At 46.8% G+C, this 65,000-nt stretch overlaps 4 protein-coding genes across 4 annotated transcripts; 2 read left to right on the top strand and 2 right to left on the bottom strand.

Moving 5' to 3' along the window:
* Positions 1-11,129: 11,129 nt before the first annotated feature.
* Positions 11,130-15,964, bottom strand: LOC135818245 (uncharacterized). The gene is made up of 2 exons (XM_065331604.1): positions 15,507-15,964; positions 11,130-13,316 (listed from the first exon to the last, which is right to left on the bottom strand). Exons 1-2 carry the CDS (start codon positions 15,916-15,918, stop codon positions 12,340-12,342), a joined length of 1,389 nt encoding a protein of 462 aa, XP_065187676.1. The 5' UTR covers positions 15,919-15,964; the 3' UTR covers positions 11,130-12,339.
* Positions 15,965-16,779: 815 nt separating this feature from the next.
* Positions 16,780-19,804, top strand: LOC135818246 (uncharacterized). Its single transcript, XM_065331605.1, has 3 exons — positions 16,780-17,142; positions 17,270-17,436; positions 18,255-19,804. Exons 1-3 carry the CDS (start codon positions 16,963-16,965, stop codon positions 19,177-19,179), a joined length of 1,272 nt encoding a protein of 423 aa, XP_065187677.1. The 5' UTR covers positions 16,780-16,962; the 3' UTR covers positions 19,180-19,804.
* Positions 19,805-20,032: 228 nt separating this feature from the next.
* Positions 20,033-24,496, bottom strand: LOC135818243 (uncharacterized). Its single transcript, XM_065331602.1, has 3 exons — positions 24,206-24,496; positions 22,788-22,931; positions 20,033-22,574 (listed from the first exon to the last, which is right to left on the bottom strand). Exons 1-3 carry the CDS (start codon positions 24,325-24,327, stop codon positions 20,234-20,236), a joined length of 2,607 nt encoding a protein of 868 aa, XP_065187674.1. The 5' UTR covers positions 24,328-24,496; the 3' UTR covers positions 20,033-20,233.
* Positions 24,497-39,854: 15,358 nt separating this feature from the next.
* LOC135816957 (uncharacterized) lies at positions 39,855-40,370 on the top strand. Its single transcript, XM_065330060.1, has one exon. It carries the CDS (start codon positions 39,855-39,857, stop codon positions 40,368-40,370), a length of 516 nt encoding a protein of 171 aa, XP_065186132.1.
* Positions 40,371-65,000: the final 24,630 nt, after the last annotated feature.

Here is a 65,000-nt window from a genome sequence, read left to right on the forward strand (position 1 = left end):
GCAGTCGGGTCAGAGCCGGGTCTGGTCAAGTGCAGTTACTGCATGTAGATCTACATAGATCTGCGTATAGATCACATGTACATGTATATTCATTTTGGTCTCTAGCTAGCACTAGTAGCAGGATTGTCTCTTGTCCACGCACTGTCATAGTATGACTTTCATCCTTTGAGCAACTCTCTTCAACTTTCACTTCACTTGCCTGCAACGACGCTTCACCAGCACTCTCCAGAATACGGGTTCCCAATTGTTTCTGCTCCTGTCCCTGCCCCTAGCCATGTCCCTTTACCAGTGCATGTCCATGTCCCTGACCGTGTATCCGTCCGTATCCCTGACTCTGTATCTGTCCATGTCCCTGACCGTGTATCCGTCCGTATCCCTGACTCTGTATCTGTCCATGTCCCTGACCGTGTATCAGTCCGTATCCCTGACTCTGTATCTGTCCATGTCACTGACCGTGTATCAGTCCGTATCCCTGACTCTGTATCTGTCCATGTCCCTGACCGTGTATCCGTCCGTATCCCTGACTCTGTATCTGTCCATGTCCCTGACCGTGTATCAGTCCGTATCCCTGACTCTGTATCTGTCCATGTCACTGACCGTGTATCCGTCCGCATCCCTGACTCTGTATCTGTCCATGTCACTGACCGTGTATCAGTCCGTATCCCTGACTCTGTATCTGTCCATGTCCCTGACCGTGTATCCGTCCGTATCCCTGACTCTGTATCTGTCCATGTCCCTGACCGTGTATCCGTCCGTATCCCTGACTCTGTATCTGTCCATGTCCCTGACCGTGTATCAGTCCGTATCCCTGACTCTGTATCTGTCCATGTCACTGACCGTGTATCAGTCCGCATCCCTGACTCTGTATCTGTCCATGTCACTGACCGTGTATCAGTCCGTATCCCTGACTCTGTATCTGTCCATGTCACTGACCGTGTATCAGTCCGTATCCCTGACTCTGTATCTGTCCATGTCTCTGACCGTGTATCAGTCCGTATCCCTGACTCTGTATCTGTCCATGTCCCTGAGCGTGTATCAGTCCGTATCCCTGACTCTGTATCTGTCCATGTCACTGACCGTGTATCTGTGTAGTTCTCTTTCACCTTTTAAAATTGTGTTGTTGATATAGGTCCACCTTACTGGTTTCTCCTCACTCCTGCTCCTAGCCGAACATTTGTTTGACATGATACTAGAATATGCATCAAAGAGACTACATGTACTGGTACTTGATTTGCTGATGATGTAGCATATTCTGTACTATGAGATGAATTACTCTAACATCACTTTAAAAGCTTGTATGCTCCTTTAGCCCCTTCCTCAGCTCACACAAGCAAGTCCATAGAGAGGTTGCACACAACGGAAATTCGTAGTGACGTAACGAGTATTTTTAACGAAAAAATCTAACGAATATTCGTAAACCATGAGGTTGCGCACACTTGAACGCGTGAACTAAACGTAGTGCCCGTAGTAGTAGTGGGTCGACGCGGCGGCCGCGCGGGTGCGAAGAGTCAAGACAGGGAGGGAGTTGTAAAATATCAGTATTTTAGTACTCCAGGTAACGAAAAGTATTTTCGTAGATCTGTTCTGTTTCGGTCTTGACGGATCTTCGGAGCAACTTTCGTTACTCGAACCCGGCCGGTCGAAATTTCATTGTGCGCAACCTCTCTTCTAGTAACTCGCGAGGTATCTTTGGATTGATTAGCGCTGGATTCGAAACACCTGATAAAGTTTGTTTGATTCCTTGATGATGTTATGGCCTGGAGAGCACGATGAAAGACAAGCACATGTAGTGGTCTTCAAGCGCAGTCTTTCTCAGCCTACTCAACTCTCAAGCTCAACTGATGAGAGATAAATTCCACAAAACACTGTGCATTGAACAGGGGCTGGTGCTTTCTTGCACCTTTGCCCGGTCGAAGGCTCGACGGGTATGGCGTGTGCCCTGGATGGCAGTCGGCATGCCGTCAACTGGCGTCGAGTGTCAAGCCAAGTCAGTGACCAGGTGACAGTTCACTGACACTGACAGACTCAGTGGATAGCACGATCTTCAGGCTATAGCTAGGCTAGGGTCCGTAGGGATCTGACTAGTCTAGGGAGCAACCAACAGTTTCCATGGTTTCGTTCCCTGTATTGTGGATTTGTTTTGTTTGATGACGTCAACAGATGTACAGGCATACATGTATCTGCCTACTCGCCACTCGCCAGTCAGTTTGTGGTCGGCCGCCCAGCTAGCCAGGCAGGCTAGGCTAGCTGTCCATGACCATGACAGCTTCATTTTTATGCGGTACTGCACTGGGTAGATCTACTGGAGGATTGCTTTCCGAAATGCTTTCGGCACGCGGCTGCGCCGTTTGCGGTACCGGTGGCGATCAAAGGCGATCAAAACGTTCACCAACTGTTGAGGCGAGAGACAGCTAGCTCTTCATGTCTGCACCTGTACATGATATTGTATTTGTAGACTGCAAACAGGGAGGTGAGAACGGGAATGCACACCCCAGTGCGGAACGGGACTTAACTTCAGTCTGTAGTCTACAGACTACACACACACACACACACACACACACACACACACACACACACACACACACACACACACACACACACACACACACACACACACACACACACTCAATGCAGTGTACGTCTAACGCCATAACAAGGTGCTGAACACTCGCAGACACAATCAAACACACAGTTGCGAGAGCAAGACGATTGTGTGTTACACTATTATAATGCAATGGCAAGGTTCAACTTTGAGACTCAGCTCCAAGAGATACTTGGTGTCCCAGACTCAATTTGGCTGGGATGCGTCCAAGTTGACCTGAACAAACCCGAGATAGGCCGTGGCTCGGATGCCACTGTGTATACAAGTGAGTTGGAGGGTCTCCCTGTTGCTGTGAAGGTCTTACATAGTATTTTACTCCAACAGGGCAATGTCGGGCGTGCAGCTCTTCTCCAGCGATTCGGCACTGAGTGCCTAGTCATGCGGCGACTGCAGCATGAAAGAATTGTGCGACTGCTCGGGATCGGCATTGCTCCCAATCAATCTCCGTGTATAGTGGTAGAACTGATGGCCGGCTCGCTAGGTGATCGAATTGGAGTTGTTCCAAGAGAGCCATTCGCGCAAAGCCTTCAGTATCTTGTCGACACGGCGGAAGGTTTGCGCTTTCTGCACGGCAAGAACATTTTGCATCGCGATTTGAAACCCCACAACATCTTGATCACGGCAGGGAGAGCCAAGATAGCTGATGTAGGTTTGGCCCGCTCTCTTCACGGTGGTCAAGGTGCAGACTTGACAACTCTGACACGGTGCCCCGGTACGCCTTATTTTATGCCGCCAGAGAGCCTGCAAGTGGGCACAACATACGACGAAAAACTGGATGTGTTTTCTCTAGGAGTGGTGATGCTGTCGCTGCTTGTGGGACGACCGCCTTCCCCAACTGAAGCTACTGTTCTGCTGGAGAATGGAACGCGGAGATCAGTTCCGGAGGGTCGCCGACGCAAAGCAGATCTGGATCGACTGGGCTCGGATCACCCACTACATTCTCTAATCGTGTCGTGTCTGCATGATGATCCTGGATCTAGACCAACATCGGCTGATGTTCACATGCACTTACTGCAGATCTCACCTCACTCTATGGTAAGGATGTACTCACATAGTATAACATGACTTTGTACACACCGTGCTGTACTGTTAGCATACAGCCTAGCTGGGTATACATGCAATGTGTACATGTAAATGGGAAATACTGGCTGATGCATGCCTGAATGGTGCAGCTACCAGAGCATACATTAGACCTGGCTTTGCCTATGTACACACTCATACTCTAAGAGCGCGTTCGCCAAATTGTCACTCTTTGACTTTTCCAGGAGGAGATTCGTTTTTCTGAAGAGGTGGCCTTATTGGCCTCTTCAGAAAAACGAACTCCTCGAAACTCCGCAACCTCATCCGATGGAAGGGGTAGATTAGTTCCGACGAGTTTGGAATAGCTACGTCACGTAGTACGTGGAGATGGTCGATCTGATCGCACGTTATCATCGCCAAGACAATTCCACTGAAAAACTCTAAAATGAAAGAAACCGTTCTAATGGGACAACTCAATTAATCTCTTTTTAAAATGTGTTCGAACAGTTGATGAAGACAATTCGAACGCCCCCTAAGTCTTAGCTGGCTGTGCAGCATGACATTATATTACACATGATAAGGGCCCTGATATTTCAGTGGAGGCGGCGCACCCTGTCTGGACTCTTACACTTCAACAAGGCAAAACACTGACGTGTGCAAGATGATTGTATTGAAAAACACAGGCCTCACAATCACATGCTGGCTGGTGACTGGCTGTTCCCATGACATCAGCCATGTGACGTGTACATAGCAGTAGTGTGCATCTGCAGTATGCATACCGGTAGTATAGCCCAGTGAAATTATGTAATCAACTGGGGGGGGGGGGGGTTGTTATAGATTTGCATAGGTCCCTTATCCAGATTGGTAACATGAAAACATAAAGACTTTATGTTTTCATAGTAGTGGACCAGAGCCATAAGGGGTCGTCCGTAATAAAAAAATTAAAAAACTGTTTACATACAAAAGGGGTTGGGTGGTCAGGAGTGCTGGCAGAATTAAATGTTTAGATTTTTCCGAATCCAATTTTCATAAACCTTTTTTTACTTCAGTGACTTTCATACAGTTGTTGCACTGGCTTTGCAGTGTACTGACTGTACTCGTAATGTCGCAAACACCAGTATGATGAACATGTAGTTGTAGGACGTGCATGGCCGTTGGTAGACCTACTAAAACAAAAACAAACAAAAACCAGAAACAAAACAAACTAGTACAGTAGCTACTAGTAGTAGTAGTAGTAGTAGTATTTATTAATTCCCGTAGCTATGCAGAAGACGTTACTTCTGTTGAGTTCGAAACAGGAAGACTGACAACGTATCCAGACATTACAACGGGAACAAGTTAGTGGGAACGACATTAATTATACTAGTAGACGACGAGACAAGAGACCAAGACGAACGAAACGACTACATTGAAGAGTGAGGAAAAAAGAGAGAGCGAGATCAAGTCTAAACGGCAAGATAAAGGGCCTGGGTAGCTATGGCAAATATGGGCGCGCAAGTAGCTACCCAGGCCAACGGAGCAAAAGGAGACAAAAGGTGCGTACGCAAGTGCATGCAGGCCAGCTACAAAAGGTACGGGAGGAGGTACCTAACATACAACCCCTCCATGAAAAAAATCCCGCGTCCTCGCGGAGAGAAAAAAAAGAGAGAAAAAGATTTTAAAAAATGAACTGGAGGAGAAAACACACACACACACACACACATACTGCACGCGCGCATGGATCTCACGAAAGTGTGTACTAAAAATGCACTCGTACACATCATTCCTGTACTACTTATTGTGTGTAATAACTATTGGAGTTTGACGAGGAACGTGAATTACTAGTATTTTGCACGGCTAATACAGCCTAGTTACACTTTTGCTAAACATCCAAAAATTAGAGCGTGGCTCACCATGATCGGACCCCTAACTTGGTTATGTTTTACGAACACACGCGCGCACACACTACAAAAAAATTCACGAAAATAAATTTGACGAAGAAGTATACAACAAAAAAAAAGAAAGAGAGAAAGTTAGCTGACCTGCATGGCTTGAACGAGAATAGACGAGGTAAGGTTGGCGTAGGAGAGACGAGGTTGATAGAGACGAGACGAGGTTGGCGTAGAAGAGACGAGACTGACATGGGCGAGACGAGGTTGACATAGACGAGACGAATGGTGGTTGAGGACGGCTGGGCATGGGATGATCTCAGGGTCGTGGGTCGATCAATAATCGGGCGCCAATGTTGAGTTCGAAACAGGACGACTGACAACGTATCCAGACATTACAACGGGAACAAGTTAGTGGGAACGACATTAATTATACTAGTAGACGACGAGACAAGAGACCAAGACGAACGAAACGACTACATTGAAGAGTGAGGAAAAAAGAGAGAGCGAGATCAAGTCTAAACGGCAAGATAAAGGGCCTGGGTAGCTATGGCAAATATGGGCGCGCAAGTAGCTACCCAGGCCAACGGAGCAAAAGGAGACAAAAGGTGCGTACGCAAGTGCATGCAGGCCAGCTACAAAAGGTACGGGAGGAGGTACCTTCAGTAACGTCTGGCGCTAGCCAGGGTCCACACAGCTTTAATTTGGTATTTGTGTGTTTGTGTGTTTGTTTGTTCGTGTCACGCCTGGCGCTATCCCGTATCTGTCTCGTACTGTACCGTACCAGCAAAGACAGCTAGCTGGCCACAATATTTTTGTTTGGCTGTGTTTACATGAGAAATTTCAACCCGGGTCGAGTTCAGCCCGGGTTGAAAGTCTGTACGATAGACAAAAGAGGTGAGCGTTTACATGAAGACAGTTGACCCGGGTCAAATACTGATATGCCGCCAAAAGTCCACTTCTACAGTCCTGTATGGTCACGTGAATCCGTTCGCGCAAAATTTGCATCTGCAGTGCCGTTCAAACCTGGCGCGAGATACGCACAGAGGTACGTTTGTACGATTTTCTTGGCGAAATTTCAACCCGGGTCAAGCGCAATGCGTCATGTAAACGCGCAATTCATTTTATGCACATGGCGGGTTGAAATCTGACCCGGGTCGAACTCAACCCGGGTTGAAACGCCTCATGTAAACACCGCCTTTGTTTGTGCCATCGACATGCCTGGCGCTATCCCGTGCCTGTCCCGTACCATCAAGAGTACGGTACCAACAAGAGAATGAGTATATATACGAAGTGTATCGGGGGAATGCATTCAGTGCAGTAACATTTTGTGTGGATTTGTGTGCGAGGCCGAGATCCCACTAGCAGGCTGGCTGGGCCGCCTGTCGACCAGCCCGGGAATCGCATGTAGGCGGATAGCATCATAATTATAGCGTTTATACAGTCATGTAGATGTATAGCAGGGAGTCATATTATGTAAACGACTCCCTGCTGTATGGGGAGATTTTCTGGAAAGAACTACGAAGTAGGGAGACGAGTAAATGCAATCAGAATGGATGTTAGTTGCCGTCAGTATAATAATAAGAAGAAGATAAACTCCCGTCATCGGCAGAGTCAGCGCCGGTCCCAGGAAACGTCAGGACAGACATCCCGTCGACTCCAGAACGCCCGTGATCGGCAGAGTCAGCGCCGGTCCCATAGCTATGCAGAAGACGTTACTTCAGTATCTCATTGAAACGTTTTTGCAATGCAATGATGTAGCTAATCAAAGGAAAAAGCATTTCCATCAGTTCTAACAACATGCACGAGGAGCTAGGCAACAAAACATAGCGCAGTGCTCTGAGCTTCCAAGCTCTCTCGTTTACCATCGGATGCCTCAACAGTGATACACACAACTCTTAGGAGGGCCAATAACGGGATAAGTGGAAAGGAAAGGAAAAGAAAAGAACAAAATAGGAATCCAGATATCAAGCAGTACAGTAATCAAACACCAAGTCAACTTCAAGCTTAGTACAAGAACTATCAAGATCATCGAGAAACTCAACAGATTCCAAAAAGAAGGTCAAAATACTTCTTAAACGCCACTGGGTCTTTAAAAAGATCCCTGAGTTGGTTTGCAAATGTAGAGGTACGGTGGTGTCTGCGCCACTCGGCAGGCAGTGTACTAAAGAAAATTGCGGCACGATTAGAAAAAGAATTTACTCCATCAGTTGTCCGGTGCTTAGATATGGCAATGGAAGCATTAGAGTGGCTTCTAGTTCTAAGGCCTGTTTTAATTTTTGCGCAATTTTCACATGAATCAAGATTTTAATTCATCTGTTCTCGGGCTGCATTTTGATATCTCATTGTGATTCGCAAATCGATTGGTGTCTGATAGACGCAGGAGTAGATCTACTAGGTGCAAAACGCAAAAACAATGCAGACACCCAGCGTGGAGTTGTAAATAATCGACTCCCGCCTGGAATACACGATCCCAGCAGTGTTGCTCCGTACTGACCGGTTCATCAAAATCCAAACGGGTACCCTTTTACTAACGGTACCTGAGATTAACGGTCGGGTACCCGGTACACCCCTTTGACCCCTAATTTACGCTACTTCTTCTCAACCCCTAATTAACTAGTACAATGTACCTGACACAGGTGCAGTCAGTGACCCTGGGGTCAGGAGTTCTTTTTTTCTAGCTGGGAATTGGGAAAAATCAAAATATTAATGGGAAAAAATGGGGGTGGGGTGGGTGGGTTAGAGATAATTTTGCACGAGGACGGATTTTTTTAATTTTTCGATAATTACGGACGAGACTCCTAAATCCATAATAGCAGTGACCAGTTAGCACTACTCAATATACAGAGATTACTGCTCCACTCCGTCAATTTTGAATTCTTCCTTGCAAAATAATTGAATGCTCTCTTTCAGATTTGTGAAATTTTCTCGTACGAGTACTACACACCACGGGATTTTTGTGTTTTCTGTGATCCATAGATAGAAATGCTTCAATTGGGTTCACGCAGAGTATAAGAATCCATAGTGTGTGTGTGTGTGTGTGTGTGTGTGTATGTGTGTGTGTATGCGTGTGCATGTGTGTGTTTGTGTGTGAATATTGTGTGTGTGTGCATGTGTGTGTTTGTTGTTGAATTTGTCTGTGCGTGTGTATGTGTGTGTTTGTGGATGGTGTTCTTTATTATGTGTTTGTCTAGTCCGCAGATCGCTATTTGAGTCAGTTTGCAGACATTCTGACTCAACTGCAAACGATTTCCACACAACAGCAGGCAATCATCATCCGAGTGACAGCTGTGGAAGAGAAAGTGAACGGCATGGATGCATGGAGGGAGAGAGTTTCCACCATCGACACTAACCTCAGTGCCCACTCATCAACTCTCACTTCACTCAATTCCACCATGGATTCACGCTTGGCTGCAGTGGACTCACGCATTGCTGCCCTGGAGTCAAGTGCCTCCAGACAGTCGTCTAGTGCCATTGCAGTTAGTTTAGTCCTTTCCTTTGTTCGTTTTGCTACTGACTCGATTGTTGTTGGTTCAATGTTGCGTTGCTTGAAACTATCTTTGTCATGAACATTCCGGAGGATTGATTGTTCCCTCACCTTAGGGTGATGTTTATCCCATCATCTACTCCTTATACGAAACATGAGGCCAATCAAAATTTGAAATCGAAGTGTGAAGTGTATGACCACCCAGCTGGGTTTGACATCACTTGTTTCTCCCTATGTGGTCCAAGAGTTGATTGCTGTTGTTCTTACTGCTCTCCTGTATTGCAGCGTGATTACACACAGATCCGCAAATCAAGGTACTCATTTGGTAGTCACGGCAGCGGGAGAGATCAGTTTGGCGACCCTATGGGACTAGCATCCAACAAAGCTGGTGACCTGATCATCTGTGACAGCAGAAACCACAGAATAAAGGTAACTGAACTCACAGTACATTGCTATCCGGCAACTACGGTGTGTATGTAATTGTCACTCTGATGGATGACCTGCTCGGGAGGGTCTGTGTGCTTTTTTAGAATTGAAAAATAAGGATCCCAATTGGTCAGGTTGAAGATGCTCAAGACTGTCTGAAACAGTAGTAGACAATCCCTTGGAAGAATTCTTCAAAATTCAAAATTTACGTTTTTGCGCCATCCAGTTAACCTGAAAGCCCAGTGAACACAAGAGCTGAGAAGTTGATATGAGCAGAATGTCATTTCTCTTGCAGATCAGTTTTCTAAACCATCAAACTGGAGAAAGGTGATCATTGTACATCACAAAATACTTGGAATACCTGTGACATCCCCACACCTAAATGTTTTTTTGGCCGGGCCATTCCAATTGCACATCACCACCGCAACGAGGACATTTCCATTGTGATATTGATATCTCAGACCCTGAAGGCAGCTGCTTTGCTCCAACAGAGCTCATCAGTGGTGGTTGTTAATAGTGGATGATCCGGGTGAAGGGATAATGTTATAATAGGGTAAAACAGTCGCAATTGTGCGCTTTCTACATCGAAGTGTGGCATGCCATAGGACACTAAGGCTATAGGTGATAACAGATAGTGCAGGTGTGCGTTACTAGGACATGCTTTCAGGTCGTCTGCAGTACTAGAATTGGTAAAAAATCAACAAACAAAGAGAGGTGCTACTAGTAGCCAATAGCCACTCATACATACGAGTGCTGAATGTCCAAGCACTGCACACTTGTATTGTCACATCTGTTAAAACTGTCGGTTATCACCTAACCCCTTTGTTTGCTAGGGCATGTCACACTAGAGACTCGGCAAGTGTGAAATTGTGAAAGTTTTCCCCTATACAACATCTATCACTCATTTTATCTTAATCAACCATTACATGTATCAACAACCTCCACTGATGAGCTCTGTTACCGTGTTGGACCAAAAAGCTATCTGGAGGGTCTGAATAGTCAATATCTCAACTAAATTGTCCTGGCTGTGGTGGTGATGTGCAAGTGGAATGGGGTGGCCGACAGCACATTGGGTGTGTAGGTGTGACTGACAGTTTTGGACGAGCTTTTCGCTAGATTCACACTATAGAACTGCAACCAAATGTTTACTACATGTATGTTTGGATCTGGGCTATGTATGGGTGCATGGTTGTGTTAACATTTGTAAATTGTATTCCTTTTTGTCAATACACTTAGATACACGGTGTTGATGGCCAGTTCAAGCAGACGATTGGTCAGGAGGGTACAAACTGTGGACAGTTCCAGTACCCAACAGCTGTGCATGTAACAGATGATGAACGAGTGATCATTGCTGATGCTGCCAACGACCTACAGGTATGGTCTTGGTGTTCCAATCATGTTGTAAGGATTACATGTAAACAGTAGCCTCTTTTACGTGCAAAATTGATCAACAATGCAGTAAAGCCAGCTGCTCAGAAAAACTTAAAAAAGGCCCAGAGAAACAAAAGAGAAAGCCGGGACACGGTGAGGGACCGTTAGTAAATACATATACTTACTTTGAGATTGCGTCACTGCGTTTCTTTCTTGACCCACTCAGATAATACCACTCAAAATAAACACCACACTATGCACACGTATACAGTACGGTCGACTCCACTTACAATGAACTCACATGCAGCGAATTCCGTGATATAGCGAACCCTTGTCCATGTCCTGGTTTGAAACCATACTTAACAACCACACAACAAGCCGACCTGTTTGGGAGCTATTACGCGTTGTATTATCAGGGCATAGGCAACAATTGCCGCATACAGTATGCAATACTATGGTCCAATGCCGTAGTATCGCAAGCACCAATGTGCGTTAGACTGGCCAATGCCAGGGCTAATGGGGGCAACAATTGCCCGGCGTGTCAATACACGAGCGTACGGTAGGGATGCACTTGTGAGCACATGTAGGCGCACTTGGCTCAATGCCGGCCTGACCCACGATCCCTACCGTTCTTAGGCGTGTCAATACGTGAGCATACGGTAGGGATGCACTTGTGAGCACATGTAGGCGCACTTGGCTCAATGCCGGCCTGACCCACGATCCCTACCGTTCTCCCTTCCGGGATGGCTTAGAATAGAATGATGGTTAGAGATGATGGGGTGGGTGGTGGTGTTCAAAAACTGGCCAAGGTTGTCAAGCGATCTGACTGTTGGTGCAGCAAGGATGAAGAAACAGCATCGAGAGCCGGAGTAATGCGCATGCTCCGCGTGGTCCCGTGCCGGAGCGCGGGAGTTCGGAGTGCGTGTTCTGCACGGGCACGTGATGCGCTATGGCAAGTACGTGCAAATTATGTTAGGAATGTAATTGTTGGTGGGTTGCTAACTTCACTTACCGTGCCATGCACGGAAACTTATATTTAACAACCACACAACAAGCCGACCTGTTTGGGAGCTATTACGCGTTGTATTATCAGGGCATAGGCAACAATTGCCGCATACAGTATGCAATACTATGGTCCAATGCCGTAGTATCGCAAGCACCAATGTGCGTTAGACTGGCCAATGCCAGGGCTAATGGGGGCAACAATTGCCCGGCGTGTCAATACACGAGCGTACGGTAGGGATGCACTTGTGAGCACATGTAGGCGCACTTGGCTCAATGCCGGCCTGACCCACGATCCCTACCGTTCTTAGGCGTGTCAATACGTGAGCATACGGTAGGGATGCACTTGTGAGCACATGTAGGCGCACTTGGCTCAATGCCGGCCTGACCCACGATCCCTACCGTTCTCCCAAAAATACAACATGACCCAAACAGGAATTATCGGCATTACTATAGTTATAGTAGCATTACCATAGTTATAGTATAATATGTATATCATATGTACACTACAGCTGTCGCTAGGGCCGTCCAATGCGGCTACCCATTAGCATAACGGGCAGAGACTAGAACAACGCCGCTGGCAATGCTCTGTCTGCGACAGGGGTGCGGACATAGCGGAGGTAGGCAGAGCTTTGCCACCTGCCGGCGGTCTTCAGCACATACTCAGGCACGCCAGCTTTGCCTGCCAGCGTTGCAGCGCCTCGTCTGAGGCTGTGGCTGCGCACGTCTTTGTTAGGCAAGGCTGTTTGTAGTAGCCTGTTGATGTTATGCGGCTTCAGGGGCGTGCCGTCATCATAGCGATAGAGCGGGCCAGGTGCCGAGCCACGGGCTGCTAGGTAGCTGGTGGCTGCCGTGTGCGGGCATGTCGGCGAGCCTGTCCTCCTGACGCTGATGTCCTGGCCGCTGCCGTATTGGCTCGTCTTTGTCACGCGCAGGCGCAGCTCCACGCGGTCTGGGTACATGGTCGCATCGCTGTACTCAAGGCCGGCGCCCCGTGCCGTGAAGGTGTACTCGCTGACTCTGAGCAGCCCGTGGAAGGCCAGAGTCACGGCGCTCCAGAGCATGGCGCGGTTGTGCGGGCTAGGCACAGTGGACTGCAGGTAGTGCTGTACGCCAGCCAGATCGTCCAAAGTTGCGGCCGTTAGCACTTTCCGGACTGCCGTCTGGGATCTGAGCGCCCCCTGCTGGAGCAGCCGGACACGCGGTGAGGCGAAAACATCCAGGCAGAGGCCCTGCAGGACGTGCTGATGTCTCAGCGCCTGGGTGTAGAGTTTCAGAGACGAGCCAGACGAGCCGGACGAGAATTTCCAATTCAGAAAGTTAATCAGGCTGGGCTCCGTCACCGGGTACGACGCGACCTGCCGTAGGGCAGCAAAGCGTTCGTAGGAACGCTGCACTGAAGCGTACGTCGCGCTGGAGCTGTCTGCCAGGCCGTGACGGATGAGCTCCATGGCTGCGTCATCAACTGATGGAGGGTGGACTGCGCTGGTGGTGTAGGCGCTGCGTCGGCAGTTGGGTTGAGGGTCCGGAAGCGCCGTACCTGCAGACGGGAGAGAGAATCAGCAAGATCATTGCAGTGTCCGGCGATGTGGCGAAGCAGGAGGACAATGTTATGCTGGGCGGCTTTCAATAAGCCGGCCCTGACCAAGTTCATGACCGCTCTATTTGGGGACGTGCCAGAGCGCCAGATGTAGCAGATTGCTTCGTTGTCAGTGTAGAGTAGCACTCGTCTGTCCTCCAACGTGTGTGCCCAGGTACAGAGGGCCAACATCACGGCGTACAATTCTTTCCATTCAATAGTGTGCTCAGCTTGGTCAGGAGACCATGCGCCATAGGACCACTTGCTGCCGAAAACCAGACCGAAACCGTGTCGACCCGAAGCGTCGGTGTACAGCCCGATGTCTTCGGCTGTGCTCCAGGACGGCTCGATGAGGGGCTTCCGACCATTCCATTGGCTGATGCAGGCATCCCACCACAGGATGTCAAGCTTCGCCTCCGAGGGTACGGCTACCGGTGCATCTAGGCTAGGGAGCGTTGCTGCGCTGTCGAACAGGCGTCTGCAGAACGTGCGACCCGCTGGAATGACTTTGGCTGCGAAAGACAGGCTACCGGCCAGGGACAGCAGTTCCCTCTTGGTGCACATCTGCTTCGACAGCCACGCGGCAAGTGCTAGCCGTAGTTCCGCCAGTTTCGCAGCCGGGAGGCGCAGCTCCCAGGCGGCTGTGTCGAGCTCGATACCCAGGAACGTTATTGAAGTTGACGGCGGGCACACTTTGTCCTCTCCGTCGGCCAATGGGATATTCAGCATGTCAAATACAGCCAGCAGTGTCTTGAATTTGAGCATAGCTGCGGAGTTGGGCGGCTGGACGTGAAAGAAATCATCTAGGTAATGCAGCAAATCAACAATATCGTAATTATTAACTGCAATCCATGCCACAGCGTCGGCAAGTCTGTTGAACAGAAACGGGGAGGATCTGAGGCCAAATGGTAGTACCTTATCGACATAGTACGAACCTTCCCAAAAAATGCCAAGTAGGGGCCAGTCGTCAGGGGAAACAGGGCAGAGCCGGAAGGCGTGCTTCATGTCAACCTTAGAGAGGAGAGCTCCGGGGCCGTGCTGGAAGATACAGCGTATTGCGTCATCTACCGTAACGTAATGCAGGGAGAATTCGTCAGGGTAAATGCCATCGTTAATGCTAGAGCCGCTAGGGGCAGATAAATGCATGATGAGGCGTACGCCGCCAGACTTCTTGGGCACGATGCCAACGCCAGAACATCGGATATTAGGGAATGGGGGTTGGGAATAAGGCCCGGCCATGTGGCCACGCGTGCATTCAGACTGAAGGTAAGCAGAGACGGCGGCAGGGTTGAGCAATGCGGAAGGGAGATTAGGGGCGATGAGGCGGGATCTATTACCGTGATAGCCAATGCGGGCCCCGAAGCGCATGTCGTGACAGAGAGAATGCACAAAATCGTTATCGGGGTGCTGGGATAGCTCTTCAAACAGCAGGGGAATATTTACAGGGGACCAAGGCGCGTGTGAGCTAATTGGAGCTGCGGGGTTGGCCAGCAGAGCATGTGGATTGGCCATGACCGAGGCGGCCGCAAGAGAGGCAGCTGTGGGCGAAGCGGCAGTTGGAGCGGGCGCACTTTCCTTGGTTGAAGAGGCGGCATACTTCTTTGTCGACCGTGTCGTTGCCGCTGCTGGGCCGAAAGGAACGAGCGTCGTTGCTGCTGTTGGGCCGAAAGGAACGAGCGTCATTGCTGACGGTGGGCCGAAAGGGACGAAATGCCCGCGCGTCAAATATAATTGTGTATAGGTCCTGGACTATTGCGTCCCACCGCATGGTTGGGTCCGCGGCCAGGAGTGAGCGGAATGATCGGTCATACTCCTGCACGGCCTCAAATCGAAATTTCCGGGCTACTTTCAGGATAATCTGCTGGTACGCAAACAGCTCTGGGGCCCTGGAGGGGTGTGCTGTGGCGTAAATCGCGCAGTATGTTGTCCAGGCGTCGAGCCAGGTATCGATGTCCTCGACCTTCCTGGAGGGCCTGTTGGCCGGTGCTAGGACCACTGCGCCTTGCGAGCTGTCGTGGTCGATCTGGAGAATGCTGCGGCTGGTGTCCCCTTGGGACGGGTTAGGCAACAATGAGCCCAATTCAACAAATTGGCCAGTTACTACTTTATCGTGAATGGCTTTCGGCACGGTTGCATAAAACGTTCTCTTACCTGCGGGGTTCATTGGCGGTGAGACGGCAGCCGCCAAATGCGGAGCAGGCAGAGCGTCCTGCGGAGTTGCTGGTGCTTGCCGTGGGAGTGCCGCTGTGTGAGCTGGCGGTGGGGGTGCCGCTGCGTGAGCTGCCGGCGGGACTGGAGCTGCGGCCTGATTTCCAAGGGCAGCACGGACCTCCTCCCGGATAATGTCCCTCAGGGACGGAGCAGCAGTTGCCTGGGGTAGGTTCTGCTCGGCTGCCTGAGTGGCCAAGTCCTCGCGCACTGCAGTGAACTCCAATGACTCGAGCAGGCGAGTCAACAGCCTGGGTTTGGTCCCCGTCGTGTCTAAATTGCGGGCCGCCAGTTCTTGTCGCAGCTCTACAGAGCGCATTTTCTTGGCGTCGTTCACTGACAGAGATTCAGACATGGTTGCTCGGAAATGGAAAGTGCTCAATGCTCAAAAGCTGGCCAAGGTTGTCAAGCGAAGTCACTCAAAAACTGTTCAAAAACTGGCCAAGGTTGTCAAGCGATCTGACTGTTGGTGCAGCAAGGATGAAGAAACAGCATCGAGAGCCGGAGTAATGCGCATGCTCCGCGTGGTCCCGTGCCGGAGCGCGGGAGTTCGGAGTGCGTGTTCTGCACGGGCACGTGATGCGCTATGGCAAGTACGTGCAAAGTTTATGTTAGGAATGTGGTTGCTAACTTCACTTACCGTGCCATGCACGGAAACTTAATTGACCCTGTATAGTGAACAGTTTTCGTTTATAACGAACCAAAAATTATCTTGTCGGGTCGCATGTAAAGCAAGTGCACCTGAGTCATACTGTCATGGTCTACATGTGCACCTAAGCCCAAGCCAAGGATCCTGTTTCACACCTACAAGTCTGCTGGTAGCTGCCTGTCACTGCATGCAAGCGCATGTTTCTGGGAGTACAGAGTATGGCTGTGTATTGTGTCCCTGTCTACTCTTCTGTGACGGGTGTAGTGCAGTGTAGTGCATCTCAACGCCTACCAGTACTAGCTGTAGCAGTGCTACTGTCGTGGACATGTAAATCCAGTCGATTAACCGGGGCCGGCGCCCTCAGCGCGTACAGAACAGTTCACAGTCATGTTGTTCCGATGCGACCAGCGCGTTCCAGCGCATGTGTGGTCTGCTTGCCCACGGCTGCATGGCCAGCGCCCTGGGGCCGCTAGACGTGTGACCGGATTTCCATATCCACTACAGTATAGTACATCATGTACATGTGTAGTATCCCTGCCCGACCAATACGGAAGCAGCACGGAACAATAGGGCTTGAAAGTCCTACGTCACGGGATCACGTGCAACATGAACTGGATCCACTACCCACTCGAGCTCTTGTGACCAGCTTTGAAAATAGTGGAGGAGACATATATTTCTTTCGATTTCGACCAGAAGCCTAGGCTGCTGTCTTCCCCCTGGCCCCCAGTTCTGCGTTTTGTTTGTTTTAGAATGTCTTTAGTACCGTTATCTAGCATCGCCACTTTTTTCAGTGGAGAACCAAGGCTGATCCAGCGTGGAGAAAATGCACACTCTTCGAACCGCGTGGAATCATTTCTGTTTCACCATGAGCTTGGGCACATTACTGCCAAGATCCACGCAAGCATGAAGGACAAGAGATATGATGTGGAGGTGAGCAACCTAGCACTAAGCAACTGTTGTGCCGTTCCTAGCTGCTTACAGTCTCTTCTATCGACCTGGACACCCTCACATCGTCTTTGAATATTTCTACTATTTTTATATTCAAATTTTTGTGTAGATCGAACTTGGTTCTGAAGGTGGCGTTGTACGCGCTTCGTGCACTTGTCCCAAAGGCCAAGGACGGTGCCACCACATGGCTGCAGCCCTTGTCTACGCGAACAAGAATGTGAGCAGCACGGACAGGGAATGTTCTTGGACTGTACGGAAGGGAACTAGTGAAACAAAGTAAGGATTTTTAAGCAAATTATTGTTGATTATTAGTTTTGTGAAAGTAGAAAACTGGTGCCTCCGATGTGACTGCAACACGTACATGTATTGGTTTCATGAAATTCTTTGCCTCGATGTTTAGCTTACTGGCAATCCAGCATGTGCGACAACCAGTTGGCAGGTGTTACTGTTACTGATGTGGAGGATGCTTATCAATATTAGCAAGAGTAGATAAACAAGAGTGTGCAACTCCGGATCTCTCCTGCACAATCTGCAGATACCGCGGCCCGCGGGCAGAATTTTTTGTTGACGTCACCTTTTTTTACAGAGCATGCGGATTTTGCCGCAGGGCAGTGTAAGAGCAGGTGCTGGGCACCGACCTTGTAATGTAAAGCCTGGCCAAGTGCACGAGGCAAAACTTCCCAAAAGGCTCGCAGCGTGTCCGTCATAGAAAATATTACGTCAACAAAAAATTGCGTCGTGGGCCAACCCATCCTCGAGTTGCACACTCTTGTTTATATACTTATTGATATTAGTATATGCACGTCCGCGTTTACGTCAACAGTAAGTCCACGTATTCGCATATGCCAGAAGACAGGCAGACTCTTGATATTAGCAAGAGTATAACCCCCAAGAGCGTGCAACTCATGATACCCTTTCTATGGGGTACGCCGACGGCGAAAACTCACGTCACGTGATGCAGTGTCGCAGTTGTATGTTTCCAGCCCGTTTTTAGCGAGCAACGGAGTAATAAAAAGCACTCTGTGTGTGTGTGTGTGTGTGTGTGTGTGTGTGTGTGTGTGTGTGTGTGTGCACGCATTTTATCTGCTTTGTAGGACTGTGGATGACATTTTCCCGAAGTCGAAGCCGTTTTGTGCCATTTCACGCCCTGTGGATAATGAGGACAGGGCATGGTTTCACCATCAGCTTGGGACACTTGACAGGTGGAAGGGTTTTCGTTGGCTGCTAGATCCCGAGGTGAAAGAAGCGGACAATTTGCCGACGGAGACGGTTGAAGGTATTACCCTGAGTCAAGGATTCCTGGAAGCAGAACACAAAGTCACCTATGTGTGTACCAGGCTATCCGTATCTGCTGCCCAAATTGTAGCTGTGGAAAAAGCAACACGTGGCCAAAACTCGAATGCTACTTGGTCGCTTCTACGCAAGGGCAGAATAACGGCATCCAACTTCGGTCCTGTGCTGAAGACTATCTCATCTGGCCGCCAGCCATCTAAATCTTTATTTACTCGCCTTCTTGGTCAGTATGATTTGTCTGGGCAAAAGGCCATCCAGTGGGGTCTCATGCACGAAAGTACGGCTGTTGCATGCTATGAGGAGTGTGAATATGTGTCTGTGAGATCCAGCGGCTTATGGCTTGCACCATGTGGCCTCATTGGTGGTTCCCCAGATGGCGTAGTTAGCGAAACAAAGCTCATCGAGGTCAAGTGTCCGTACTCGGCAAGATCGACATCTCTTGCAGCTATGGCGAAGGAAAAGACCTTCTTCTTGTCAGTGTCTTCTTCCTCTCCTGCTAACTTTTCCCTTGATTTGTCAACTGAATCTGGATGGAATTATTTCCATCAAATCCAAGGTAACTTATGTCTGACAGGTCATGAAGTATGCGACCTTGTCGTGTGGACTCCGTTGGAGACGGTGATCATCCCAATTCGGGCTGACCCGACCTGGTCAGGAAATTTGGCTCGGATCGAGGAATTCTACAAAACCTTTTTCTTGCCTGTCTTTCTGGATGGTGGTGTGTAGTCAATCCTAGGATTGCAATGGCCTGTGTAACTCTTCCCTTCTATATCCAGCCATGTCTTTCTTTCCACCAAAACAGCGTACAGTAGAGTACAGTGAGAACATCTGTATGTTTGTTCTAAATTGAAGTTCTGCCACTGTGTGTGTAGGTGTGGCTGGGTGCATGTGTGTGTGTGTGTTTGTGTGTGATGCGTTGTGTATGGGTGTATAATTCTGTATGTGTGGGTGCATGTGCGTGTTCGTTTATGCATGAATATTGTAGGTGCATGATAAACAGCACCCCTCTTGCTTTAGTCACCTGTGCCATGGCTGCAATCATAACTCTACACCTTCCTCTTCCTTCAACACCACCTGAACATTCCACACAATTGCACCTACGAGCTGACAATTATATTATTACCGTAGCTATGCAAAAGACGTTACTTCAGTAACGTCTGACGCTAGCCAAGGTCATCACAGCTTTAACTTTGTGTTTGTTTGTTTGTGCCATCGGCATGCCTTGCGCTATCCCGTACCTGTGCCGTACCGTACCATCAAAGACAGCTCGTACCTGTGCCGTACCGTACCATCAAAGACAGCTGGCCACAATATTCAAATAGGGCTTTCAAATGCAAGATCATAACGTGAAGCAACTTGGAAGAATGAGTATGTATGCGATGTGTATCGGGGGAATGCATGCTATGCAAAAGACGTTACTTCAGTAACGTCTGACGCTAGCCAAGGTCATCACAGCTTTAACTTTGTGTTTGTTTGTTTGTGCCATCGGCATGCCTTGCGCTATCCCGTACCTGTGCCGTACCGTACCATCAAAGACAGCTCGTACCTGTGCCGTACCGTACCATCAAAGACAGCTGGCCACAATATTCAAATAGGGCTTTCAAATGCAAGATCATAACGTGAAGCAACTTGGAAGAATGAGTATGTATGCGATGTGTATCGGGGGAATGCATGCGATCGCCATAACACATGGCTGAAATGTTTATAGTTTCCAGAACTACATTTCTCGTCACAATCAGTGGGTCAAGATAATTTTGGCAAAACGCACCAAAAGGATAAACTACTGTTTTCGTGCCAATATACAGAGATGGCTATCTTTTATGTGCCCAACAAGCGTGGAAAGAAAATTCGCTGCAACTTTCATGTCAGCTGGGAGAATAGCGATTAGGGCACCACGCTCGCCATGGGCATGGCTGTCGAAGACTTGAGCATAACCAGATGGGAAAAATACCAGAAGAATGGTGTAGGGATTTTGAATTAAAGAGGCAGGAAGAACAGATTGGGAAAGAATAGCCTGATCCTTACACTTCTTTAACAACTTTGATAAACCTTCCTCATTTCGTGCACCAAAATCGGAACGAGGTGCCACCCGAAGTGGCTTGCCTGGTATGACATCAAGCGCATCATAAATGGCAAGGAGATTGTTCCCCAACTTGGCATCATCATACAGTCGATTGCCCTCTCTCATGCTGTTTACAAATCTCTTCGTGACTTCGGCAGATGACAATGGCTGTATGGGGTAGGGCACAGTCAGGTACTTCCAGGCCTGTAGACATGCAATGATGGTGCAGGCATTGCTCCATTGCCGCCCATCCATTCGAGACTGGCACATGTCATGTGGCAAATAATGCAATGTATCCAGGGAGACCCGTGAAACTGCGGCTGCAGCAGATGCTGAGGGTGCTGCTGCTGCGGCTGACGGTGCTGCGGCAGATGCTGAGGGTGCTGCTGCTGCGGCTGACGGTGCTGCGGCAGATGCTGCGGCTGACGGTGCTGCAGCAGATGCTGACCGTGCTGCTGCTGCGGCTGACGGTGCTGCTGTTGCGCCTGATGCTGACGGTACTGCTGCTGTGGCAGATGCTGACGGTGCTGCTGCTGTGGCTAACGGGTCTGCAGCTGACAGGACTGCGAATAACTGATTCACCATGTCGGGTGTGATGGCTGATGCTGACGGTGCTGCTGCTGCGGCAGATGCTGACAGTACTGCTGCTGCGGCAGATGCTGACGGTGCTGCGGCTGATGCTGACTGTACTGTGGCTGATGCTGACTGTACTTTGGCTGACGGTGCTGCGGCTGATGCTGACGGTGCTGGTGCTTTGGCTAACGGGTCTGCAGCTGACAGGACTGCGAATAACTGATTCACCATGTCGGGTGTGATGGGCAGTTTCTGTGATGGCGTAGCAGCAGGGGTTTGCAGTGGTGTGAGAGTAGAGATGTCGGTGTGCTCAGAAGTTTCTGATGCAGGATCAGCGCTGAGGTCACCAGCTTCAATCTCCTTCAGGAGAGGATTACAAAGATTAGTTAGCATTGCACAGACTTGGAAGATTTCGCTGGAGAAAGAACGGTATTGGTAGGGTATGTAGTCGAGAATGGCGAAGATCTTTATGCGTTGTATGGCTCGCTCCACATGGATCCGAGCTCTTGCGATGCGGGCAGTTACATTTGCTTGAGCAGCGGTAAACTGAGGAGTAGTGAGAAAAGGAGGAAGATTTAGAGAAACACCAGCCGGCATCAAGTCATGGATCAGGAATCCTTTATCGGCGAGTACCATGTCACCGGCTGTCAACTTTGACAGCACTCCACAGTGGCGAACGACTTCTTTGTCGCTGGTTGAACCTGGGTACAGAGGACTGACATAATTGACAACACCGTTCGGTGCGACACCCACAAGACCTTTGAATGTATTTTTATGTTTGTAGTGGGAATAGGTCCACGTCTGAGTGTCCATACGGCTTGGAATTGCAATTTCGACTTCAGTACAATCAAGTATTAAACGACAACTGGAGAACGTAGAGAAGCAGACGGGTAGAGAAGTCTTGTTTTTCGTGACGGACGGAAGTTGCGACGGGAGCATGCCTTGATAGAGTACAGTATGAAGGACAGAAAGCCATGTATGGAAGATATTAGATATAGTGGTGTGCGAAGTGCCGAAACGTAAGCCGAGGTCAGTCAGACTGAAGTTGCACCGCAACTTCATGAGGGTGATGAGGAGCTGGTCCTCCATTGGTACCAGCTCCACTCGCCAGCCCTGGTGATACTCTATCGGGAACCTCGTGCAAAGACGAAACAGGATACGAAAGTCGTCAGCAGACGGCAGGCCGGTGTAGTGCCGGACAAGTTCAGCTTTCCGGGAAATAAATTCGAAACAGAACTGGATTTCCACCTTCGCTTTTCGCTTTTCTAAGGCACTAACTTCAGCCTTCAGCTTATCATACTTCACTTCGAGAATTGACGTGTCGATGCGTTGGAAAAGTTCAAGCAGGCGTTGCATAGTAGTAGCTTCACGTTCAGCAGCTTCGCGTTCAGCAGCTTCACGTTCAGCTTCAAATGGGTCAGCTTCAGTTGGTTCGCTACCATCCTTGTCCGTATCATCAACAGCTAATGCCTTTACAGTCCGTTTCCTGCACAAAATAATGGAGAGACAGTGAGAAACAAAACAAAAATGAAAGATTGCCCGTCGATGGTTCACAGTGTTATGAAATACTGATCTGGTCCTCTACTAGAATTCACATAGCACACTTCATTTAGGGGGATGGCAAAACAAATTTAGAAATCGCTTCAGGAGAACATCAAGTTCAATATACAAATCTCTTACATTGACCTAGACTACATACCTTCTATGCATTGGTTCAGGGTCCTGAAAACCGAACGCCTTATCCTTATTTCGTGGAAATATAGTGGGGTCCTTCTTTTTATCTCCGTCTTTGAAATGACAGCTACATAGTCGAGAACTGGCATCTGGCTCCTTGTCTTGTCGCCTGCAAAGTGCAGAGCAAACAATATCCAGGAGAGTTTAGCTAGCTGCTCAATAACTTGAAACAATAGTAAATAGTCACAATAGATTGCATCATAAAAAGCCACCTACATGATTGTATAAGGATTTGCACAGTCTTGCTCATGTACTCATTTGGTTTAGCTTAGCCTAGACGGCTATCATTGATTAAAAACAAAATCGTTCTGCCAAAAATATAAGTTAGCACGGCAGGGCATGATTTATCCCATATCGCATGGCAGTTTGCGACGCAGATGCGCCTACTTCGCATGGCAGTTTGCGACGCAGATGCGCCTACTTGCGACTCAAGGTCAGGGTTGTGTAACGAAAATGTGCGATGCATGCCATGCATTGCGGTCGAAAGGTCGTGTGAAGTGTGTACCTGTACCCCACATGTTCTGAGCACTCGGTACGGTACTGACTCTGACAGTAGCACAAATACGTAGTCGACTGCGCAGATTGTGGAGTCCACAGACTAAATGTTACCAAGAGTACTCTTGATGTTACCAAGAGTATATAACCCCCCAAGAGTGTGCAACTCTGCACATGGAGTCTCCGACGGCGAAAACTCATATCACGTGTCTCTGATACGTTCGTACTACGTACAAACGAAGGATTGCGTGCGTGCAATCCGAATATCTGCCATGATTTGGCTGGGGATTTGCATACCCGCAGTGAGTTTCTGTCAGAGATTTTTTTTATTACTCCGCTGCTCGCTAAAAACGGGCTGGAAACGTACAACTGCGACACTGCACGTGATGTGAGTTTTCGCCGTCGACGTACCCCATAGAAAGGGTATCAGGAGTTGCACACTCTTGGGGAGTTATATACTCTTGAGGTTACATTGTACACTGCACTGATCTTTCATTTATGCCATGCACTGTAACACACGTGAGTTGCTATGCATCTGATTCTGGGTTTGAGTAAATCATGCCCTGCAGGATATGAAAGAGAAAAATCTGAGGAAGAATTTATCACGCCGTAGATATTTACGCACATCCGTCACCAACCAAATGTTTGAAGACCTATGGGACCAACTACATGTAGGCTTCCCTGCAACTATGGGAAAATAAAAAAAATAATTGAAAAAATTACTTCCACTCGATCGAACAAAATACAAACTGTGAAAAAGCGTTACGCCATCCATCCGCCAGCAAAGCAAAACGCATTAGCAGACTTGGTAAGCATTTACTCATAGCGTGAATAGCACATCACGATAAAACTATCCAGGTACTGTACAGGCTGCCTACATATCCTTACCGACACATCTTCCTCCATATCTCTCTGCGCTCTGGATCCCTCGCCGGGAATCGGAAGAAGCTGCACTTGCGATCCTCTGTCCTGTGGTTGCATTCTGCTGCAAAACACTGCACCATGGTCATACGAAGCCGCCCTGCCGGGTCAAGAGTATACTAGGTATCGAAAATTGCTCCCACAGTTCTTCAAGTGGCCTCTTCTCAAAATGTCGCTTCTTTCTGCTTCGAAAAGTATGGGAAACAGCATCAAATCAGCTTGACGCGAGTGGATCCAAAAAGCGAAGTGGATCCAGTTTTGTTGCCAAGCGACGATTGACGTCATCACTTTCAAGCCCGGAGCTTTGCCTGACGTATATTTAGTGTATCTCCGTATGTAAGCGTGCGGCGTCTGCTGCATATAAGCGGCTGCGCATTTCTGTTTTGAGGAAGAGAAGATTAGATTAGATTGGATAGCAATGAAAGCTAACTCGAAGAATAAGGATTCAGCCTCTAGGTGAGCACCGGAGAGAAAGTTATTTATTTTTCCGCTTCTTCTTTCACTAACGATTATATCTCAGGTGTGTACCTGAAAGTAGAATAAAAGTAATTATTGTTGATTACACCGCGCCTACCACTCGGCTACCCATTACATTGGTGGCAGCGGTGTGTTTTTGTAAAATAAAACAACGTGATTCGACCCCAGACCCCCATAGCTCAACCCGCTGCAGCTCCGTGCGACGAATCAAGATGAGAATCGTGTTTCATGCTTTCCTGGGCCTGGCCATGCTTATTAGCGTGCAGCACAGTCAGGGTGCTAACGTGGATCACCATTCTTTCCGCACGGCATCCATTGGAGACTCCGATGGCGATTCCAAGCAACCCGCTACCTACATGTATACTACCGGTGGTGATGGCGAAGCTGATGAGGACGACGACATGCAGGCTGCTGACCAAGACAAGGAGGGTATTCCCCAAGACCAGCAGCGTTTGATTTTTGCCGGCGCGTAGTTGGCAGACGGCCGAACCCTGAGTGACTACAACGTTCAGCAGGAGTCCACTATTCACTTGGTACTTCGTCTCCGTGGTGGAATGCAGAATTTCGTCAACACTCTTCCTGGCTAGACCATCACTCTTTACGTTGCGCCAAGCGATGCTATCGACAATATGAAGACCATGATACAAGACGAGGAGGGAGTGATCTGTCTGACGCCGAGCTAGCCGCTCTGAGTGACCGGCCCAACCAAGATAAAGATAAAACCTGGCTCGCCCTCCGCCAATACTGGCCATAGCTCCAGCCGCCGCCGTGGTTACTAACGCTGATTCCAGGTATGGCATTTTCTTTCCTGTCTTCCTTCAGTCTCCCTTTTCTCTTCAGTCTTCCTTTATGCGAGTGTGTGAATCCAGTTTAGTTTGGTAGGCGTCTGATCATGGTGAGCCACGGCTTACCCAGCTAACGTGGGACAATGTGTGTGACAACGCCCCTTATAGTTATAGTGTATTCAGTTCGGTTTTTGAACTGCGATGTTCCTGGCGGGTTGTGCCAGCGTTGTGCAGCAAGAGTGCTGTGGTTTTTCAGGTCCTATTTGGAGTACAGTTCTTTCCCCTTTTGACCCCGTGAGATCGTGTGAACCTGGTGTGCTTCTACTTTATGATTTGTTATCAGTTCATTTCTTCTGTCTACTCTAAACGTTATCATTTCCGATATATTATTTGCCATCTTCCGGTTGACGCTGTGTTCGTAACTCTTCACTAATTTTTTGAAAATCACGAGGGCGTGATTATCTGTAGGAAGGGAGGGTGTAGTATCCCTGCCCGACCAATACGGAAGCAGCACGGAACTAATACGGAGCTTTGCCTGACGTATATTTAGTGTATCTCCGTATGTAAGCGTGCGGCGTCTGCTGCATATAAGCGGCTGCGCATTTCTGTTTTGAGGAAGAGAAGATTAGATTAGATTGGATAGCAATGAAAGCTAACTCGAAGAATAAGGATTCAGCCTCTAGGTGAGCACCGGAGAGAAAGTTATTTATTTTTCCGCTTCTTCTTTCACTAACGATTATATCTCAGATGTGTACCTGAAAGTAGAATAAAAGTAATTCTTGTTGATTACACCGCGCCTACCACTCGGCTACCCATTACACATGTACACTTGCGGTATGGCATGCATGCACTCTGAAATGTATTTTTTAAATACGCCTTGCAGGCGAACCCACCACAAACGCCTGTTAGACTTCTCTAAGTAAATACATGTGTTTACAGACGACCCCTGAGTAATCAACAACATACAATTACACATACATGTACATTTTACACAAACTATGTTGTCATTGGATACCCACATTATAACCCATGCAGAAGTAAATACCTCTTTGTAATACTATTTTATTGAAATTGTTTTTCTTGCTGCAATGATGAGCACTTACTAACTAATGGCTCATGTTGCGAGCAAAACCTGTATTTGTTGTGCAGCACCACTGTTATTTCACACACACTCTCTCCTCTTCATACATTGGCCCACACACGTTAACACCCAAACACACACTTACACTAACATACAACCACACACGCTCAACCACCCACCCACAGAATACACACTCAAAAACGTGCACATACCTGCATGCATGCATTCCCTCTCAAGTGCACGTAGAACCACACATGCTGCCAACTTCTGACATTTCATGGCCAAAAGCGACGAAAGGCTTATAGAGCAGATACCAGGTAGAACACAGGATTGAGCCACATTGCAAGGAGATAGAAATGTGTTGCTCCTCCAGACATGTGTGGCAAGCAGGTTAGCTGAGTTTGGAGAAGAATCATCAACAGAACAATGAAGCAGACTATCGCCATTGCTGGTGGTGTCAGTCAGTGCGGAGAAGCCCAATTCATGACCGTCGTAAACCACTACATTCTGCCATCAGCCATCTCAGACCGACAGAAGATGGGGATAGCCCTAGCTTTGAAGTCATGAGCACCTGCATCCCATTTACTTGGACAACATCTCAAACAAGTATTGGGCAGCTGTCCAAACAGGAGTTGATTGGAAATCTGGGAGGTTTTGGCATTCTGGCAAGGTGACCTAGCCCCTCAGGGCAATGCTGGCCAAAACATGTTGAAATGCCTGGTTTCAAGGTCTGCTTTCAGCGGAGTCCAGCACTCAGTACTATACACTAGGATGTAGGCTATACAGGAAAAGTTTAGATATCATTTGGTGAACAGGAACAGGTTTTGTGGACAAAAACACATCACAGTTCACAAAAGGTATTACGTGCTTCAACATTGCGCCGGCGCAATTCTCATTTAGCGAGTAAACCGGTGTAGCAACAGAACCAAGGTAGAGAGGAATAGGGACAAATTCTTTGTTGCTTTCCCTTTCACAAAAACAATGTTGCCGATGTCAGATGGTGTGATGTTCCTATCAGCCACAAGGAATTTTTTATCTTATCGATATTGATATTTAAGGCCAGAAAAGCAGACACATCCGGCAACGTGCAGAGCCCCCCCCCCCACAAAAAACATACACCTGAACACACATGCACACACACACACACACACACACACACACACACACACACACACACACACACATACACACACACCATTGACCATTGACCATTTGACGCCCATCGCCAGAGGCGATGATAGCGATGCTACAGCAGAAGCCATAGCAATTTGTGCTGGGGGGGGGGGAGGACACACACACACACACACACACACACACACACACACATACACACACACACACGCACATGTGCGCACGCACACACACACCAGGGTCAGATCCAGGATTTTTCCAATGGCGGTTCAATTTTTTCCCACCCTACCCACAATGACGAAATGATGAGTCATTGATTACATACACATGTATAAGAGATTCACACGTTCGCGTTATCGGTACAGAACGACAGACCACATGTACTGTATATCGCATCCTGTACTTGAATATGCCAGCTATACAAATGAAACTTCAGTACCCCTATTTTCAACACTCTGCAGCTAAAACATTATTAAAGACACGCAGCACAAGGAAGAAATTTTCAATTTCTTTGCTGCAGAATATGTGATTGGTACTTTCACCAGCAGCTCGTCTGTAATGATTGTCCGTAATATTGTACTCCGAGCCGCCTGACGTTGACTCCACTGTACAGTAGGTTCCATAAGGCAGGCTTCCTGCATCTTGTTTTACCTTCGACACTAGCGGCTACACTTTTCTTTGGAGTGTCATCAAAATTCAATGGCAGCCGGTCTTGCACCTGCCTCTTTAGACGCTTGGACGAACTCTAAGACAGCTCAAAAAGCACGAGCCTTAGTGCCGTAAATTCCACCGATGACCGTAGCAGAAAATCGTTTCTGGAATTACGCACCCTTTTTTACTCTAGACGTGTTCACTTGCATGGTAATGTCTCTGGCACTTATACTGCTTATAGCATTAATTATACTTTTGTCTCCTCGAAAACTGGTCCAAAGCATTTGACGAAGTTATATTCCATTTCTAAATCATCTTGATTTCTCCTGTCCATCTCCATGCCCCCTCTGCAGATCACTGACAAGGACTTCTCCGAGTTCAGCACCATAGGAAGGAGTGGATCAGGAATTGGCGAGTTCAAGTTCCCAACTGGTGTTGTCCAAGTGAACCACAGCGCACTGGGCCAGTGCTTTGCTGTGACTGATGCACACAACCATCGGATTCAGGTAATAACCAGACAGTACACACTGTACATGTACAGTTGTATTGTGTAAAATCCCTCTCCTACCCACTAACAGTGTACTGTGGTATACATAAAGATAGAACTAGCCTATATCACTGTTCAGCATCAAGTTGTGGGACTGTTTTCAATCATGTAACAGCAGATCAATCATACACTCTTAACACAGTACAATCCCAGTTGATAATTTTAGTGGAAGTCGATTGTAACATAATTATGCATTGGCAAGCGCGCATGTGTGTGTGTGTGCTGGGAGGGGGGGGGGGGGAGGGTGAGTGTATGTTTGATGGGTGTGTCAGCTAGTTCTGTTGGTGGGTGCTCTGAAGCCAGATTGTGACTGCGTGTGTTGCCATCTACTATACATGTATTACAGTATTACGTTCACTGGGGGGGGGGGGGGGGGGGGGGGGAGGTGAGTGCTGTCGAACCCTTCTCTGCACCATGTCCTAAACCACTCACACATGTGTGGTGAGCCTCTAACTGGAATAATTTCCCGAAGTCCATCCAGAGTTAGTCGATTTCAGTAGAAGTTGTCTGCCGTTGGATGGATCAATAGCCAATCCATCATCTCAAGATGCCTTTGAATCCCTTGCCCTTCAAGCTTTGGAAATGAGCATGTAAAAGGACAAGCGCATTGGTATACAGGTTGAGGGCATTGGTGTGACGTGGGTGGGTGGAGCCGTTTGAGTGTGGGTGGGCGGGTCCATTTGGCTTGTGTTTGTGTCTGGGGCTTGAGGGTGTGTACACGATTGTGTGTGTGGGTGTGTGTGTGTTGTGTGTTGTGCGTGTGCATTGTGTGTATGTGCGAGCATGTGTGTGTGTGTGTGTGTGTGTGCGTGTGTGTGTGTTTGTGTGTGCGTGTGTGTGTGTGTGTGTGTGTGTGTGTGTAGTGTGTGCGTGTATGTGCAAGCATTTATGTTTGTTTATGTGTGTGTGTGCGTGCGTGCGCGAGCGTGTGTGTATGTATGTGCAAGCATTTGTGTGTGTGTGTAAATGTGTGTGTGTGTGTGTGTGTGTGTGTGTGCGTGTGCGTGCGTGAGAGCGTTTATGTATGAACATGCATGTGGGTTCCATTGGCATACCGGTACATCACTACATGTTTGTGTTTTAGAAAGTCTTCATAAAGCTCTGTCACAGCCCTACCACCAAATCTAGTTGTAAGTTGTCTGCAAATGAATTACATATCTCACAGATTTACACACACTTGAGAGTAATCAAAAGCGTTTCTGCTGTAACTCTGAGTTTCACGGTTTTAATCGATCATCAGACAACAACTCACAGGTGTATATTCTTCTATGTACACTGGTACTGTACAGATTGTGCCATGCAGTGGTGAGACAGGATATGCGTTTGGAACAGAAGGTAGTGGTCAAGGCCAATTTCAATATCCAAAAGGCATCACAGTGTACCACAACAGGTTGTTTATTGCTGACCAGAACAACCATCGCATCCAGGTAAGTTATCATGTTAATCTGGCAACAACGTCAACAATGATGCGGAATACAACAACAACCGCAATGACACCGACAGCAACAACGATGATGATGATGACAGAGACGACGGCGACAAAAACAACAACAACAACAACAACAACAACAACAACAACAACAACAACAACAACAACAACAACAACAACAACGACAATGATGACAACGACGACGACGAACACAACAACAACAACAAACACAACAACAACAACAACAACAACAACAACAACAACAACAACAACAACAACAACTACTACTAATAAAACTAGTACAGCAGCAGCAGCAGCAATGGAAGCAGTAGCAAATTCAGCTCCATATCATTGTGACAGGTCTTTGTAGGTGGCTGTTCCAAACTTTGTTGCTTACACTTCATTCTGATTGACTTGACACTTGACTGACTCATGACTGCCGTCTAGAGCCAATGAGCAGCAAGTGGAATGTTTGACACAGAAAATCTGCAAAAAAGCGCCACCCTCTGCTATATGCAGTGTTCCGGGGAATTCCCCCTGTATCAGCTGAGCTTCAGAACGTTACTGCTGCAAAATGTGTTGCTCTCTGGCAAGAGCCGAGATCCAAAATTTGGAGTAGCCACCTTCTTCAATTATATCCACTGAAATTGCAACATCTTCATGTAGATCTGGAATTATATTGTTTCTTTTTTGCATGTCTAGTGTGCATGAGACTTTACTGGTATTGACAACCCATCTATCGGAATATACACTGGACAGGGTCGGGCAGGAAAATATTCATCCAATCAGAAATGAATGTGTACGTTATGCAAGTGCTTGTTGGCCATGTTCGCCTGTTACTTGTCCTTTTCAGTGTAAGAGTGTATAGGCTGATGTGAAGTTAGACTTTTTAACGTCACGTCTATTCATCATGTCACAAGCCAACCAGTGTCTGTGCAACAAAAAATAGGTATAATTATACTGTTCATTGGTGCCAGGTCCATGTTTTACCTCAGGTTTTGAGTTTTTACAGTTGCACACCAGTAACCTTATCATCACTACAGTCATAATGGTAGTAGCTATGCACTGTGTGTTGGAGTATTATTCTTACACTCCTGTTATATCTATACTCTTACTGTCACCACAGTGGTGTGTGTGAATGTTCAATTTTTTATTCCTGCAATAGGTGATGACCGTCGATGGAGAGTATATCACTTCGTTCGGGTCAAAGGGCAGTGCTTTTGGTCAGCTGCGGGCCCCGCAACATGTCACTACAGATACCTACGGCAATGTGCTAGTCGTAGATTATGGCAATGGACGTGTTATGGTAAGGGAGAGCTTGTTGTCGTGTTCTTCTTTCTAAATACCTACAGGCAGAGAGTAGTACCCAGTACATATACAACAGTGGAGCATGGTCAGTTTGTTGCTAGTCTGTGATTCATGGTCAGTGCAATCATCAGACAACACTGATATGAACACAGAAAGTGATGTACACTGCATGCACAGAGTACAAGTAAAGCAAGAGTACTTTAGCTCTTACAGTTCAAAAAACAAGGGTACATTTTACTCTTCTACTCTCATTCTACAGCAATAAAAAAAATTGATCCAAGTCATTTCGCGACATGTATAAGCCGCACTTTAGACAGCAGTAATACAACCAAAGAGAAGCATACCCCAGTGCGGCTTATTTTCCAGTGTGGCTTAACCATGCTAACCCATACCTTCCATGATACCATCATCCATTAATGAATTGCGCAGCATTCATGCACCCGCCATGCATCATTCATGTATCACCCGTACATCATTCATGCATCCTCCATACATCATTCATGCGTCCTCCATACAGCATCCATCCATCATTCATACATCATCCATACATCACCATGCATCAACCATCTATAATACGTGTTATTCCTGTACACTGACCAGTGTTGTCCATGTTCTCTGCAGGTATATGCCACAGAAACTTACACACCACTGGCTGAGTTTGGAAACGGAGAGCTGGACGAGCCGATGGGTGTCTGCGTGACAAGTGAGGGTTTAGTAGCTGTTTCCTCTGGCGGTAATGACAAGATTTTCGTGTTTTGAAGGTTTCTTGTTGACATCTGTCATCAGTCACCTGCTCACACTTTTGTATGCATCATAACGTAAATGAACAAAGCGTGACACAAACTGATCTTGTATCCCATCCTACTCCTCTACCCCCCCCCCTCCCCAACACACACGCACACACACACACACACACACAACACACACACACACACACACACACACACACACACACACAACCCCTTAGTTGTACATCCTAAAATAATTGTCAGTTGTCTTTTCTACACTTCTCTTTGAGAATTTGGTTTTCCTCCGCTCATCCGCCACCTTACTTGGTGATGTGTTCTATCTTACAGCACTCTCACATGAACTGAACATCTCACGTATTTTATACCACAGTACTTCGATTTTTTAATGGATTAGGTAGATGGTATAACAGCATTCCACACCAGTTATTCTTAGGTAGCTTCTGGTTCCCGGTGTTTATTCGCCCGGTTATCTCAGAAAAGAAAGTTTGCAATTGCTAGAATACTATTTGTGCCCAGTGGTGGATATATTTTTGCTTTGGTTCTTTCTTCTTCATTTTAATCCTTGTCTCTCCATCTGAGTTCATTATACATTGTATGTAGGCTGTAATAGTTCTGAATTTTTTTAATTTTACTTATTGGATTGTTTTCTCGCAGATTAATCATATGATTAGGATATCTATGCACCAGTTAGTTTGAATTGTTCACATCGACATCACGTTTTCCTTGTACTGATTCTGTCGACTCACGTGGTTGGTGCACATGGTACATGGTGCTTGTGTGTGTGTGTATGTCTGTGCGTGCGCGCATGTGCGTGTGCGTGTGCACGCAGGCGTGCGTGCACGTGCATGCACGCCCGCGTGCGTGTATGTGTGTGTGCATGTGTGTGTGTGTGTGTGTGTGTGTGTGTGTGCGTGTGTGTGTGTGTGTGTTTGTGTGTGGCTACAAAAACCCGCTTCAAACCTGTGTGGTGTGGACTACTGAGGCTGAATAGTTGAGGTCAATTCTTCAGCCTTGCAAGCTGTTGAATGGTGCAATTCCCGCACAAGTTGCCATGGTTTCTGCCGTGGCACCGCTACCATCGCCTCCCGCGACGGGCGTTGAAAAGTCAAAGTAGTTTGTGTGTGTGTGTGTTGATTCTGTTGAAAATAACCTCAAGGTAGCAGTGTTTGTAATGTCTTCTTCCATTAATGCAGTATCCTGTGTATAGCGGTGACCTCATAACGTGAACAGCATCCATACTGTATAGATAGTACTGTTTTGACCATAGCTAAGTCAACTCCTGATATAACCAACACCATTGTACAGGAGAATTAGTTCTCTATAGGCCAGGTTCTTTATAACCGAAATGGATTCGCACCATAGAAGCAACACGACATGTAGCTCATGACAGTATGATTGGTTTAATATGTGAGACATTGCACTACCGGACGGGCAATGTACAGTTGTGGCAAGTGAAATCGGACACTTGCCATAGTGGACAGCGCCTCAAATGGACATCAATGATGTAATGCACTGCACCTAATTTGTACTATAGAGCCGTATGCATCACAAACAGGTCGAAAGGTCACAGCTTAGATACACGCAGTTCACAAACATGGTGCACATAAGGAGTATTGGTATCCATTTCACATTCATTTTTGCCAGCACCTTTTGAACCTTGACTGTGATGAGTACGAATTCTGCCATCAGACAGATAAAGTTTTATGCAGCACATGTACTGTACGTATGCAGGGCTGCAGAGGCTGCAGGATGCACGGTGCAGTCCCTTATGCCAAGTGTTGGATTTCACTTGCCACAACTGTAGTTAGCATGCCGCCCCACAAGATGAAGAGATATGGTGGTTCCTTATCAACGAAAATTATTTGATCTACTGTAAGGGATGTTTTGTTTGTATGGGTCTAAACAGGGACATGGACTCTGATTCGCTATGAGTATGATCACGAAATTCGCTACGTGCGGGTGTGCTACAAGTGGAGTCGATTGCATTCTGATATTCCGTGTGGTGTACACCTTGTGTGTATTGGAGATGGATTCTCAAAGCTGCGCCTTTCATGTGGATTGGGCGGGACAGGGTTATGTATTGCTCATTTCACCCAGAGCCCAATTGGCAGGGCCCCGGTCATGCGCCATATGAATCATATTATGAACGAGAGACAGTGGTAAATAATACCCCAGTTACAACTCTCTGATATGCCCTGTACAATCATATACATGCATGATCTTATCATCTTAGGGGTTAACTACACATTCTCACAGCTCTCTTCCAGATGAGTCAAAGAAAATGAGATTCTTACATCAGAATTTCTACGTTCCCTCGTCCTGGCTTGGTTGAGCACTCCTTCTCATTAGCGTCAATGTTATAAGTATGCCCTCGTGCAAAACTCGCTGTGTTTATCGTAGTTAGAGCAATCCGACATTGATTCTTTGCCCCTCTCTCTCTCCCCCCGCCCCTCCCCCCCCCCCCCCACACACACACACCACCTCTGAGCTCTGCTGAGGAGACCTAACATTAGGCTAACAATGTCTAAACAGCTAACTGTCTGGTGATTAGTATTATTTGACAAGTTCCTGTACAATATGTACATGGTATTCAGTCATGTACAGTCATGTACATGTACTGGAGTATCCTGATGACAGGGTACCACCTGCTGCAGGCACATTGAAACCCGTGTTCCTGATTGCAACCGGAGACAGGTTGGTATAGGATCCCGGTCCTCCGACTACTATGTGAACCGCGTGGAGTCATGCCCCGGTTAACCCCCGATTCGTCCTCTGTTGTGCCCAGGGAGTTGTAAAGACCCTACACAATTACCTGTCCTGCTCGTGATATGCTGTCATCATCATACATGTACCTGGTAAACTATCAAGTCAGGTGTATCGTCAGGCTCTCGTGCTCTATGGGACGGCATCTTGCTCGCGAAGGCCTTCCTACTTCTCAACAAATACGTTCTATCTTCCTTAGAACTCGGATGTTGAGCCAATATTATATGTAAAGAGAAAAGACCAATAAGTTACGTGTTATGACTAACACTACAGTCCACCAAGGTAACGACATCTTATAGAGTTAGATAGTGCTACAACAAGGCACAAAACTGAAAAAGGGTATTGAAACATTCAACAACCTGACGCCTAGCTCCAACACATGTACGAAGCGCAAACCAATAACCTTCCAACTTTGAAGGCTCCGGTGTGGAAAGTTCCAATGAGGGGAAGGGATGCGCCGCGAAGTTGTGCGCATGTGTATGTCCCTCGGCAACTAAGAATGTTGAACGCTCCAGGATGATGATGACGAGACTAGTAAGCCCATTTACTATAACTCGACGACGCAAGGCAACAGATCACCCAACCTGGGGGGCTCAAATGTACGTTAAGTACACAAAGGGGAAGCAAAGCGAAGACGAACTGTCCCAAACCCAAAGTCAGTATCCTAGGATGAAAGAGAGAGAAAGAGAGAGACAGAGACAGAGAGAGAGAGAGACAGAGAGAGAGAGACTCAGAGACAGGGAGAGACAAAGAGAGAGAGAGAGACAACGAGAGAGAGAGAGAGACAGACAGACAGACAGACAGACAGACAGACAGACAGACAGACAGACAGACAGACAGACAGACAGACAGACAGACAGACAGACGGACAGAGACAGAGGCAGAGACAGAGACAGAGACAGAGAGATACAGAGAGAGATAGAGATAGATAGATAGGTAGATAGATAGAGAGAGAAAGATAGAGAGAGAGAGAAAGAGAGAGAAAGTTAGAGAGAGAGAGAGAAAGAGAGAGAGAGATAGAGTGAGAGAGATAAAGAGAAATAGATAGATAGAGAGAGATAGAGAGAGAGAGAGAGAGAGAGAGAGAGAGAGAGAGAGAGAGAGAGAGAGAGAGAGAGAGAGAGAGAGAGCCGAAGGCCAACCATTACCACCAACTGCTGAACTCCTGCAGGTCGAATCCGCGAAAGACTTGGCAAGTGATTAACGGCCTTGACGGACGGAAGAAGAAGGACACGCCGTTGTTGCCACATATTGGCAGCCAGAGTCAGCAATTCGGAGATGTCGTGACAGATCCCACTCGGCCAGCTCGCCTTGTGCCACACGCTGGTCCATACCAAGAAAGGTCACTCATTCGATTCGAGCCCGCCACCTGTGAGGAGGTATCTCCTTCAGGCTATTGACGACCGAAAATCAACCGGCAGTGACGAAGTTTCGTGCTGCATCCTGAACCACTTCGACCATGCTCTAGCTCCTTTTCTGACCATTCTCATCAATGCCTAAATGGCTGAGGGGCGAGTACCCAGCTCTCTTCAGCTAGCAAATGTGCCTCCACTTTTCGAATCCGGTGACCCATCTGTCTCAAAGAACTACAAGCCGATTTCGCTGCCCCTAGTAGTGTCAAAGATCATGGAGAAGATCGTCATCAAGGGGCTCTGCTAGTTTATCCACACGGAACATCTACTTCCCGACAACCAGTTCGCATTCCCTCCTCACCACTCTGCGGAGGACGCCATCACCGTCGCGGTTGACATCCTTCTCACGGCCATAGACAACAGCCAGCAGTGTGGCCTCGTCTTAGTGGACATTGTCTATTGTCTCCTCGCTCTGGGCTTTCTCCACTCCACTTTTGAAGTTATCTTCTCTTTTCTCCTTTTCCATTATCGTATAACATTAGGCATGATCGTCCGTTTGATCTACGATGCAAAACAGAATAAATGCACTGAATCTCTTAGGTTCTCGGCAAGGCAATCTGGCCACATGCAAGTATGGTGTGTTGGGTCCCCAAGCAAGATATCAACACCAAATCAAGAAAATTGCACTCTTCCTTTTCAATACAGCAACAAGGACGACAAATTGCACTGTAAGCATTTGCTTAATGCCGACATCTATAAGTAAAATGGTGAACGATGATCGCAAGGCACACAACGAAAGGGAAAGAGAGGATTTGTTCAGCACTGTTTTCTTGTTACATTCGTCAGTGAATCTATGTAGCAATGGAATGGGGGCTACTTGAAACAAATCTTATATATATGGACAAATAAAAGATAAACAAGGGGAAAAAGAGCGAAACAAAATGGTGATAATACTTGTACTACATGTATCAAGAAAACAGTCCTGAACAAATCCTCTCTTTCCCCTTCGTCGTGTGCCTTGCGATCATCGTTTCACATTTTACTCATAAGTGCCGACGTTTAGCAAATGCTTACAGTTGGTATTCACATCCTCGGAATTGACCTATCAAAGGCATTTGACACTATCAGACATGACTGTAGCGTTGGCAAGCTGGGGACTTCAAAGCGTATAGTGTTTAGAGTAGAACATATCCCCGTACATTAGCGTACGGAGTCTGCCTTTGTATCAAAGCTGCTGCGCACGATTCTTTTTTAGCCAGTTAGTTAATTTAGTTGCCAATCAGTTAATTTCGTTTCCAGTACATTTCAATTGCCAATTACAGTGTGTTCACTGAGACCCTTGTGCGTTCTTGCCTCCGAGAGACTGCGGCCCGCTACAAATTGGTGGCAGCGGTGGGATTCAAACCCACGCCTCCGGAGAGACTGGAGTCTGATCATGGTGAGCCACGGTTTACCCAGCTAACGTGGGACAATGTGTGTGACAATGCCCCTTATAGTTATAGTGTATTCAGTTCGGTTTTTGAACTGCGATGTTCCTGGCGGGTTGTGCCAGCGTTGTGCAGCAAGAGTGCTGTGGTTTTTCAGGTCCTATTTGGAGGACAGTTCTTTCCCCTTTTGACCCCGTGAGATCGTGTGAACCTGGTGTGTTTCTACTTTATGATTTGTTTATCAGTTCATTCTTCTGTCTATTCCAAACGTTATCATTTCCGATATTATTTGCCATACTCCGGTTGACGCTCTCCCAGTAATTCGCGATCTACTTTAATGTTCACGACTCCATACCTGTATTATATTATTTAAGTCATCCATTATGCCTATCTCTTATCGTCGAGTTTATTCCGACGCGACCATGCATGCCGCCAGTTTTTTTTCTTTCTAAATAGCAGCCAGTTGTTGATGTCCAGCTATCACCTACATGTAGTACATGTATTCGAATCACGAGGACGTGATTGTATTTGAGAGGGGAGGTGTAGCGTTAGCACGCTGGTGACTTGGTCATCCCTGAAGTGGCGTCGTCAGATTCTGTCCTTGCTATATTTTCATCATGTCTTTTACCAGTTTCCGTCTTTGCTAATTCGTTTCAAATTCAATGTATCCCTTAGTTGTTGTCACCCGTCCTCTATAGTTTTACCTCGTTCTGGCGCCCATTTCCTTAAATCCCCTCTCTTCAGTTTATCTGTGGAATGGAACAAACTTCCAGAACACATCCGCTGCGTTCAGTCCTCTGTCAATTTTCGCATTGCTCTAAAGGCTCATTACTCACAGCATAGATATTCTCTGACTGGAATTCCGAACTTTTCCGTTTTGAGAATTTTTTTTCCTTGAAATTAATCCTTGCTGGGGTTTTTTCATCTAAATGTCCCGCTATTATCTGCAGAGGTGATTTCTTCCCTCGTCGATTTCTTTCCTGCTTTTATACCTCGATATTTAGGTACTTGTTTCCCTTCTTCCCATGCTTCATCTTCCACTCTCCTCTCCCCCATTTCCCCATTTTTCTTGCGATATTTATGTGGGAGACTTCCGTGATAAGCATCCATTTGCTTTTGGAGAATCCTTTTAAATAAATACAATACGTATCTATTATTGCACGATTAAAGAGGTCAATATATGAAATATAGAACGAGTAAAAGACCGAGGTCCCCCGAGGTCTTTTACGAGGTCTATATTTCATATATTGACCGATTATGAGGGCAATAATAGATTTATCACGACATAGCATACCTAAAACTGTTTTTGCTTTGCAATAGGAAGAAAGGAATACTATTGTAATAGTATAATAGTATGTACATATGCCGTTTACATTGGACATTACTTCTGTGTAAACCGAAGTTTTCAGTTGTCTCTTGTAGTATGTTCCCCAAGTTCTTTGATTGAGAATCTGACAGTTTGGGTTCAAATCCCAGCATTTGGCTTCAGATTTTTCTTCTTTCAGTTCTGATTTTTTTCTAAGTTGAGGAAAAAGTTCTAAGTCCTCGGGCTAAGTGGTCAATAATAAGTGGTCAATATAAGCGGTCAATATATGCTGATATTTGACCGCTTAGAGATCACAAGTTTCTGTGGGGGTCAATAATAAGAGAGTGATAAAATACAATACAATACTTCAAAGCGTATAGTGTTTAGAGTATAACATATCCCCGTACTGTATCCCCGTACATTAGCGTACGGAGTCTGCCTTTGTATCAAAGCTGCTGCGCACGATTCTTTTATAGCCAGTTAGTTAATTTAGTTGCCAATCAGTTAATTTCGTTTCCAGTCCATTTCAAGTGCCAATTACAGTGTGTTCACTGAGACCCTTGTGCGTTCTTGCCTCCGAGAGACTGCGGCCCGCTACAGTGACCAACTGATGAGTGTACTAAAGGAAGTCGTGAACGAGGATGAACTGCGTCTGATACAATACCTACTCTCGGAAACAAAGCTCCATGTCCGCCTTCGGAAAACGGCATCACCAACATTTCCGACAACTATTGACACACCGCATGGTGACTCCTTGTCACCGGTCCTGTTCACGGTATATCTGGAAGCAGCGTTGCGGCAACTGAGAAAGGAAGCAGCCCCCAGACCCCATGCTGATCTTCACCTGCCGTTTGAGCTAATCTATGCTGACGACGCAGATTTTGTGAGCACCAGTCGGCGGTGGCTCTCCCAGCTAGAAGCTATGGCGAGCTCTACCCTGGTGCAATGGTCGCTCAACATGAATCATGACAAAACGGAGTACACAGAAATCACTAGACTCAATGATCGCAACAAAGAAGAATGGAGATCAACACGAAAACTTGGAAGTCTGATTGGTGATGATGAGGATGTGCTGAGGAGGAAACAACTGGCGACAGCTGCCTTTCGGGGCATGTGGAACCTCTGAAAACGAGGCCAGCAGGTAAGCGAAAAGCTTCGCCTACGGCTATACCAAGCCTTCACCATCCCTGTACTGCTGTACAACTCTGGTACGTTGGCGGTTACCAAGTCAGCTCAGGAGCGACTGGACTCCTTCCATCGGCGTCAACTGAGGTCGCTTATAGGCATCAGGTGGCCTCAGACGATATCGAACAACGCACTATACGTCCGATGTGAAAGCCACCCGATCAGTCACACCATCAAGATATTGCGATGGAGGCTATTCGGACATGTCCTCCGTCTGTGCGACAGCACACCAGCCTTTCAGGCAATGGTCAGCCACTACACCAACAAGGATCTCAAGGGCTGGAGAGGACGGCCGAGGACCAGCCTGCCGGGTACACTATCTGCTGACTTGGAGGCAGCAGATGCCGGAAAGCTGAGTAGTCTGGAGGACTTGCACAGAATCAGGAAGATTGCAGTGGATAGGTACGAGTGGCGAGCTCTGTGTCAACGGGTGACAGAAAAGGATCTGTAAGCAGGGACGGATGACACTGCAATATCTGTCTTCTTCTCAACGTACAAGTACGTCATGTGACCTTGTTTGTTTGGATGGTGCCTTTGTTGCTGATCTACCACACGATCACTCAATGCTCTCTACCGCATTGTTCACCCACCACTTACTTTATACTTCTGCGGCTCCTTTGACCCTTTTCTTCTGACTCGTGCTGCTTTGGTTCTGATACAGTGATCGTTTGATTTTTCCCACAGCGTATCATTAAAATTTTGTTATCCTCCTGCCTTCGTTGTCCAGCACAAGCGAAGAAGTGGACCTATCGGTCGACTTCAACGCGAAAATGCACATAATAATAATTACAGTTGGTAGTCCTTCAGAACTAAATATTGCGACAGAGCTTTCGGCCATATTTTCAATTCATTGCATTCCCAACTCATCACAACCACGCGCTCTTCAGCCGAACCATACAGACACCAGCAAGGACACTTCCGTTGAGAGATAATAATTATTGCTCCACGCCTCTAGACAGCTGTTTCGCTCCCTGTCGGAGCTCATCAGTAGAGGATGATAATGATGATAATGGAGGAATGATCATTCTTATACACCAGAAATGGCGCAAGTGCGCGCTTTCCACATATATCAATGGCATATGCAAGCTGCTAAAATGGTAAAGTGTGAGAACAGCGATAAATAATCATAGTACGCGCTCATTGGTGGAGAAACACACCACACAGGCGACGAAAATCTTACGCGGAATAATGATGCCAAAGGAAAGTACATGTATGTTGATTATTATGATGTTGCAATGTCCATGTATGCAGGCCAGCCGAGACAAACCGCCGAGATCCCCCAACGCGACAGGCTCGGTTGCCGTTCAGGATTCACACCGACCTGTCCACCCGTCAACAGGATCGACAGCGGGAGGCCCCACTGATGCCGATATCGATGCACACCAGGAAACTTGTAGTCGTGAGTGTGATACTAATAGGTCCATTGGCAACCATTGCAACATCATAATAATCAACATACATGTTCTTTCCTTTGGCATCATTATTCCGCGTAAGATTTTCGTCGCCTGTGTGGTGTGTTTCTCCACCAATGAGCGCGTACTATGATTATTTATCGCTGTTCTCACACTTTACCATTTTAGCAGCTTGCATATGCCATTGATATATGTGGAAAGCGCGCACTTGCGCCATTTCTGGTGTATAAGAATGATCATTCCTCCATTATCATCATTATCATCCTCTACTGATGAGCTCCGACAGGGAGCGAAACAGCTGTCTAGAGGCGTGGAGCAATAATTATTATCTCTCAACGGAAGTGTCCTTGCTGGTGTCTGTATGGTTCGGCTGAAGAGCGCGTGGTTGTGATGAGTTGGGAATGCAATGAGTTGGTAGTCCTTGTTGCTATAAAATCTGCTGTCTCCGAAACGCTTGTTTCCTTTTCAATATTCAGGAATTGGGAAAATTTGTAATGAGAAGGTATGGCATTACATGATGTAAAGAATCCTATTATGTGAATGTCGACTAGAAAGCTTGACTCAAAGTTCTAAGTTGTAAATGCAGTCGACTCCACATAACGAACACGTAATATTACAGCGAATTTCGAGCCAGCGAGCATTGTCCTTTTCCGGCCCTGTTTGAACGAATTCAAAATGACCCTTGGTACCGACCTGTTTTTGTTCATAAAGAACCATACTCTTGTAGCCTACGGTGACATGTGCACATGCCCGCGCGCACTCATTCACACACACACACACACACACACACACACACACACACACACACACACACACACATACCTCAGACCTCAGACATGCCCATCGCGGAAGCGATGATAGCGAACAGCTATGTGAGACATAGCAACTTGTGCTGGGATTACACCGTTCAACAGCTTGCAAGGCTTATGAATTGACCGCCACTATTTTTAGCCTGGTATCCACCACACAGCTGTTTGAAGTGACTTTTTCACACACACACACACACACCTTCTTTCCTCCTTCTAATTATTCTTTACATACATACACACACACACACTCACATGTAGAAATATAGCAACGAGGTGTCACAAACTGCTTGCGTTGCATGTTTGAACAGCAAATTCCAAAATCAATGTCATTTCCACAGGAAGACTACAGGTGTCTCCATGACTGCTCCAGTGCGTGCTATATGCTACAATGGACCCGGATGGAGAGCCAAGGGTGAATTTATAAGAAAGGAAAAGGACCAAGGAACTGCAAGCTACGCTATAATGTCCACTAACACCACCAGTTACTAAACAATCAGCTCATGCGATAACATCGCACGACACTGACCGACGGTACTGACGTTCTACAACTAACTGTAGGGGCGTCGTACACGGTACGGTCACTACGGTATTGACCGTACCACTCTTTATCCCAGCTACCAACCCGTGAATCAACCAAATACACTGGTCTGGGCTCTAAATATCCAAAATGTTCGGCTCAGCCACCATTCCCCCACGAGTAAAATGTACTTCAGAGGGCTGACCGCACCACACTAAAATACCAATAACTGGTAAAGAATAACTTTTGCTTGTAATCTCGATTCTATGCTAATCCTCGTTCGTGATTGTTCTTTTTCTTACTGCTTATTACTTTTCACTGCTATATCGTCTTTAAATCCCCACGTTCAGGTATTCTCCCCAAGAGCTGCCACCATCAGTTTTCCAGTGAGCACCCAGGATACCCGAACTCTTAAACTACAACTAGGTGTGTTTTGAATGTCTATTGCTTGTACTACAAAGTATATGATGTCATGGCAGTCCTCCAAGCGCAGGATTTTGATATTTGGGATTGGCGGAAACCTGGCTAGACAGCACTATTGGTGACGGAGAAGTAGCCATTCCTGTATACAACCTCACAAGGACAGACCGCGTGGGTAGACGAGGAGGAGGTACGTGTATATATTACAAATCTTCTTTGCCAATCCGACCTTGTCCTGAACTTTCTTTGAACGGCCTAGAAGCTGTCTGGATATCGATCAAAGGCGGCCAGGGTCAACATGCAGTGGCCTGCGTCTACCGAGCTCCAGACGTGAGGATTGACTACTGGAACGACCTTGAAGAGTCACTGCAGCGGGCCCACGCGCAAGCGCCACACATGAACATTATTGGCGATCTCAACGTCTACATGATAACTCACAGTAACCATCGTACACACCCGCAAGACCTCAGCAATATGTTTGGCATCTCGAATTTGGTGAAGTCCCCCACACGGCCGACTCCGAGTGGGAATCATGGTTCAGTGATCGACCTCGTACTAGCAGACCGTAACTTTGTCTCGAGTTGCACTATCATGGAATTTTCGATTAGCGACCACCACGCGGTGATGGCGAACCTTCATATCGCCATAGCAACAACTAGTCCAGGTAGGCAACGCCAAAAGCGTCGCCACTTACGGAACATTGATCTCCACCAGTTCCGTTGTGACCTCGCGGAAGCACTCACCGCTAATCCTACATCTGCCCACATGGATGTTGACGACATGAGGACGGCTTTCTATGAAGGGTTCAAAACAGTTCTAGAAATACATGCACCCATCATGCTCTCGTCAAGACGCCAAAGAGCTGCTGCGAGATTACCTTGGCTCGACAAGGATACGTACCAACTCAAGCAAAAGAAAAACAGATTACACAAGCGCTGGCTAGGAGATACTAGTAGAGGAAATGACATCCTACTCTCCCAGTATAAGACAGCCCGGTCTCAGGCATCCAACGCAATCCGCAGGAAAAGAAACGCTTTTTTCACCAGACAATGTGAGCAGCACTCTCATGTTCAAGGAGAATGTGGTCAACCTTGAACGCGGTAACCGACCGCTCCAAGGCAAGGGAGGACCCAGTGTGCGATGTGTCTGCGGTGAGCAGCTCCTTTAATGTTATTGTCACTGATCAGTCGTCGGGATATCCTACAGATACCCCATGGTCCCTGCACCCACACCTCACTATCAGATCTCATGCCAACGACCTGTCCTACAGTACAGCGATTACTCGCCACTATCAATCCTGACAACGCTACGGGCAGTGACGAGATCCCTGCATTCCTTGCATTCTGGTCGCCTACCAAAGCCGTTGTAGCACGCCGTGGTAGAGCCGCTTTACAAAGCAGGGGACCCAACAGTCGCCACTAACTACAGATCCGTGTCATTATCACCAATTGGTGCGAAACTGCTTGAAAAGGTAGTACATCGCCAGCTTGTAAGGTTCCTCGAGTCAAACGACGTGCTGCCGACCACGCAATTTGCATACCGCACAAACCGTTGCACTGAAGACGTTTTGGTACTCCTGACGGAGAACATTCTCCATGCAAAGGACGCCCGACTAGCCAGTGATGTGTGTTTGCTGGACATGCCGAAGGCTTTCGACAAAGTCCAGCATGACATTCTTGTACGCGATCTTTTCGAAGTTGGCCTTCACGGCACTGCACTCCAATGGTTTGCAGACTACCTCGAAGGGCGCACCCAACAAGTGCAAACCGCTGGATCCATTGGTGTCAGCGGCACATGCTCATGTGGCGTCTCGCAGGGTGACGTTCTCGGACCCGTATTTTTCAACATCTACACCAGGCATGTGCCCACCATTGCCAGCCCTTTCCTCTCAGTGCAGTTTGCTGGCGATATTGCTCTCACGTTCAGCCACCCTGATTGCCATGAAGTATCGCGAGTTCTCACAAAGTCTACAACCGAGATTGCTAACCACTTCCAGGAACGGAATCTAATCCTGACCAATAGCAAAAGCCATGTCCTGCGAATTTCCGGCCAAGACATTACTGTCAAATGCCGTGGAAACTCGCTACCAGCAGTTCCCCATGCGAAGTACCTGGGCATCACGATAGACGAGGACGTTCGATTTGACGAACACGTTAACAATGCTGTAAAGAAGGTCTCGCCGAAGGTGGGAGCACTCTGGAGACCCCGCCCCTGCCTTACAAGAAGGTCCAGAGAACAGTATGTGAAATCCGTTGTGATGCCAGATTTGCTCTACGGGTCCGTGGCGTTCTCTGGTTGCCTTCATCAAGACCAGCGGTCCCGCCTTCAGGTCCAGCAAAACCGTGCGGCACGTGCCGTATTCGGCCTACCACCTCGCACCAAAGCGCCCACTTCTGCTTGCTCGTCTGCAGCTGGGTGGCTTCGAAGAGCTCCACAAGCAAAAGACCCTTGTTATGATCTGGCGTTGCTCGAATTGTCGGGAAAGCAATGCACTACAAGCCCTTCTGGAGCGTCCAAGTACTCGCACAACGCCCGCGCAACGCAGCTTGGACCTTCGAGTGCCCAAATCTGCCTCCAAAGCCGGCCACGGCCGTCCAACCGCTGGAAGGTTCATTTTATGGAACACCCTGCCATCCGACGTGCGTGGTATTACCCAGTGCCACCAGTTCAAACAAGCCTGCCTCCCGTTCTGTCTTGCTAGCAGTAGCACCCACTACTGAACACTACAGGAATCTTTGAACGTTTTGAGGTACTCCACTGTACCAGTCGTATGCTGTTTCCCGCCTCCCCAGTGTTGTATTCTAACGTTAACGTTAGTCATCGACTGAGCATTCTTTGCTTTGTACTACACCCTGCTATCATGTTAGGCTATCAATGTTTCTACTATTACTGTTTTCATTCGCTTCCATGTATTAAATTAGACGACACCGCCCGTTTGGTTCTGCCAATTCCAATAAAAACGTACCTACCTACCTACCTTCCGACGCCCTTGAACTGGCTAACAGCTCTAACACATCTTGGATGCGCACTCCAACAGCCTTCCAACTTGGAAGGTTCAGCCAGTTACTAGTAGTTGTAGAACGTTAGTACCGTCGGTCAGTGTCGTGCAATGGTATCGCATGAACTGATTGTTTAGTAACTCGTGGTTTTAGTGGACATTATAGCGTAGCTTGTAGTTCCTTGGTCATTTTTCTTTCTTATATGCCACAAGTTCAAATATCACGCTACACGCTACATGTACATGTAGTGATGTACATGAACCAGTTTTTTTTCATGCTCTTTAATACCATCACAGTGTACGCTACGCTGGGGTAGTTTGCAAAATCAAAACTCTGCTAGCTAACGAACGTCAACCGATTAGCAAAACACGACTCTCCTCTATTTAATTTACCTACGTACCAGGGTCCACTCCAGACAAGTAACTGTAATCTGCAAATACCAGAAATACCTAATGGTCAACACCAGGCTATGCACTGCTCCAGTGAGTGTTACTGAATTTCTTTTTTTTACTTAGGCCACAGCTTCCAATCATGACATGCAAAGCAGCGGTGCAGCATCGCAGGCATGAATCGTGGACGTGGTGACGGGAGCCTAGTCTGATGTGCTCCACCGGCCTAGGGTCTGAATGATCTAGTATAGAATGTATAGTCTTATCTCTTGCCCTCTAGGTATTCAAACCCAAACATTTTTCTAATAATAGGGCCGACCAGCATTCGTTGTATCGGGTCACCCGACCGACTGTCCTTTTTCACCCGACCGCAAAATGATTTTTTTATAGTGCATGCAAATGTACATGACTAGACTACATGTACATGTATATGCACACGTGACCCTAATAATACTTTAATAGCAGTCCAGATATCCACCTCAGAAGCAGCCAAATGACAGAATGCAGCTCTTGGTGACGACGTCGTCTTCTATCTCCGATCCGCAATCGGTCCTGAAACAGCATCAGCTCCGACACCGCGTCGCTCATTGACTGAAGTTTTCAAGGTGAGAGCTGCTCGTCAGACTCGTTGCCAGCGAGGCCAAGATCTCGGGTCCTGGAGGGACCTGGATCTGAGTGAAGGAACAATCACTGCGCTGGATCGTCTACAGTCAAATTTGATCGACTGGCTTGACGGACAAAAGCTATTCGATATGCACATGGCCGCAACCCGACCGACCGACCCTGGTACGGATATGCGCGCGGTTATAAAAATCCGTTGTTTCGGGTCACTTCACCTATTCTACATGTATAGTCAGAGATCTAGCTAGGTAGGTCTCTAATGTTTCAAAATATTTTTGAAATCGACAAGCACAAAAAAGGTACGGTTCGCACCGTAGATCTACTTGCAGGAGGGATCCCCCGGGAGTCAGGGGCGTACGCAGGATCCGGAAGGAGGGGGTGCTCGAACCTTTTCCCAAAGAACCGAATAAATTATAATGCATTATTCCTGTGCATTGGATGCATGGATGGTTGATATGTTGATTTTTAGAACGCTATTTTACCATGATTAACCACGTCGAGGGAAACCGTAGGACCTGCCTTGAAGTACCCAATCCAAAACATAACCCTCCCCTTGGAGGACTAAACTTGTACTTCCACTTTTCAAACTAGATCCAAGAGACAACAATAACAACATCAACAACAACAACAACAACAACAACAACAACAACAACAACAACAACAACAACAACAACAACAACAACAACAACAACAACAACAACAACAACAACAACATTCAACATTCAACATTCAACATTTGGAGTAGCCCTCTTATTATTTATGCAAAAACACACGGCATAATTATACAATCATGTACAATAGGAAATAGTCTACGCTTACAATCATGTACTTCAAAGTACAATGTAGGTCGAAGACGGAAAAAATATTCTAGAACGAGTGAAGTTCGTATGCATCCACCGAATTAACGCATCCAGTCCAGAAGACAGTTGACATCAGTTATGAAACATTTTCTTTCCCTTCTCTTCAGGATTATACAGGGAATGGCTGAAATGAAAAAAATACTACAACTTGTAAAACTTGATAAATGTCTACCTTGTCACGAGTGTTGTATCTCCGCGCATTGACGCTAAGAGTTGTAGTCATCTCTTCATTACAGCCATTCCCTGCATAATCCTGAAAAGAAGGGAACGAAAACGTTTGATAACTGATGTTAAGTGTCTTCTGGACTGGATGTGTTAATTAGGTGGATGGATGCAAACTTGACTTGTTCTAGAAACTATATGCGTAGATTGGGAATTTTTCTGTTTCTGAGACTTTACTGCTATTGCCAATCCATCTATCAGGCTAAACACTAGACAGGTTCGGGCAGCAAAAATTCATCCAATCAGAAATGAATTTGTACGTCATGCAAGTGCCTGATAGCCATATTTGCCTAACTTGTCCTTTTCAGTGTAAGAGTGTATAGGCTGATGTGAAGTTAGACTCTTAAACATCATGTCTATACATCATGTCACAAACCAAACAGTGTCTGTGCTACAATAAATACATACATAGTAATCAAATGTTGGTGCCAGGTCCATGTTTTACCTCAGGTTTTGAGTTTTTACAGTTGCACACCAGTAACCTTATCATCATTACAGTCATAATGATAGTAGCTATGCACTGTGTGTTGGAGTATTATTCTTACACTCCTGTTATATCTATACTCTTGCTGTCACCATAGTGGTGTGTGTGAATGGTCAATTTATTTTTTATTCCTGCAAAAGGTGATGACCATCGATGAAGAGTATATCACTTCGTTTGGGTCTCAGGGCAGCGCTTTTGTGCAGCTGTACAAACCGTATGATGTCTCTACAGATGCCTACGGCAATGTTCTAGTCGTAGATCGAGGTAAATGGACGTGTTATGGTAAGGGAGAGCTTGTTGTCGTGTTCTTCTTTCTAAATACCTACAGGCAGAGAGTAGTACCCAGTACATATACAACAGTGGAGCATGGTCAGTTTGTTGCTAGTCTGTGATTCATGGTCAGTACAATCATCAGACAACACTGATATGAACACAGAAAGTGATGTACACTGCATGCACAGAGTACAAGTAAAGCAAGAGTACATTAGCTCTTACAGTTCAAAAACAAGGGTACATTCTACTCTTACACTACTTTCTTGTATAAAAGTGTGTCTCACATGTAAGCTTGCAAAGAATGCTAGTACTAGCATGATTTCCAAAATGGTACCTCTGGCACATATGCTTTAGGGTTTACCTAGTGTCCATGCATACTCAGACTGTGTGCAGTGCTGAATGTCTGGAGAACAGAGCAAGGAATACAGGGGACACACATCAATGCTACAACCAAGTCCGGGGCGTACTGTAGCTGTGTTCTTACTGTATGCTTGGCTTGCATGTTGACATTTAGAGAAATGCCTAATGAGTTTAAGTAGAATTTAAGTACTTGTATAGGAGTATGCCTTCGAAGCCCATCTGTACAGTGAAACCAGTCTAACACGACCACTCAAGGGACCTTCAAAATGTGGTCTCTGTTACCAGGTGGTCGCCTTATCCAGGGTCAATTGACTGGAAATAGCATCAATTGGTCCTGGTTGCAGTGGTTTTCTAGGACAGGTGGTCGCCTTACCCGAGTAGCTGCCTTGACAGGTTTTACTGTACTTGAAATATACGTGCCATGTTGTGGTGGATTCAGTTTACGCCGGGGTAAGAGAACTTGGTTTGAGGTAACGTTACTGAATCCCTGACCGAAATTGTCTCCATGTTGCTGGTTTGATGCATATTCATCTTTCAATGAATGTAAACATACTTCAGAAGTAGCAAAGTGGTTTACACACCTATTGCATATACCTTATTTTCTGGAGTATTGTAATGATATCAGTCTGAGTCACGAATATTGTTTTTCTGTACTGTGTCCACCATGTATATGTGCCAGTGAATCACTGCGGTTTCACTTGTAACACGTATTTGATCCGATTTCTTGAACGTGGCAAATATTGCCACGTGAGTTTGGTTCTTCGCGGGCTTTTCAGTGATATTGGACGAGGAACGGTTTGGACAAAATTAATGGTTTTTTTGGGTTCTTCTTCTTCTTGCCAATCCGAATGGTAGTTCAACTCTTGTTCTCTTTGCCTGGTGATATATCGAGAGGAATAAAAAAAATAGGTCCAAGTAATTTCGCGACATGTATGAGCCGCACTTTAGACAGCAGTAATACATCCAAAGAGAATCCGGTGTGGCTTGTGCTACGATGGTCAAATCAACAGTTGTAAATGGGAAAGATGTTTCTATTTGGTGCCAAACAATTCAAATCGTTCAGATGGGGCTTTTTTCCAGTGCGGCTTATACTCCAGTGTGGCTTATACTCCAGTGTTGCTTATACTCCAGTGTGGCTTATACTCCAGTATGGCTTATACTCCAGTGTGGCTTATACTCCAGTGTGGCTTATACTCCAGTGTGGCTTAAAATAATAAACATCCATGTCCATGTTCATTGTATGTCCACGCTCACCCATACTTTCCATGATACCATCAACCATACATTGAGCATCATTCATGCACCCGCCATGCATCATTAATGGATCACCCATACATCATTCATACATCATTCATACATCATCCATGCATCAGCCATGCATCACCATGCATCACCCATCTATAATACGTGTTATTCCTGTACGCTCACCAGTGTTGTCCATGTTCTCTGCAGGTATATTCCGCAGAAACATACACACCACTGGCTGAGTTTGGAAAAGGAGAGCTGAACAGACCGGTGGGTGTCTGCGTGACAAGTGAGGGTTTAGTAGCTGTTTCCTCTGGCGGTAATCACAAGATTTTCGTGTTTTGAAGGTTTCTTGTTAGACACCTGTCATCAGTCACCTGCTCGCATCTTTGTATGCATCATAACATAATTGACCACAGCGTGGTACAAACTGTTCTCGTATCCCATCCTACTCCTCTACCCTTCCCCCCCCCCCCAACACACACACACACACACACACACACAACACACACACACACACACACACACACTTAAACACAACCCCTTAGTTGTACATCCTCAGCAATTTTCATTGTCTTTTCTGCACATCTCGTTGAGAATTTGGTTTTCCTCCACTCATCCGCCGCCTTGCTTGGTGACGTGTTCTATCTTACAGCACTCTCACATGAACTGAACACGTCTCACGTATCTTATACCACAGTACTTCGATTTCTTCAATGCATTAGGTAGATGCCGCAACAGTTATTCCACACCAGTTATTCTTAGGTAGCTCCTGGTTCCCGGTGTTTATTCGCCTGGTTATCTCAGAAAAGAACGTTCGTACTTGCTAGAATACTATTTGTGTCCAGTGGTGGATATATTTTTGCTTTGGTCCCTTCTTCTTTATTTTAATCCTTGTCTCTCCATCTGAGTTCATTATACATTATATGTAGGCTGTAATAATTCTGAATTTTTTTAATTTTACTTGTTGGATTGTTTTCTCGCAGATTAATGATATGATTAGGATATCTATGCAACAGTTAGTTTGAATTGTTCACATCGACATCACGTTTTCCTTGTACTGATTCTGTCGACTCACGTGGTTGGTGCACATGGTACATGGTGCTTGTGTGTGTGTGTGCGCGCGTGTGTGCGTGCGCGCGTGTGCACGCATCTGTGTGTGCGCTCGCATGCACCCCGTCCGCGTGCGTGTATGTGCATGTGTGTGTGCATGTGTGTGTGTGTGTGTGTGTGTGTGTGTGTGTGTTGATACTGTTGAAAATAACGTGCAAGGTACCAGTGTTTGTAATGTTTTCTTCCATTAATGCAGTATCCTGTGTATAGCGGTGACCTCATAACGTGAACAGCATCCATACTGTATAGATAGTACTGTTTTGACCATAGCAAAGTCAAATCCTGATATAACCAACACCATTGTACAGGAGAATTACTTCTCTATAGGCCAGGTTCTTTATAACCGAAATGCGCTCACACCATACAAGCAACACAGCATGTAGCTCATGACAGTATGATTAGTTTAATATATGAGACATTGCACTGCCGGACGGGCAATGTAGTTAGCATGCCGCCCTACAAGATGAAGAGATATGGTGGTTCCTTATCAACGAAAATTATTCGATATACTATAAAGGATCTTTTTTTTGTATGGGTCTAAACAGGGACATGGACTCTGATCCGCTATAATCACGAAATTCGCTAGGTGCGAGTTCGCTTAGAATGGAGTCGATTGCATTCTGATATATTCCGTGTTGTGTACACCTTGTGTGTATTGGGGACGGATTCTCAAAGTTTCGCCTTTCATGTGGATTGGGCGGGACAGGATTATGTATTGGTCATATCACCCAGAGCCCAATTGGCAGGGCCCCGGTCATGCGCCATATGAATAATAATATTATTATGAACGAGAGACAGTGGTAAATACTAAAATACCTCAGTTACAACTCTCTGATATGCCCTGTACAATAATATACGTGCATGATCGTATCATATTAGGGGTTAACTACACATTCTCACAGCTCTCTTCGAGATGATTCAAAGAAAATGAGATTCTTACATCAAAATTACTACGTTCCCTCGTCCTGGCTTGGTTGAGCACTCCTTCTCGTTAGCGTCAATGTTATAAGTATGCCCTCGTGCAAATCTCGCTGTGTTTATCGCAGTTAGAGCACTCTGACATTGATTCTTTGCCCCTGTCTCTCTCTCTATCTATCTATCTATCTATCTCTATCTCTCTCTCGCTATTTCTCTCTCTCTCTATCTCTCTCTCTCTCTCTCTCTCTCTCTCTCTTTCTCTCTCTCTATCTATCTATCTCTCTCTCTCTCTCTCTCTCTCTCTCTCTCTCTCTCTCTCTCTCCTCTCCTCTCTATATATCTGTCTATTTATCTCCATGCGCGGTTCATCCACCGTCCGTAGAGGGCTCAATTTTCCGAAGGCAAAGAGCGGAATACACAGACAGAAGAACGAGCAGTTGTGGTTTCGTAACTCTGAGTTTCACGAACTAAATCGATCATCAGACGAAAATTGGTACTGACCGTGCCCTGAGAGTGCTGCTAAATACATGTACCATGAATGTGGCAAGCCCAGCATAACAATTGCCATATGATATGTAGCGCGATATAGAGTGTGTGAGAAAGCGTTACCTGTGCATTGTCACGTGATATTCTTGTGGAATCAGGTGGCAAAGCTTGGCAAGAGATGTTACCTGGCCTTACGTCTATAGCTGTGGAGAGAAAGTGTTATTTTTCTGTGTTCGTGCATATTTAATAAAATGATAGCTATTTTAACCGGGATTGGAGTAAGATTTCATGAGGTTTGTAAGGTCGTGTTTTTCCAGGCATTTCACGACAGTGGGGAAGTGGTGAGACGCCAAAATAGTCGCTGCACAAGGAAAATGTAACGGAAGGTCTTCTCTCTCGGTCTGATGCCGATGCCTGCCTCAGACGATGGACTTAACACCAAAGTCATCAAGCTGGAGTCTTTCCTGGCGTCGACTGGTCCTACGTTGCCTGGAAGCCTCAGGGAAGTTGGTGGCGGTGACACCAGCGGCGCCTCCTACGAAACGGAATGCCGGGAGCAGTTTGGTAAAGTAGACATCCATGGGCTTCTCGTTTGGGAATGAAGGATGCATGCAGGCTTCCTGCTCGAATTCCTTAGTCCTTGCATTTTTTGGTCCAGTATCCTTGAGAGGAGGAGACTTTGTGACTCGCATTGTATGTCTCCTGGTCTCTCTGGGTCCTCCATGTACAAAAGTACAAAAGCAGGTCGACTCTATACTTCTACATGTAGCTGTAGGCATATGCGGATAATGGCGGCAGAAAAATTGGCAGAATTCGGTACTTTTTCTGGTAAGTTTCATGCATGTTTGGTATGTGGATAAAGAAATGGAGCAGAATTCGAGGAATTGCCCGCCATAAGGTTTGTATGGTCCTGCCAATTTCACTTGATTTCGAGCAGAATCTGCCACCTTTTCGAGCATTATCCCCACACCCCTATGTAGCTAACCATTCCAGGTGAGCATGGCGGATCCCTGGAGCTATCCTGGATGCCGTGAATGACATAGTGTGAATCCAATCTGAGGGAGAACTGAACTACACGATAAGAACGTGCGACGGCATGTAGTGGAACGAGCAATGCGTGTACAGAATGATACATGTCAATGTACAGCAGACAACAGCTGATGCAGCACAGTACAGCACTACTACACTGTATTCTCCACGGGTGCCGGAAGAGTTCAACTCCTCAGGATCACACAATGACATGGATTCTGAATACATGTACTGGTGTTGTCGACAGACACCTAGAGCTTGTAATCGCTGTTATAGTCTACATGAAGAACAACCGGAAGATGTTGATATCGAGCATTTTAAGCAGTAGGAAACAGTGCTGAAGGACATATGCGTCACTAATGATAATAACCGCGACAGAGCTATCATGCACACAACCGGAAACTGCTATATCGCGTACTTGGCCTTCTCGTTTCGACGTGCCCAGATAACCCCACTGGCCTTTTGCGACTTTGGCCGCATTGTGGCGCGCAGCAAGTGTATGAGGGTCAGTGTGTTTACTAAACTATTGTCTACCTTGGTATTAGCATAATGCATCTGTCAAGCCAGAGCCAGAAATGTTGCTGCTGTCCAAACACTTGATCTCGCCTCTTGGATTGGCATGAGAAAGCTCAGGCGTCAATTTGCACCTAACGTTGCATGTAGTCCTGTGCCAACACTTAAGAACAATGACACAACACAGTTGATGGCCTGTTTACTAAGCTCGAGGTCTCCATGTACACATAATGTATTTACATCAAATCGAATTCAAGACCCAAATGATCCATGCCAATAGAAACATCACTATGAACCAGTGAGTAGTAAAATATCGGGTATTGTACAACTCCCTGATATGAACAGCTTGTGCGAAGTAAACAACAAACGGCCCAGTATCTGCGAAAATGGACCTTAGGGTGATTTTTCACAAAATGACTTCTTTCTGCTGTTGTCATCTATAGGTATCTAGTGATCACATGGAAAAGTATTAGACCAAACAAAGCAATATTGATGACCCAGAAGCTACTCAAACAAGCATAGGTACATATCAGGAAATACAACAATTTATCACAGTGTTTTCCACATCGGAATACTATGTGTTACAGTGAAATAAATAAAAATAGACAGTGTAATAAATCACCCATCCATTTTTTGTTGTAAAACAACTCTTGCGAGTCTTGGGCAACCTCTGGCATAGAGCATGGATGGCCTTGATCCTCATATCTGCATACCAATGAAAACTGTTTGAACGCCATCCCAAGTCTGCTGAAAATCCAGAGAAATGCAGAACAGGAGGGAGGGTGGCTACAACTACACCTGGAGTCCCAGTCTGTGCATCCCACAGGGAATACGACACAGGCACAACATTCTAACACCCTACACTTCATCTCATACACGATTTAGAGGTAGTCCATCACTGCTGCACCTCTGTGAAATTTGAGCTCTGTGGGAACTGGCTGCATGCGCGTCCGTGCGCCATGATTCCAGCACTGAGCGAAGAGAGTTCGTAGCTCATCAATCAATGTTCAGCTCGTGGCGTCTTGCCCCGTCCAAGGGGTTTGGTGTTCACCACGGAGTCCGGCGTGGGAGCCTGGGAAATTTCAGGTCATATCACTAGCGGCAGCGCTCTTTCGTCCTGACTCGCGTTGATCCAGGATATTTCAGTTCGTCTACCTCTGTTGCCGTCGCCTCACTAGTTTCTCCTCGTTGAGTATTTCTCCTGAGCAGAGCTGTACTAAATTCAGAAGGGCCCTACAAGGATTTTCAGATGTCAGAAAGTACTTTTGCCAGCAGAGAGCTCCTTTGGCGGTGCGCCTAAATCAAGTTGAAATTCTGATCGATAAATAGGAATTGGGCGTCGACAAAAACATCTTCTGGAAACTGTGGTTGTTCTCTATCAGACGCGACGATTCCTGCCTAAGAAATCCAATGACTTCTGGCAGAGCCGGACGGCAGCTAGCTGGCCATCATGAACGAATTCTCCTTCTACTAGGACGATCAAAAGCATTCATTGTTGCGATGAACTAATTTTTTGTTTGAATGTGCAGAGCGCGAAGCAAGAGTTTTTTGCCGTTGTAGAAAATGACTTATTCTGAAAAAAATGATTTTCACCCGAAGGTCGATTCTCGCTGATACTGGGCCTATATTAACATGCTTTCCTGAAGATAGAACACGTAATTATTTGTGACGTATCACCCGATCATTAGGTCGTTGAATGTCAGTATCACACATCAGTCAGTGTTGTGCTAGCTGTTGCACCTTCTGACTACACAACATCTTACTTATAACTGTTAGTGTTAGTGTTGCACACAAACTACAGATAACATGTTACATTTTGGTCATTTCCTTTAAAAATAGAACACTTACAAGTACCAAATACATTTTTGCTATGTCTATTAACCAGGCAGGCACAGTGGGTTGGTCAAAGACCATGATTGAGATACGAGAGGTACCTGCCTGGTTCAAGTCCTGCCTGGGAGCGGTTTTTCCAGCCGTGCTGCTACCCACAGTCAACTGGGAACTTGTGGCCAGGCACAAGGGGTACATGGATGCAGCTAATGGGGTCGTTCTTGGCACTTGTGCCAGTGGTTGTGAGACTTACTCACTCACCCCCACCGTTAGGCGCTGCATCTGCCGCTAGGGTTTACCGGGTGTTAGCGGCCGTCGTGAGTTCCCTTCGGGAACGGACACGATAATTTACTCTTTTTTTAATGTCTATTAAAGAGAAATGCATGGGAGGGTAAGCAGGTTATGCATGTTCATCATGATGTAGTCGAAGTGCCACAACATGCGCTCTCCGGCCGACCTCATTCAGCACATGAGCCTGCAAAACGACTCGAAGTTAGAGTAGATAATGTATTCCAAGTGACATGTATGATGTAGAATTTCTCCATGCAGCTTTTTCAATCACACAAATCACTTCAATATAGGTACAGTGAAACCTGTCTAAGACGACCACTCAAGGGACCTTCTTAATGTGGTCTCTGTTACCAGGTGGTCTCCTTATCGAGGGTCATTTGACTGGAAATAGCATCCTGGTTTCAGTGGTCTTCTTCGACAGGTGGTCGCCCTATCCGAGTGGTCGCCTTGACAGGTTTTACAGTAGAGAAATTAAAAAAAAATGGAGAATGTACATGCCATTACAATACAACACCTTGGAGCCGTGTTGCTGGCTCGCGTGGCGAGTGGAGTCGCCCCAACAGAGTGCATGTGCTGGAGTTGGGACTAAATGCCTGTCGCAGTACAGAGAGTAAAGGCTCAGTGCTGTTGGCCGTGTGTAACTCAAACTTTCTGACTAACTTGATGCGAACATGTAGCTGAGAAACATGCATTGGTTCCGGAAGAAGGAAAGCTGTCAAGAATGCATCAGAGGTTTATATCTACAATCACGTATACAATGTACATGTACATGTACATGTACTTGCACTTCGACCTTAGAAATAATTGAATTCTATTGCAGAACTAGCTGCACTACTATTGTGTTACATGCATTCCTTTCACAGCGGGGTGTGCTGGGTTTTTTTTTGTCTTGACATTTCTCCAGCAAACCCGACGCTCACCATCACTCTCAAGTCAGGTTTCCTTGATTGCATGTTGTTGTTGTTGTTGTTGGCTGCAGTGTGCAGTGATCACCATCGACTCGTGACGTACATTGTACTGTAGATGTACGTGTGCAAGTATACTTACATGTACACTGTACATACATGTAGTAGTAGTAGTAGTAGATTTTATTATTTTACTAGGGGAGTCCCAACAGGCGTTGCCTTTTTACGTATGCTTACATGGGAACCCTAGTTGAATTTTTACCATGTTTACATACAGAGTAAGAGACGGGCATGTGAATACCTGTTTAATGCAATTTAGAGTCACAGTGTATTCCAGTGCTGGTGTTATCGCCTCACGTGTCGTGGTTGTAGCACTGCTTTAGCCTACATTTAACATTATAATTGCCCTATATACATGTACAATGTACATGTAACTAGCGAATAGCACTATTATGTTTTATCGCCTGATGAGTGTTTTTTGAAACACGAAACTCGGAGTTACGAGAAAGCTTTTTGGTGTCTGTTGTTCTGCCTTGTCTAATGAAATTATTTACGTACTTTTCCAGAGTCCAATGCTCACGCCTATTGTTTAGTTACAATGCGTATCAGCCCTGTTCACAGTCATGGCTTTACTGGTCATGTTCAAAAATGCACTGGCCAAGACACCCAGCCATCACAATGTGACATTGCAATTGTGCTGTGTTCTGTGCAATGCATGCGTAAGGAGAGCAGTTTCCGCCAAGGGCGACTACCCACTGCAAGTGAGCATAAGATGGAGGCGAAAAAAACTGTTGGAACTACCGCCTTGGCTTGAGTCGCCCAGAGTCCTTCGCGCCACAATTTCAGGTCACATGAGGGTGGAAGGGCAATACAGTAAAACCTGTAACTAAAGACCACTGTCACTAGCGACCACTGTCACTAGCGACCAGCCTGGTAAAGTAAAATCTGTGACTAAAGACCACTGTCACTAGCGACCAGCCTGGTACAGTAAAACCTGTAACTAAAGATCACTGTCACTAGCGACCAGCCTGGTACTACAGACCACTGTCAATAGCGACCAGCCTGGTACAGTAAAACCTGTGACTAACGACCACCCCTTGGGGCCAGAGAAAGCGGTCTTTATTGGCAGGTGGTCCTTAGTTACAATGTAGATGTTTGCACCGCACAACCATTATTGAACGTGAGACCGTCCGTGCCTGGCGAAGTGGTCTTTAGTACCAGGCTGGTCGCTAGTCACGGTGGTCTTTAGTTACAGCTTTTACTGTAGTACAGACCACTTCGCCAGGCACAGACGGTCTCACATTCATGAACAAGAGTATGGTTGCGCGGTGCAAACCTCTAACTAAGGACCACCTTCCACTAAAGACCGCTTTCTCTGGTCCCAAGGGGTGGTCGTTAGTCACAGGTTTTACCGTACATGTACTTATACATGCAGTGACAGGCATATCTTTGCTCTGAGATCACACCCTGCAACTTCGCTAGTCGTATAAACCAAGAACACATCCAGGAGCGATCACAGAATACACGACTCACGTTAGGAGAAGTCTAGAAAATGGCCCCCTAGAATAAAGAGGGTCAGAACCGGGTCTAAGATCCACACGGTTCAGGTGGTCTCAACAGACTGGGGCTCTACCAACCGTGGATGGTTGTAGAAAGGTCACTGTTTCCGAATAGGGTGTCCTCCAACTTGTTACATGCTGTCAACCAACAGCATGTTAAGTTGGCGAGTGTATCCAAGCAAACGTCAAGAACCTCCAAATGTCCAGGCAAAAAAGGCAGCAATGACTTGGTAGTAACCCCGCATACCAGCCGACGGTGTTGTGCAGTTCATGTCATTACGTTGCAGTACATTTTGTAATACTAATAGTGCACTGGTATGCTGGAATGGACATCCAGATACGTAAATGTCCATGTACTTGCAGCTGATTGAATGTTCCATGCCGGTCACACATCTGAGAACAATCAGCTTAGCCGACAGGTGAGAATCGGCATTACCCGAAAACAAGACGCTCTCCGCGGCGCGCAACGCAAGAGACGCTCAAGAACTCGAGGAAGAAGTGATGCAATGCGCTGCCCGATATGTGACTGGGTGTATTTCTTGGCCGTGCCGGGAAGTGATGCGTGATGTTAGGAGCGAAAAATCACAATACACTACAGTCTACACGTTGCTTGACTGGTTTTAGAGAACTAAACGACGGTAGCGGTCGCTGGCTGTACATGTACTGGTAATAGGTAAGAAACACGATCTGTGGTCGCCACAGCCACCTAGGTGATTGCGTATTGCTCCGTCCATCGATAGGGAGTTCTGAACACCGGTGCAAGGAGAGATGCGGATCTTCGTGCATCTGACTGAGGCGTTGGAACTGAACGGGTACATTCGGGATTCTCTACCTGACCTGAGTGGAAGCATGCAACTCGAGAACAAAGGCAGGCTTCACGACCTCCACGCGAACAACGTTACGTACATGTATTATCTCCCGTTTTTTAGGATAGACTTTCTCAATCAAATTCCCTCCGCCTATCCACCAACTACTAGCATAGGCTGCCTTGCTGGTTCTGCAGTATCAGCAAATACAATGTACATGTCCGACGGGATAGCTCCACTAGGAACCAACTCTCCCTTCCTCTAGCCCGCTCTTCAGCCTGGCTACACTCCCCCCCCTCCCGTTTCATTGGCTATTTGCATTGGCTTAAGCTGCACCAGGAGACAAAGGGCCTTTCTACTTTAACAGCATTCAGGAACGCCTTGCTTTACCAGTAGACCACAATTTTAGTCCATATTTGCTTTTTTCTTCTGTTCCTTTTCTTTTTGACTTCTTACTCTTTTCCTTGTTAGCCGTGGTTGGCAATAAAAACCCTGCAATCGCCACGCAAAGTGGTCATTGGCTACCCCAGCCATGTGTTGCTTGGAATAAAACAATAAAAAATAATAATAAATGTAGGTGCGTATTTACCTGCTGCTGCCCATGTCTCCTGACATGCAGTATCCACGTGAATGAATAGTGGCGGTCATTTGTGTTTCTCAAATTCATTTTTCATGTTGGCCTATGACCTCTGGCTGGTTGGTGGATCCGATCTATCCTTCCGAACCATTTTAAAGCTGCACCTAACGTCTGAACATGGGGAATCTCACGAAGGCGGAAAGGTAGTCTTTGATCCACCACCCTGTACGTGGAATACATCATACACATGTACACCGTACGTGGATCAGCAATACATCTTACCGGTGTACAATGTCATGCTTTTTGCGCCTTTCGCCTGCATCAACTCCTCGTCACAAGATTAAACACGGTCGTGTTTATAGATCGGCCCCATGTCATAATCAAGCATGCGCAATCCTGTACTGCACATGCCACACGACGTGGCTGGTTCGAGCCTGTTGGTTAAATAGTTTTTCGTCCTGGTCATCATGCGTGACCTCAGTCTCTTCCTCTCGCGGAGACCTTTCCAGGAAGCCCAAGATTGTGAAGATTGAGTGAGTAGAACTGAAGTTACGTCCCAAACAATTTGAAAATATGCAGAATATTGAAATTTCCAATCGGCTCTCAAAGGATTAAGTATTTACTGTCTGTGCAGCGTTCGCAAGTCAACTCTGATCGTTCCCTCTATCCCATATCCCATCGATCTAGCTGGCTAATGTCCCATGTCGAACAACTTCCATCCGGAGAAGCACAGTTTTGGGTTTGTCTCTGACGAGTTCACAATGTGGAGGGTCAGCTCACAGACAATTGTTCCGTCGCAGGTGGCCAGTTCTCATTGTAATCACACGCAGAACATGTCCTGGTCGCCAGTCTCCTGCGAGCATCAAGATTTTCCGCTTGCTGCTAGCAGTGAAAGGTGATACTTAAGGACACAGTTCAAAACGACATTCACTACACTGGAAATTATGAATTTTTAGGATGTCACTCATTATTAGTGTTTCGCGGGACACACTCGCAGCAGAGATGACTGTTGTTAATCGTGGATGACTGTGCATTTGCAGCACTTGGGGCATGACATTATGTTGTGAAGTGTTATCTGCCAGCGATATCTGGCAGTAAAAAAGCAAGAAGGGATGATTAAATCGACCTTATGCCATTTGTACAGATCCACGAAATCCCGTAGAATCCCGTAGACCCGGTAGGGTGTTCATTGTGTGCTATGCCATGCGCATTTGACCTTTTTTTTCTTTTTTTTTCTACAAAATCCACATATCTCCAGACACTGGGGTGAATGATGGAGTGTGGTGGTGGGGCCCATTAAGCTCCGCCGACCAGAGGTCTCGGCTTCATAGCTCCATGGACGCACCTAAGGGATATTGGGTGGGGAGGATTAAATTGAAAAAGAAAACAGAAGAAAGAAAATGGAAAGATTGTATTGCTCAGTGAGCAAAAGAATAAGTTGAGTATTGATGTGAACGCTGTTAGACTTTTAAATTCAAGAGGAGACTGCCCGTGAGGAGAGATTACATGTATGTCCAAGCAGGGTAGGACACTGTACCCTCTTACTCGCGTATGCTATGAGTGGCCCAGTGCCAGTTCGTTCTGAGGAGATGATGATAAGCTGCTGTCTTGAACTTTTGGATGTTCTTTGGGTGAAATGGGTGGGGAATGATAGAGGTAGGCAGCTGGTTCCAAATTGGGATGACGGAGTGGGGAAAGGCTCGGCCCACATTGTTCCGGGAATTGGCAGGAAGAACATTCTGTAACTGATGGGGATGCGCGGTGGACAGTCGTACAGCCTGGCGGGTGAGGCGTGTGGTCCTGGGTTGGTGTGTCGGGGGTGGAGCCATTCTCGAGAGAAGAGCGGGAGAATTATCGCAAAGGGCTTTATACAGGAGGCAGAGGGCAGCGATGGTGCGGCGAAGTATGAGGCTAGGAAGCCAGCATTGCGGGTGTATTGCCTTGATGGCTCGCTCCTGCACCCAGTCCAGCCGATTCAAGTGGGAAGGAGCTGCCCCCATCCAGACGATTGGGCAGTACTCCATAACCGGCCGGACAAAGGCTTTGTAGGCTCGAAGCCGGGCAGGAATAGTCAGCAAGTGAAATGCCTTGCGCAAGGCTCCAAGTCTCTGCGTTGCTCGGACTACAACAGTTCGGATATGCTGGCTGAATTTTAGCTGATGGTCAAACGTGACGCCGAGTACTTTGATGGAGGGCTGCTCCTCGACAGAAGTTCCATTGAAGACAATGGGGGGTATTGGCCAGTCCCGACGATGGTGGGAAATTGTAAGGGCCTGAGATTTGGCTGGCTCGAACTGCACTTTCCAATCCGAGCCCCAACTGGATACTAGGTCGACAGCAGCCTGGAGTACTCTAGCGTTGTCAGGAACAGCAGCGAGCGTTGCAATTTCGGCGTATAGGGTTGTGTCATCGGCTTTTAGCGTCATAACTCAATAACCAGCAAACGCTTTTCCAGCTTCTTCACTTTGGTTAGGGGTCGTCCGCAATTATCGAAAGTTTTTTCCAATCCGTAGTAGCTTCGAATTTTTCCTCACCCACCCACCCACCCCCCCAGTCCGTAATAAAATAGTATTGATGGACACACAACCCAATACTCGTCCATTCCTTTTTCGCTTCGGCAAAGAATACATCCTTGTTCGTCGTCTTGGACAACTGCCACAAGCAATTTATTGTTCTGTAATAATTAGAGTCACCAGCGGTTTTGAAAAAGGGCTGCTTCTTCACCGCCTTTCCAAACAACGTCGCCTGTCTGGACATAGTCAATAACAGTCGTCAGCGCCAGCGCTAGACGGAAGGACTCCAAAAGAGTGCATGGAAGACGGTACTCTGGACGAAGGAGACAGTGAAACTCAAAAAATGGAAGGGTTGACTCGCCGTCGAATGCGCCGAACTGTATGATCCCCGGCCCAGAAGCAGCCAAGGAAGCGCGCGCGGGGGCGCAGAAACTGCCAGAACTACAAAAATATTGTAGTAGACAGTTCGCGCGCAGCCGCGCTTGGAAAACAGGGCACGGGTGTTTGCAGTGCATGAACTCTGGCCAGTCGTCCCCGTACGCAAAATGCGTACGCATTCGGATCTACCGTACATTTCCTCGTGTTTTGGGCGAACCTGAGCGGTACGACGCTGTCGAATTGGGCCTGAATTTGCCCTGAACCAGCCGCTATCGAAGTAAAATTAGGTGTTTTGAAGACCACACGGGAACACTGCGGCCATGGCTTCTTTCCTGCGTCGTTTGTTTGAAAATCGGAGTGTTTTTGAGCTCGTAGTTTCGTCTTCGTTGTGGAATGGCCGTGCGTACATTCTCCTTGGAATTACCAAAGTCACACCCCGTTTCTTACATTACCAGGAGTTTTGCCGGCAGCCACGATAGTTTTTATCCCTGCTTCCATACATCCTTTCATTGAATAGCCAAACGAAACTTTGTGGCGCGCCTTAGTTTTTTGTGGCGCGGGGGTCTCAAGTTTGTCACTTCGAGTTGTACACAACAGCCACATCATCTCAAAGGACCAAAAACACCAAGTGAGCAAAGTATTTCAACGTTGCGATTTTGCCTGACCTACTGTGAAGATGGAGACTTCTACTCGGTAGCAGATACTCGTATCAATAAGCTGGGAGGGAGAGCGTGGCGAGTAAAATGTTGGGATGAAAAGAGCCACATTCTCTCTCGGAAAAGTCGTCGTTCTCACACACGTACACTTGCTCTACCCAGATCTGCCAGAAGGCTAGATTTTGCATGCACGTGCGAGATTCGCATCCGCCGCGCACATAGCCAGAGTCGAAATATTTGTACTCTCGGATTTGCCGCCATCTTGACGAGTGGCCGCTAGCTGCGAAACACCCGTGAGGGGCTACACGTAGACGTACACGTGGCACGCGCACGTGTCATTTCGGAAGTTTTTCAATCCGTAACTGGCCTTGACCCACCCACCCACT

This window comes from Sycon ciliatum, chromosome 5 (genome assembly GCF_964019385.1).
Source record: "Sycon ciliatum chromosome 5, ocSycCili1.1, whole genome shotgun sequence".
Classification (NCBI taxonomy): Eukaryota; Metazoa; Porifera; class Calcarea; order Leucosolenida; family Sycettidae; genus Sycon; species Sycon ciliatum.

What these genes read in the sequence shown, in the direction of transcription:
- LOC135816957 (XM_065330060.1), top strand. Translation starts at nt 39,855, where the DNA reads ATGAGTGTACTAAAGGAAGTCGTGAACGAGGATGAACTGCGTCTGATA.
- LOC135818246 (XM_065331605.1), top strand. Translation starts at nt 16,963, where the DNA reads ATGTCTTTAGTACCGTTATCTAGCATCGCCACTTTTTTCAGTGGAGAA. An exon ending in ACAAGAGATATGATGTGGAG is followed by an intron (nt 17,143 to 17,269) that starts GTGAGCAACCTA and finishes ATTTTTGTGTAG; the next exon opens with ATCGAACTTGGTTCTGAAGG. An exon ending in AAGGGAACTAGTGAAACAAA is followed by an intron (nt 17,437 to 18,254) that starts GTAAGGATTTTT and finishes TCTGCTTTGTAG; the next exon opens with GACTGTGGATGACATTTTCC.
- LOC135818245 (XM_065331604.1), bottom strand. Translation starts at nt 15,918, where the DNA reads ATGTCTGAATCTCTGTCAGTGAACGACGCCAAGAAAATGCGCTCTGTA. An exon ending in ACCGCCAATGAACCCCGCAG is followed by an intron (nt 13,317 to 15,506) that starts GTAAGAGAACGT and finishes TCCCGTCTGCAG; the next exon opens with GTACGGCGCTTCCGGACCCT.
- LOC135818243 (XM_065331602.1), bottom strand. Translation starts at nt 24,327, where the DNA reads ATGACCATGGTGCAGTGTTTTGCAGCAGAATGCAACCACAGGACAGAG. An exon ending in ATATGGAGGAAGATGTGTCG is followed by an intron (nt 22,932 to 24,205) that starts GTAAGGATATGT and finishes TGCACTTTGCAG; the next exon opens with GCGACAAGACAAGGAGCCAG. An exon ending in CCTGAACCAATGCATAGAAG is followed by an intron (nt 22,575 to 22,787) that starts GTATGTAGTCTA and finishes TATTTTGTGCAG; the next exon opens with GAAACGGACTGTAAAGGCAT.